This window comes from Myotis yumanensis, unplaced genomic scaffold (assembly GCF_028538775.1).
Source record: "Myotis yumanensis isolate MYYU_CA2020_CCGP unplaced genomic scaffold, mMyoYum1.0.hap1 SCAF_9, whole genome shotgun sequence".
NCBI classification, from domain to species: Eukaryota; Metazoa; Chordata; class Mammalia; order Chiroptera; family Vespertilionidae; genus Myotis; species Myotis yumanensis.
Window position 1 is genome coordinate 48345418 of NW_027223760.1, and position 72089 is coordinate 48417506.

The window sequence follows — 72089 nt, forward strand, 5'->3', positions numbered from 1 at the left end:
AGGAAAGATTTTTGAGGACAAGAGTATTCAGAGAAAGATTCAAAATGCTCACAATGAGACTTGAACAATCCTTGAAGAACAGGAAGGATTTAGGTAAGTCAAAGGAGAGATGGGATGGAATCAGGTAAGAAGATCAACTTGTGCAGTTGTCCAGATGCAGGGATAAGTATGACATGAACAGGTATAATAAGAATATCTTTAACTGAAGTTGGTGTTTATTAGTCTCCAAAAGTAATGCCCTAATCAACAATGCTTCTAGGTAAGCATTCTCTGGGGTAGTCCCATCCTCCTGAATCTCAGTTGCTACTGAAGTTCTCTTTATGATTATAGAATGTCATGAAAGTGACACTGCATGACTTCCGTGGCTAAGACAGCAGAAGTCTTGCAGCTTCTGCTTTAGTCTCTTCGAACACTCTGCAGGAGCCAAATAAGAAATTCGACTGCTGTGCTAGAGATGCCACATGGAGGCATTTCTGTCAACAGGCCCAGCTGAGCCCATCTCTGCTAAGGCAACAGATATATGAAAAAAGCCATCTTGGACCAGTTGGACATGACCAGCTGCCAGCTGAACCCTGAGTGACCTCAGTTCATACAAAGTAGAACAGAATAATCACCCAGTTAAGCCCTACTTGAATTCCTGACCCATAAATCAAAAATTTGTAGTTTTAAGCCACTAAGTTTTGAACTAGTTTGTTAGGCAGTAAAAGATAACCACAGCACAAAGGCAAATTTTGTTGAGTAGTTGAAAATAAGATTAAATATGCATGATGGTTCCAAATTATGGAGAGCCTTGGAGACATCAAGCAGAGAGGCTCTTCTTGCTGATATAAGATAATAGGGAGTTAATGAGAGTTTTTGAACAGTTTTTGAACAGAATAATAATCATTGCATTGTATGGAAGGTAGTTTGGAAGATATACACAAAATGCATAGACAAATGCCAAGCTTTGGGCAATTTTATATAGATGATCTCAGGTCCAAACTAGGCTTTGTGGATATTGAGAACGTCATTAACTTGAGCTTGCTACTAACCCAATGGATTGTTGTGATGACTAAATGGGTCAAAATATGATAGTACTTTCTAAAACAGTTAGGAAGCTGGAACAGTAATCTGAGTGTAGAGTGACACATTCTTTATTTAAGATAATTAATCTCTACCCTTATTTCCAGCCACATTCTGTTACATAATTTGTGCTCTTGCCCTACTAACTGGGGAGGGTGGCTGCAACATGCCATGCCTTCTCTAAGCTCCAACATTCTTGCTCTTTCAGTGCCCCCTACCTCTAGATCTTTCTCTTCTTATCTACCATGCCATTCCAATTCATCTTTCAAGAGTCAGCTAGGGTTTTGCTTCTCTTGTAAACTTTTATTGATTTTCATAGTTTGAATTAATTGCTTCAAGATAAACCTTTGTCCTCTTTGACATTCTTTTCCATAAGCAACCCCCATGTTCCAGCCATGGGAAATTATATGCAAGAATTTCAGACACAATATACCTGAAAAGGAATTCATTAGTTTTTCAAACTCAAAAACACTTTTTCGCCAAGATTTTCTAACTCAGAAATGTTACCACAACAAGGCAGAAACCTGGTAGTCATATTTAACTCCTCCTTCTTCCTGATTCTTACATCCCAAATGTACCTAATTTTCTTCATCCCCAAAGTTATCAACCAAAGTCCCACTACCATTCATTTCTCATCTGGAAGAGTCTCTTAGGGTTGTGTTCCACTCACCTCTCTTCAATCCGTTCTCTAGACCACAGACAGAGAGGTATCTTTCTAAACAAACTCTGATCATGATTAAAATTAGAGTTAGAGGGTTAGGGTTAATGTTTGGGTTAGGGTTTAATATTCTTTGGTGGATTCTCACTGACGCTAGGATATATTTCTTAATATGTCTGATTATCCTCTGGCTTACCTGAAGCACACCTCCATGGATTCAACCCCATCTCACTGATCGTCCTTCCTTTGGCTAAATGGTACCTCTTTGTTAGGAACTAAAGATTTGCATCCCACCTCCTCATCCCCCAAATTCAAGTGCAATGTATTTAGAGGTGGTGTTTGGGGAGATAATTAGAGTTAGATGATGTCATGAGGGTGAGACCTCCATGAAGGGATGAGCCTTTTTAAGAAGAGGAAGAGACACCCGAATGAGTCTCTCTCTCTCTCTCAATATCTCTCTCTCTCTCTCTCCCTCTCTCTCCTTCCCTCTGTCTCTTCCAGCAAGAAGGCAGCAGTCTGCAAGCCAGGAAGAGGGTTCTCACCAGGAACCAAATCTGTGGGCCCCTTTGATATTAGACTTCCTGGTCTCCAGAATTGTGAGAATCAAATATCTGTTGTTTAAGCTCCCCAGTCTATGGTAGTTTGTTATCGCAGCTCAAACTGACTAAGACATCATTCTAGTTCTGGGTTTGTCATTTCCTCAGAGTCCATTCTTGTGTCCCATGGCTAGAATCCCTGCCATGTACTCCCACAGCACCTTACAGATTTCCTATCAAATGACTCATCACAGTTTATGGTACAGACTTGTTTCATGCCTGTCTTTTGTGCTAGACTTTAAGATCAAGAGAGCAGGGATACCCTCACCTTAGATTATCAATGCCTGTCACTGTGCCTGAGATATAGTGGGCATAAAATAAATGTGTAATAAATAAATAAATACTTTTATTCCATCATGTTGCTATGTTTTTGCATATTCCTGTGTATTTCCTGCAGTGACAACCTAAAAATCCCTCAACCATCAAGACTCATCATCTTCTCTTGGGACCCACCTTAATCTTCTCAGGCAAAGGTCGCTACCTCGTTTCTGTTTTCCTACAGAAAGACCTTTATCACAGTGTTTTGTTTCCCCACTAAATTATGAGCAACTTGAAGGCAATTATCATCTTAAGCATTTTTCTCTCCTCAATGCCCATGATTCAATACGTGTTTGTGGAATAAATGGATAAATGATTTGCTTGAAAAGGAGGTGGGTTAAAGTAATATTTCTTCCAATATTGAGAAATGGAGCTCTTCTGACTGTTCAATGATTTCAGTTGCTCATTACCATATTTGAAAGGTATTATAAATATACAAGAAACAATATTCCATTTTAAAAAGAGGTATATAAAATAAGGGTGTAAATATACTCATTTTACATTTCACATTAGGAAAATACCTTCAGTTAATTGTGAAACCATTCTGTCAATTCCTAAAATATGTTCACTATAGTACATATTTTAGCCCACTCTTTATTTTTAAAAACAATTTTTAAGTAGTGCGCATTTCTTAATGCTCTTTAGGAAAATCCATCGAAAACATTAAAGACCATACAATTTTAAGTTGTGTCATAAGTTTCCACTATTCTTTCACGATTATTTTTCTATTTTTATTTCTTTGAACTACCAGTATCATGTTCTGACTGTACTTTGTACAAATCTTTTGGAGATAGTTTATAGAAGGAAAAGATTAAAGTTCCCAGAATCAGTGAATTGTACTATTTCAGATCTTTGTCATTGACTGGTCACAAGGCATTGATGGAACCACTTTGTGTCTCTGGAACGACTCCATTAGGCCTCACATGAAGTGTAGCAATCAGGACTGTAAAAATATACCAAATGGTCTCTTAAGTCCCTTCTTGCTCCCCGCTCCTGCTATGGGCTTTCATAGCTGCCTCGGCTTTATCCAGCTTGAAGAACATTTTGTATTATTTGGGACAATTATAGAGGGCTCACAATGATTTGCCATATTATTTTTTTAAATGTATTTTTATTGATTTCAGAGAGGAAGGGAGAGGGAAAGAGTAATGGAAACACACACATGCTTGTGCACACACACATACACACATACACTCACTCAGACTGGGACAATTGAGACACACCTGTTCATCTCACATGCACATCTTTGGAGAAATTCCATATAGACATGAGGACAACAGCGAACTCCATACAGACAGCTGTAATGGCCAGGAATGCATTATTTTCTCATTAACATCATAATAAAATGACATCAAAAGAAAAGACATTCTTCAAGGACCTGCTGTATTTCCCCTCCTCAAACATACCTTCTTCTCTTTCATGTTAAATGAGTACCAACTCTGCCTCCAGCCACACTAGGTGCTATTGACACCGAGGCAAATAAAACAGGTGAGGTCCCTGCCCTCATGGGACATACCTTGGAGAGCAGTGACACTCTTGGCGTTTGAGGTGGATAATTATGTGTGACAGAATCTGTCCTGTGTATGTGGGATAGTTAGCAGCGTCCCTGACCTCTATCCAATAGTACACCACTCACCCTCCTGTTGTGACAGCAAAACACTCTCTCCAGACATTGCCAAATGTCTCCTAGGGGCAAGATCACTCTGGGTTGAGAACCACTATTTTAGAGGGAATTATAACAGAAATTATTTTCAATTAGAATTCCTGGTAAATGTCACCTGCCTCTTCACAAGTTGTACCATCTCCAGAGAAAGGGTTTTCCTTTTCTTTCTGGCTGGTAAATTCTTCCAAGATTCAGTTTCAATGTCCCTTCCCCGACTCAACCTTTCCAAGAAAAATCTACCCCTTGCTCTTTGATCCTCCTCGTGGACTCCATTAGACTTTCTTAATACATTGTTCACTGAATAAATATAAAATATCTTTGTTTTATTTTGAGATCAAATATCTTTGTTCTGCCTCTTTACTTGTCCATCAACCTGAAACCTGTTGCTTGTTTGTAATGCGTATCTCAAAGACCCTGGGGAATTATTTTTATAATCTTAAAAGCATTATATGATTTCATATTAATAATTTATTACCTTTCTAATTTAGGTGCAGTTGGTATACGATCTTATATTGGTTATACTCATTTCAAATGTACAATATAGTAATCTGACATTTTTATACCTTACTAGTACAATGTGATCACCTCACAAATTCTAGTAATCATCTGCCACTGTGTAAACTTACCACAATATTCTTGACTATATTCCCCTTCCCTTTTTCACCCATCTCCCCACCCTCACCCTTCTGGGTTTCACTTAAATGTGGAATCTAAAAAACAAACAACCAAAACAAAAATAGACTCATAGAAACAGAGATCAATATATCTTTATTTTCATGAACTAATGCACCATTTTCTCCTGTTAGGTAAAGTAACTCCTCCCCATTAGTGAATACCAGGTGTGGGCAAACTTTTTGACTCGAGGGCCACAATGGGTTCTTAAACTGGACTGGAGGGCCGGAACAAAAGCATGGATGGAGTGCTTGTGTGAACTAATATAAATTCAAAGTAAACATCATTATATAAAAGGGTACGGTCTTTTTTTTTTTTTTAGTTTTATTCATTTCAAATGGGCCGGATGTGGCCCGCGGGCCATAGTTTGCCCACGGCTGGAATAGCCTCTACTTCAAATTTTAGTGAACAAAAGATTCCAGTATATATAGATTTGGCTTTGTATATTTTTTTCCAACCTCAAGAATCTTAATTTCAGTATATAAGAATTATGCGTCACTCCTATTGGGAATAATTAGGAAAAAAGAATAGGTGTTAGGAATAAAAGTAAAGCAAAGCAGATGGCATGGCAGTAACCGAGGATTTTGCCCTGAGGCTTTAGGAAATAAGGGAATTGGAAGAGACATAAACCAGGACCTTAAAATGGCACTCCCACAGCTGCTAGGAAGGAGGCAAGTAATATTTGTGTAAGAGGGGCCTGATGGTATGTGCTCTGGGGAGTTATGTCTGAGACTAAGGGTGCAGGAGTCAACAATTCCAAATCGTGAAATCAGAAAGGCATTGTGAATTTGGATAGAGAACCAGCTACAGGGGAAAAAGCCTTTCATATGTATATTACCTTCAGCAAAGCAAAGCAAATTTATGGGCATTTCATTGAAGTGGCAGGGGAGAGAGACCCTGAGAAATTTCTATTGAGCAAAAGGTAAATGGAAAGCAATTGTACCATAACCATTATTAGTAATTTAAGACATGAAAAATGTCACTGATGCTCTCCTTATTTAGCATGCTGTCTTGAGGGTTCTACTTTAGAGATTATACAGAGATTTATAAGGGTTTGCATCCAGGCCCTCTATTATCTTATTTTCCCCATAAAATTTTAAGTACCTTAAGCTGAAATATCTACTTATCCCCACAATTGGGAAGGAGCTACTATATTTGTGACATTTTCTGAGCTTGGAATCTATATCTTATCCTTGTATCTGCCTCTGCATTTGCACCTGGGACATCATTGGAACACCATCATGGCTCATGGAGCTTGCAATCCAAAACAGGTCATGGCTAGAGGAACTGGCAAAACTCATCCTCTTCTTTCAGATGGAGATTCTGAGAGAAAAGTGGAGAGCGGGACCACAGAAATGGACTCAGCCGCAGGCAACAATAGGAAGTCAGAAGCAGGGGAAGGATGTAGATAACCGGTGTGTGTTGGGCCAAGCACTATCAGTGAGATAGTGCAAGAAGGAATGCAGGTGTTGCATCAGGTGCTGGAATATAGAGCCCCAGGGAAACACTATGGCAGACCCAAGCAACAGTAACAGACATGCATATCGAGGCAGGGTGCTGAAGTGTAGAGGCAGGACTCTGGTCTCCATGGTGTCAGGAAAGGGCGATAAAGGGAAGGTTGCCAATATTATGTTTCAGGCCTAGTTTTCAATATCGCATCTTGCATAGACAGATTTGTTGAGTGAATAAATGAATGAATAAGTGAATAAAATGAAGAAAGCCAATCATAGGGGAAACAGGCCCATTATCAAAAGAGGAATTCAGGTGCAAGAAGAGGGAAGATATACCCTAAGAATGGGCATACCATTTAGATTGGGTTTCAGATAGATGAAGCCTAACAAGAGAACAGGGCCACAGAGTGAAATCCAGTGAGTGACAGTTAGAAAATGCTACAATCGGAGCTTCTTAAATTCATCGCACACAAGGACAGGACCCGTTTCCCGTCTGTGCAGGCCTGGCTCTGCAGGTGTGCCTGAGGGGCCACAGTTGTAAAACCAGGAACCTGCTAGAAAGCCCAGCAGGGACTCACAGGCAGAAACAATGAATTCTTTGAAGTTGTAGTCCAGCATCTGGCACATCCTGAAATGGGAAAGTCTATTTTCTTACTAAGCCTCTTGGGTGCTTCGGAAGGAAAGTCCATTTTTTAAGGCTCAGGGGTGCCATTTTTATTCCAGTATCCAATCATGACATGGGAACTACAGGGAATAGAAGCATATATATGTGATGTCAATATATAAACAAAATGTTTGAAAACATCCTCTGAGGGTGTGGGGTAGAGAGGCATTTTCTAGAATGAGTAATGAATGGATTTGCAGTTAACCCTGAATCTTTCCTGTCTCGCCTGAATTATTTAATTACCTAGGGAGGTCCATACCAGGTCCTCAGAGTGGTGAATTCCAAAGCACTGTAACAGGGAGAGGTTAATTGGCCCATAGAGGAGCCAAGGCTATAACCCAGGCTTCATCAGCCCTGAGTTGTAAGCATTGGGCCAGTAACACTTAGCTTTCTCGAAGAGTTCATGTATATCCTTCAGAACACATTTTCCACTGTAAGCTTAAACAGAGTTTGAATCAACAAAAAGGAATTAAAACTTTCTTTCTTTGCTGTTACAAATACTGTAAATAAAGAACAATTAACACTACGGTGTCGGGTGAATTTCCCGCCAAAATATAAGATGGCGGTTCGCATACGCAGGTAGGTATCTTTGTGAACGGCAAACAAACAAATATTTGGTAATACGCAGTTACAATCGGCCCGAGTTTACACGTTTCCCGCACTCCACCGCAAATCTATATGAACCGAGTTAAGACGGCTCCCGCGGAGTACGCGCAATTCACGCGAGCCGACTTAACTCGTTTCCCACAATCCAAGTGTTAATAGTCTTTCAGAATGTTCAGCTACCTAACCCCCTTGAACCAAGGAGAATCAAGAAAAGAAGCAATAAGTTAACATGCATATTAGAGAGAGAGCAAAAATGGATTTGAAGGGGGTTTTTTGGAGAGAAGAAGAATAAAGAAAAGAAGTTAATATTTTCTTAACTGGCCTCTCCCACTTTTTCATCTTGTCCTGCTCACATCTCTTCTCCATGATGTTAAATTTAGGTAGATCTCAAGTTTAACCGTTTCTCAGTACTAAATCACCTGGAAGACTGTTAAAGCACAGATTGCTACTCACCCACGGAGTTTCTGATTTAGTAGATCTGAGATGGGGCGTGTGATTTGTATTTTTAACAGGTTCAATGGTGATGCTAGTATCACTGGTCCAGGGACCACACATTGAGAACCACTCACCTCAAGGAAACCTTTAACTTTCCTGAGCCTCAATTTTCTCCTCTGTAAAATAATAACTAATATTCAGACTGTTATAAAGGTTAAATATTGCAAAATATTCCAGAGAAATGCTTGATGCTATTTTAATTTAAAGAAAAGAGCAAGAGACTGGGAATCAGGAGATGCCAGGTCTACCATAAGCTACTTTATTACATACCTCTCTAGACATGTTTACTCATTTATGAAATGTATTACTTCACACAACTAAAACTTACTGAATACCAGCTGTGGACCTGACGCTGGCCAGAATTCAGAAATATGATAGGAAACAAACTCTGATTCCACACATTTATAATTATGATTTGGATGACATCTAAATGGTCTTCTAACTCTAAATTTTGTGACTTTATAATTAATAAAATTAGCATTTTCGTATTCTTCAATCACTTTGTTCTTCATAACTCTGACCCAATTAAATAAAATCTTTATGAGATATCAAAGAATAATTATGTTATATTGGGTGAGTTAGCTAAAATATGTTCACATATTATTCAAGTAAACTTCATATGTTAATTGCCACTCTTACCTATCAATCAAAAGAAAATTTTAAGTCTGTGGGTTAAATGGTAAACCATCAATGAAAAAAATAACCAGAATTCACACTTAAGTTCTATAGTCTCCAGTTATGTCATGCCAAATCAGTATTCAATTATTGAGTAAATACTTGTTAAATATCTATTATTCAGCAGGCACTATGCCCAGATCTAGGGTTGGAAGTGTGAATAACATAGGCATCGTCTCTGCTATTAAAGACCTCACATTCAATTGAAGTCAGTCAATGAGCAATTAACTCCTTTAATTAATTCATCAATTATCATTGTGATAGATACTAGATATTAGGAGTACAAGGCATTTTGAAAATGTACAATAGGTGAACTTGACCCATTCTAGGAAACCTAGGAAACCTCAGACAAATCACTTCATCTCTCAAAGCCTCAGGTTTTTGCTTGTAAAATTGGGAATAATAAAATACACCCCACTAAAGTCTGTTGGAGGTTTGAGGTAATTCATGTAAAATTCCTGGCACAGTGCTCAGTACACTATATAATAGGTAGTTATGATGTCACATTAACTAACTAAAGGATTGTTCATGCAAGTAGAGAATGCCAAAGGTCAAAATCAAATTTCAAATTCTAAAGAATTCATCAGTACCACTAACTTAATTTTCTAGGTTTTTTAAAAGATTAAATATAAAATATATAATTCTAAATATAGTATCACATACAATCAGATGTTTATAATTCTTCTCTATAGTAATGTAAGAACCAAAAAAATGTATCTTGATTCAACTTAATGGGTGAGTCAATCAATGACCAACACCCAGAACCTTTTTTTGCAACTGAGGTAAAGTCTCCTTATGTCTTCAAGTCACTTGAAAAGAATTGAAAAAATATGAGCCGGGAAACCAAGCCAACCAACCTTCTAATAAGTCAGAGTGAACTTTGGAAAGCATCAGCATTCCGGTGCTCGAAAATTTAAGGATGGCTTTGGAACAAGCTGGAGAAATGTAATCAGCATCTTCTCATAATAACAAGGTGCACTCAATTTAAAGCTGAAATTTGTGTACCCTAATAGATTCTCTCTGAATTATGGACCATTGACTATGGAATAGTCAATAAAAAGATACCACAAAACAATTATATCCATATATTCAGTATGAGTACAAGAATACTCAAGTGGTTATTTCATATTTCTAAACTTGAAAAATGGGGCACTAAATCCCACATTAATTCTCCCAGATTCAACTGGGATTTATAACTATTATATAAATAGATTCTGTCTACACATTTTATAGGACCTCCAAAAAAATTGATCATTCACTACCAAGTTAAAAAAAAAAAAGTTGTGAGCCTTAAGTGTTCCTTGTTTCAACACTTAAAAGCAGATGAGGAGGGGAATATTGAAGGAAACCTCAGGTGAACATTTCAATGGAAGTCTTTAAAATGGGGTAAGATTAAACATCTGCTTTCGATGATCTCATCCTAACATGCAAAATTCTCTTCCATATTAATCTCAACATCATCCTTACACTATACCCCAGGTTTTTCTTGACTTCTATTATACAATTATGCGCCAGAAACCAATGTGTTGGCCCATCACTGATGGTATGCACAACGGTGGCCCAACAAGATTACAACGAAAACTAGATTTGGGGTGGTGAGCACACAACAGAGTATATTGATATCGAATTATATTGGTAAACACTTGAAATTTATATATCATTAACCAATGTTACCTGAATAAGTTTTATTTTTTTATAAAAATATTATAATGGAGCTAAAAATTCCTATCACCTAGTGATGTAGCTGTTGCAACACTGTAGTGCAGTGCGTTACTTAGCATATTTAGGGTGATGCTGGTGTAAACAAACCGATTGTGCTGCCAGTTGTATAATAGTTTAGCACATGCAATTACAGTAGTGGGCTGTACCATCTACTAGTAGATTTGCATAAGTTCACTCTATGATGTTCACACAACCATGAAATCACCTAACGCATTTCTCAGATGTGTTTATTACCTCACGTTTCCACTTTCTCTCAGCTGAATTCAATTCCATTGAAACCATCCTCATTAGTGTCATCAGTGACCTCCACATTGCTAATTTATGTAACCTTTTTATCTTTCTCAGAAACACAAACTTTTCAGCACCCAAAAAAACTATGCTCTCCTCCCCCAAACAACCTTTATCTTGCCCTCAGTAATGGAGACACTGTGGTTTTCTTCCATCCTCATGTCGCTGGTGCTTCTTGGGCACCTTTATATTTTCTCCTTCTGTTCATTGATGATTTGATGGATCATTTCAGGGTTTTATCCTGGGTTTCAGTGTTGTCCATTTCCATACACACATACAACCTGAAATATTTCCTCCACTCCAAGGACTTCAGTAATTTGAAGTCCATAAATCTAGGCCAAGTATACATTTTGGGCTTCAAGCTTAAATATCTAATCATCTGCAAGACCCCTCCATGTAATGGTCTACAAACACCCCAAACTCAACATACCCAGATTTGCCTTCATTTTCCTCCTCTCCTTTTACCCCAAATCTTCTCCTCCTCTAATGTTTCCCAACTGGATGGACAATAATACCTGCAGGCAGCCAGTGCTATGGCCAGAAACCTGGCCATGCTCCTCTAGTCTTCTTTCTCCCTCAATCGCCACAAACAAACTTCAGAGTCTTTTTCTTCTACTTCTGAAATATTTCTTAAGCCCACCGACTTCTCTCCAACTCCACCAACACTACCCTCGTTCAGACCACCATGCCATCATTGTTTTCCTTCAGAATTACTGCTCCTAACTGGTTTCTGTCTCTGCTGTGTTCCCCTTCTAATTATTTCTCTACACTGAAGCCACAGTTGTCTTTTTAAAAGCACTCTCTCATTACATAATTTCTGTGCTTAAAATGATCCAAACACTCCCATAACATAGTTAAGAAAACACAAGCCCCAGAATATAGTTTAAAAGATGCTGTTCGATTTGATCCCCGCTAAACCCACCAAGCTCATTTCTAGTTCCTTCCTCTGTTCTCCCCCTTCCCTCCACAATCTCACATGCTGAGACTTCCATTCCTCAGACCTGCCAAATATTTTCATGCCTCTGTTCCTGGATTTGTCCCAATCTCTGCTAAATCCTGTTCACATGTAGGGTTGAGCTTGTTGCATCCTCCAGGAAGCCCTCCTGGATTCCAACCACCTAAATCTAGATTAGTTGTTCATCTTAAATCCTCTCATAAACACATAAGCTCCCTATACTCCCCATCACAGTACTCCCAACAGTTTTCTCTATCCTCCAACAGACTAGAAGCCCCCTGAGGGCAATGACCACATCTTTCTGTTTTGCAGTCATACACCCACCAATTAATATAGTAATTGGAACACTAAATATTATTTAAATGAGACCATATTACATATATATATATGTAATATGGTCTCTTTTAAATAATCAGCAAGAACTGAATAACCCAACTGATACGATGTAGGGCAGGAATTTCCATGTCTTTCGAAGAAATATCACACAGCCCTCAAAACTTTTCAGATACCATCTTAATTGCTAATATCTACTTAGCAATTGTTTGACAACCAAATTAGCTAAAAGCTAGAACTAGAATGAGATAGTGTGGTATTAATGCTTTCCACAGAGTGGATCCTTAATAAGTGTTTGAAAGGAGACGTCAGTCAGATGCGTACTTTGATCAAAGAAAGGAATAGAAGTATAAAACAATATGGCTTTTGCAGGCTGTTCTGCATTCCTTTAGCAGTCAAGTTCCCAGCCATTCTCTTGCCACACTTTAAAGTGTGCCCCAGCTTGTCATCTTAGGTCATAGAGAGCTGAAGAGATCATCTTTTTGCAACAGAGAAGGATCTAGCAATAGGAACCCAGGTGTTAACTGTCTAGTAGCAAAATGTAGAAGCCTTTGATCTCTGCTTCCCTTCTTCCATCCCCCACTCTCAATCTCTACCCTCCTCAAACCACTTTCCTTATTGCTTGCTCCTCCTACTCAGTCTCAACCCCCCCTCCCCAACACTCTTACCCCTGCCCCCAGTCACCAAGCTTCCCCTACAGTCACACACACCATCACAGCCATCACCAGGACACTCACTTTAGGCCTTGGGTCAGCTCTCTTCCCAGACCCACCTCTAGCCAACCCAAAAGCCACTGGCTGTTTGGAGACACAAAATATTAAAGGGATCTGAAGGTAAGTGTTAAAGAATTCCTCCTATAGCACAAACACTTGATTAACTATCTTTTCCATTGATTGATGAGGAAGAGAAAGAACGGGGCAACATAATGTGTAAAAACTGCTAGAACTGGAATCTGTCTCCCACTTTGAAAAGAAAAATTCCCCTTCAGTTTTCTCCATTTTCATTGTTCCGTTTAGAGCAAGCACCTCCCTCCAATCACTGAGGACTGCCTGCTTCAAACCCTGCCACATCAGCAGGGAGGGAGCCAGGCAGCGTTTGGTGTTTGCATCAGTTTCCAGGAATGCGTTTCAAGTTCTCCATTTACTGTGCAGAGATGTTTTTCCTTTAAGTTTATACTTGTGTGCTTAAACCCATAGTTCTCCAATTCTCAAAAACTGAGCATTTTTATGCTAAATGGGAAATCACAATTCCACTTACCAAAGCTGTTCTAAAATTTAAATGATCAGATTGAGTGTGGATTCATTCTACTGTGTGATCACCTTCATAGGAAGAACCTGACACCCCTTGAAATTCCCTTACTCAAGTTATTTCAAAAAGTCTTCCAAAGTTGTCCCCCAAGTCACTGCCCTTCCTTAGAATAAAAGAGGAATGTATTATGGTTTCGGGTTGTCCTCTTTTATTTGGTTATTCTCTTTTTGTTTGTTAGTTTTTAAGTTTAGAGGAAGCAAAGATTTAAGAATATTCAGTCCCTTGTTTTATAGTAGCTGCTGATGAGTTAAACAGAAATTCTTCCTTAAAGTACAGTCCCTCCCTCCTCTCCCCCCGCCCCCAAAAAAATGTGGGGAGAGGGAAGAGATGGGGAGGGGAAGAAAGGAAGAAAGATTAATAAAGAATTATAATTTCTCTTTGATAGAGATGGAATTGACCTAAAGATGCCCCTTTAGCGTTGACTCCTGCGGGGGGCGGGGGAGGGGCACTTTAAGTGATCCAGGGCTGCCTCACAGGGGTGCTGGGCAAGCAGAGGCAGAGCCCCAGACCTATGGCCTGTCCTCTGGGCCAGAAATGACACGTCAAGAGGTTGGGAAAGGGGACAGCCACTGAAGTTGACGGCACTCAGCATTTCACAGTTCCCAGGAGCTCCGGCCTCCCCCCCCCCCCCTCCCCGCAGTCACCCCACCCCTCAGTGTCTCAAGGTCAAGGCCCCAGCTCCTCCTCTCCCTGGTGGAGAACGTAGAGTGGGATGGGAAGAGAGTTAACATCCATGTTGACGGGACGCTGCTTAGGGTGTTACCAGAGAAGACTGCCCATCTCCCAAACGCGAATTAGAAGCCCCTCAAGACAGGCTAGGTGGTTTCCCCGATCTGTGGAAGGAGCTGGGAAGAAGGCAGGAAGATGCGTGGGGTCAGTGCATGGGCAGCGAGGTCAAGAGGGATTGAGGGGCTCACTAGAGGGTTATCTGAGTCCGGGCTCAGGATGAGGCTAGTAAATGCAGACAAGGTGTCTGTGAAGAAGAGGAGGTGGGGGCTCTATACCCCATGAGAGAGGTGGCCAGGTCCATCTGGGGCAGTCATGTGCAGGCCAGACTCCCTAAAGTCCGTTTAAAATTAGCCTCAGCAGAGGGAAGCCAGCGGGGAAGGACTCCCCAAAGACTTGGTCTAGCCTGGTGTGCACAAAGCATGTGCACAAAGCATATCCTCCTGGGTGCTGGGTGCCACGGCGCCCTAACCTGCTCCCCACCCCCCAACAGTGGGCGTCCTGGGATTCCTGCCTAACCCTCCACAGACAGAATCCCCCTATCACCACCCTCTCCTCCTCTCCCGCAGCTAAGAAAGAGAGATGGGGGGAGGAAAGACAAAGAGGAAGAGAGAGAGAGAGAGAGAGAGAGAGAGAGAGAGAGAGAGAGAGAGAGACTGCTGAAGATGTGGGCACACACACTCTCCAAAGCGGGAGAAAGACTGGAGAAAAGCTAGGCGGGGGCTGGGGAGGGGCGGGGGGCGGGCTGGAGGGGCGGGGGAGGATAGCCAGGGCTGCGCCACGTCTTTGAGTCCTGACTCCCCCCTCCCCTGCCCCCTCTGCGCCCGCGGGGCCCTCTCCACTCCGCCGGTGGCCCGCAGGGCACCAGGTGAGGCCGGGCTGGACAGCTCCTGCTTTGATCTCCCGGCTCCCGTCCCCTCCACAGCTACCCCGCTGCCCCAAGCTCTGCAAACACTGCCCACGTCGGTGTCTGCTGAGCGCTCCCTCCGACGTGTCCACAAGTGTTTCCAAACTTGGAAAGGGCGGGGGAGGGCGGGGGATGGGGAGGGCGGAGGTATGCAGACAGCGAGTCAGAGTTTCCCCTTGAAAGCCTCAAAAGTGTCCACGTCCTCAAAAAGAATGGAACCAATTTAAGAAGCCAGCCCCTTGGCCACGTCCCTCCCCCCTTCGCTCCCTCCTCTGCGCCCCCGCAGTCTCCTCCCAGCTGTGGCTGCCCGGGCCCCCAGCCCCAGCCTTCCCATTGGTGGAAGCGCTTCTGGAGGCACCCTCGGGCCAGGGAAACTTTGGCCGTATAAATAGGGCAGATCCGGGCTTTATTATTTTAGCACCAAGACGGCAGGAGGTTTCGGCTAAGTTGGAGGTACGGGCCACGACTGCATGCCTGCGCCCGCCAGGTGATAGCCTCCGCCGGTGACCCAGGGCTCTGCGACACAAGGAGTCTGCATGTCTAAGTGGTAGACATGCTCAGCTTTGTGGATACGCGGACTTTGTTGCTGCTCGCAGTAACGTCGTGCCTAGCAACATGCCAATGTAAGTGCCTTCTGCTTGTTTGGGGCAGCGGGGAGAGAGAGTGTGGACGGTTGGGCAAGAAGGAAAAGGAAAGCTTCAACTAAGTTCGAGGTGCAGCTTGGAGGGAAGGCTCTCTGGCATGTAAATAAGAAACACATAACGTGTCTGAGAAATGAAACCATAAAAGCCCCGACTCGCCAAAAGTTAGGGAACTTTTCTCTGAACTCCGGAGTGAGACTGTTAATTTGGTCTGTTTAGGTTAGCGAAGCTCAAAGGGAACAGGTCTTTTCCCTCTGATGGGATAGAACAACTGAGGTGATGAAGGCCCTAGCAGGCCCCATAACTGCACTGACGCCCACCGTGTGGAACTTGAGACCTGCTTTGGAAACCCCTCTGATTTTGTAATATAAAACTAACCCCTTGAGGGCTTTTCTCTTCTGGGTGTTTTAAGACTTGTCTGGATGATGATGATGATGATGATGATGATGATGATGATAATGATGATGCGCCCTCTGCAGGAAGGACCATGAAAGTGCAGGGGACCAGGCCTTAAGCTAATGGAAGACTCTGAGGTTTACACAGAGAGGTTGTCTGCCTTTCTGATTAAAGCCACTCCCAGGAGCTAGTCAGTGTATTCCGGGGAGGAAAATGGATGCTACTTGGAATGGACACATTATGAAAAGTAATATTAGCTTCTCAATTCATTACCTGGTCATGGAAATGGTAACATTATTTAACCAAAATCTTCTCTGCCTTTTGTTGAGCCTGAGAGTTCAACATGTTTCCAAAGACAAGCAGATATTCTGGACACAACAAATTAGGAAATAGCAACACTGATCTGAGACTCCGGAGATTGGTTTTTCTCTCATGGCTTTGCCACTAATTTACCATGTGACCTTGGGCAAATCAAACTAAGCCTTTCCTAAAATGCAGGATAGAGATTAGATGGTCCCCAGGGCCACTTCCCAGCTGTAGGTTTTATGATCAGACTTTCACATCAAGATAGCGTGAAGAAAATCAGGCCATTTTTGTCTTGAAAATGGCTGCCTAATTACCAGACAAAGATAGTGATTTGTTGGAGTTTGAGCGGTGTCTGGCCACACCCAACACTCCAAAAAGTTTGCTCCGCCCACATGCCACAGTGTCTACAATTGCATCATTACCATTGCAGTTTTTTTGTGTTTCTTCCTTCATCCACTTTTAGTATACATACTGTGGTTACTAAGGAGTAACGGCATTGAACAAATTCACACTACCAAGTTCTTTCTTTATGAGATCAGAGGTTGGGAGGAAAGAACTGGCTCCTAGAGAAAAGATGAAAACAGACCTAAGGAAGTTTGAAGGCAACTAACTCACCTTCTGATCCACAGCCAATTACCATCTGGAATGAATATTACCAAATACACATTCTTTGAAATGGCTCAGTCTGAGTAACTAAGAGTCAAATATCCAAAATCATAAGGACTTCTGTTCATCGAGTCCATGCATAATTATTCTTCCTGCTGATGGTCAAAATGAAGTAAACATATCATTTTCTTAATTTAAAAGTAATTTTCATGAATTGCCCTTAAATGTCAGCGCTGGATGTGGTCCACCCTCCTGAATTGTGACTATTGCAACAGATGTTCTCGCTCCAAATGACACACTTCTTGGCCACCTAATTAAAGCAATTTGGGGGGGAGATTCATCTTATTGCCAGCTTGGCCACACTTATATCCTGTGTTAATCTATAATGTTTATACCATAGGAAAGGAATTCAGTCTTAAGGACTTAAAGCAATTATGACAAAGGAGGGGATATTACTTTAATGTATTTTCCCCATTATTTTTCAAGATTTTTAATTCAGTTTTTCCATTTATACAGAGCAATTCCTTCTAAGGGGAAAAAGTAATACATATTGGTAAAACGAACTTGCTTATTTAAGTGAACCAATTTAAAGCAAAATTTCAGATGTCTAAATGAATCCATGTTCATGGTGACTAATTTGTCAGTTAGACTTTTTTTGAAAAAAATAACATTAAGATTGGTACAAACTCAGTGAAGTACTAAGGAACCTTAAGGTTTTATAAAAACCAAAGTCTACCTTAGGTAACATACTTTCCTAAATTTTCCCCTTTTTATATATATATTAAAAATTATCTAAACCATAAATTATTTCTTCATCAACCTACTGGTCTTGATACCTGTGTACTTTACCAGCTTAATTTCTAAGCATTAGAAATGTCCTTCAGAAACATTAATATTTCACAGATTTATAAAATGGTAAATAATTAACTATTCAATTCAAAATAGTTCCATGTTAATATTTCATGCAAATCACCTTGCTGATCCCTGCCATACTATTGACCTGCATAATTTCCAAGTCATCAGAATATCCTTAATAAAGAATATCCTTATCTTTAATCAGGTAAGTTAATTTATAGACTAATATATCTACTTGGTGATCGTTGATATTGGTCAGTGAAATAATACTAATAACTATTCCCTATTTTCCCATTTCTTCTACAGCTTTAAAAGAGGTAAGCAAAATTATTTTGATAATTTTTTATACGCTTTGATTGCCTTGGCCACAGTAATGTCCTCTTTGGGGAAAGAAGGGGAGGCTACCTTGGTTTTGACCAAACTGGATTCCCAAGAATTATGTCGTCAAACTTTTCTGGCTGCCTTAGAAAGTACCCACCCCCACTTCTAAAGTGGGCGGGGCTACTGAATAAGACCAATCTCATAAGAACACCCATAAGAAATAGAGAGTAAATAATCCAGTGGAAGTTCGGGTTTAAGCATCAGCTACCATAGAGCAGAAGACCTCACAGCTAGAGAATCTTGTCATTCCCCTGGAATCATTTGCAAGTATTATGAACAAATACTTAGTTCATGAATTGAATTTGAGGCATAATTACAGATAAGTATATATTTTGGTTCTATACATATTTTATTTATTTATACAATTTAAAGTTGTACTTTGAAATTTAGAGGTAATATTAATGCAAGGTATAACTATATTTCTATACTACATGAAAATGAGATTCATTTTAAAATACATGTATACAATTTTCCTCATAATAATCTTTCACTTTTTCTTTTCTAGGAAACTGCAAGGAAGGTAAGAGTCCAATATTTCTCTATAGTATCTGAAATGATCAGTGATGACTTTTAATTCTAATAAATTTATAGTAGACTATAGAAGAAAAAGACTTTGCCAAGACTTGCCCACATAACTATGCATTAGCTACACCATAAGATAAAGTAGCTTTGATGTTTAAGATAAAGTTTTATCTTCCAGAATCATCTCTAATTATACTTATAAAAAGTGGTGATCTACCACCTAGTAAAGACAAAAAGAAAGACTCGTTTTTATTCTGAAGATGAAATGACTATTATGTTAATTATAGGTAATAGATGAAAGTTTATTTTAAAGGGATTTGACTATATAAATATGATGTTAACGATGTAACAAAATGGTAATTTTACCCACAGGCACCATCTTTCTAAATATAGTAGTTAGAATATTGGCCTAATGACTGGGGACTAGAGTCTCCAACTTCCCAGTTTAAAAATATTACATATAATTATAATAAAAACAATCTACTCTATTGTACTCTGCTATTTTTATAGCTATTATCTAATAACATTGTAGTTAGATCAGTCTCACCAACTAATTTCTATTAAGAATGCTTTGCTTGTTCACTGGAAATTGCTTAGACATTTAGAATTGTGCTATTTGTATCTTCCTCGTAGGGCCCAAATGGAGATAGAGGACCTCGTGGAGAAAGGGTATGTAATTTTTGAACTATTAAAGGGCTTTGGCCCGTAATTGAATAATTACACACTAGAAACTACAGAAGACTGACAATTTATAGGAATATTATATATCCAGGTAATTGTACCACCTTTTAAGCAGATAATACCCTACTACAGAAGAAGCAAATGAGCATTATTATATATAATCAATATTCTTTTCAAGTTAAGATTATCCTTCAAAAAAAGCAAAACTATTACAGACAGCCATATTCTTTGCATGGTCTTTCTTTCTTTGTTTTTGGATGACCTGTCCAACACATATGTAATGAAAATGTATCTACCTACCACCACATAGTCCTTATCTTTTTAATACATTTGTTTGCTTTTCAATTGAGATGTCTTATGTAGCTGGGAATAATAGTGAAATATCAGTCAACCTGTCATAAATGTGCAAATTAGGCTTACATTTTATTCATAATATGCTTAGATTCCTGCTATGTTTATTTGGCATATGTGGTTTTGCATTCTATGATGCTTTTGCCAATACATAAATACCTGTATCTTATATCTTTTGGAAAGTGCAGACTTAAACGTATTCTGCTCAAACGAACCATTAGAGGTAGCATTATGACGGTAAATTACTTTAACGACATAAGTAGTGTTAATGGTAGGAAATCTGCAGGATTTTCTACTCTGTGATAAAACGGCTTTATTAATTATCACATTAATTAATCCGCTATTCATACATAACATACCAGAACAATGGAATAAGTTCATCGCAGTCAGAAACTGACAATCAATATGCATAGCTCATCCCTGTGCACTGTTACCCACATAAAGTTTATAGAATCATACATTTTAGCTATAATTTCTACCTTTATTTGAATGCTGAAACTCCATTATGAATTAATATTCAATGGCTGAAATATTCCTGCTGATGGAGAAACTACCTTGTCTTGTGTCTTCTTCATATATCAGTTACTAAACCTCCTTCTGAAATAGACTCGTGTCATAAGTCCGTTTTAATCAGAGACAAATATGGCATATTAAATTTCCACACCACTTGCACATTGAAAGGTCTGAACAACAATTTTACCACATGTATTCTTAGATATCTTTTTCCAAGTGTAAATTCTGATGGGATCTGTCTAATACTGACCTAATTTGCTTTTTACATAACAGGGTCCACCAGGCCCACCAGGCAAAGATGGTGATGATGGTATCCCAGGCCCTCCTGGCCCACCTGGTCCTCCTGGTCCCCCTGGTCTTGGCGGGGTAAGTGTCTTACGTATTTGTAACTTTTATCTGACTTCAACTTCTTATACCTCTATGGGAAGAAGGCTCATTGTAGAATTTATTTTTAGCAGTTAAGTTTGCTATGTGGATATTAGTATATTTTATTTCATTTCTTTGGTTTCTTCATTCAAGATTCTGCTTTGCCCGTCTCTTTATGAGCTCTTGCCAATGACAGGACTGGTCTTTGTGTGCACGGAAGGGAGCGGCAGCCCTCACGACCATTATTTAATTTGAGAATTTAATATCTTTCATCAGTAGGGCACAAATAAGAGGTGTTGCATTATTAAAGAGTTTGATTAGGTTGAATTATAACTGAAATCCTTGCTCTTAAGCAATTTCGCCAACATTCTACTCTTTTTGTTCTCCTTGGCTTGAAGTCTGCTGAACCAACATTCAGGCAGTTTAGTTTTAATTTGCCTGAAACTAATTTGAGAAAAGTACATTTCCCTCTTTCATTAATATCTTCTTTTAGCTTTATGTCTTTAACAATGGTATAAGTGCCAAATGGCCTCACTGCAGGAAGGAAAACATATTTGCTTAATTGGTTAGCACTATGAATCAGAAGCCTGATTCCAATACTCAACTGTATGCCAGTAGAATAAGACCTTTCTCCCCCAAAGATCTTATTATGATTGCTTATCTATTGGGTGCATTAAAAGGCGCCTTCTTTAATAGATCTACCACTATAAGAGAGATCTTTAACAGTAAAGTTATTACTGTGAACTATTTTTAAAAAGTTTAATCTTCTAAGGGGCATTTTAATTTAATTTCCCTCTAAACTTGAAAACTCCTTATATCTTTTTTGAAACTCCAGCAAGAAAAAGATCTCTTAGTCATTTTGTATAGTTCTGGAGGAGTGAGGCAACAGGTGGAAATGCAGAGTTGATCTCAGCTTAATTATCAGAGGCCTTCAGTTACTTTGAAAGTTTAGAAAACTCCCCTTCCTCAGAGGAGGGGTTGGAGATGGGAGTGGAGAGACAGGATGAACATAGCACGAAAGGGCTTGAAAAATAAGGCAGGGAAGCTCCCCACTTCAAACTAGGTATGGATTAAATTTAAAATTCATTATTTCCCTGACTTTTTAGGAGTTTAGCTTGATATGGAATTCTAAAGTAATAATTATATCAAAAGCATTGCTCCCTTTTAAAGAACAACAGAAATATCTTTACAATTAGAATAAGAAAATGAACTATATGGCTGGTAATTATTATGCTTAAGTTTAATATATACACATGTTTGTTTATGTTATCCTCCTCTAGAACTTTGCTGCCCAGTTCGATGGGAAAGGAGTTGGAGGTGGCCCTGGACCAATGGTATGCTTATCTCTTTCTACCTTAGCCAAAAAATTACTGAATAGAGAATTTCTTTTATGTTAAATTTCACATTGCCATTTATTTAGCTTCCTAGATAGCATTCAATACTTAGATCAGATAAAAACAGCAACTTTTTTGGTATTCAAATATATTAAAAAATCTAAGCCTAGTTTAAGGGAGTTCAATTTTCTCTACAAACATGCCTCTTAGAATAAATCAGATATTTATCTCAAAGAAATAATCTCTGGACACAGTAATCATAACTTAGATAAATCAATTTAATTCAAAACAGTGACCACTCTGATTAAATTTTTTACATCCTTTGGTATTGTTTCAAATTTTAAGCATCATTAGAGACACAGAAGTATTATGTTTTATAAACTTGTTGGAAAGGATCAGCAAGTTCTAGTCCAGACCATTCATTGTATAACTAGAGAGTAAAGCCCTTTCTTGAGGTCATGCAGGTGGCTAATGACAAACTAGGACTAACCACCAGACAAGATGTCTGATATTGGATGGCATCATGCATCTAGTGCTTGAATAAAATACTAATTTATTCAACAAGTATTTCTCAGGCCTTCAATGAACCCCAAACTGTAATATGCATTGGGGGTATAATAGTAAATATGATAGATTCTCACCCTCCCTCAAGGAGTTGGAAATGTAGGAAATGTTTCTTTTTATTCATTTTGATTAAAATCCTTTTTTAGTCTATTAATTACAAATTAATAGGAGAGAATGTGAGTAGAATTTAGCATTTATATCACTCAGCACAAATATTCATCAATATATGCTATAATTTGAGTGACATTTAGAAAAGTTTCCTATATGATTATGACAATGATGACGTATCTTTAACAAGTGAACCTTTTAACAAGCATTAGTGAGAGCTATTAAGAAAAAGAAACCTATATGAGCATGCAATAGTATATATTATGTATAAAATAGAGGGAAAATATGTTGAAGTTAAGACATTAAGTTGATTAAACACTACAGTTTAATGCACACATGAAATTTAGGGATTTTAATTAATTGTTTCCAAACAAAGGTATTTATCTGCCCAAAGCTAACAAGGTCCTTGAAAAATAAATTTCACCTGAATAATGTATTCAGTGCTCTATCTTCAAAAGAAGATGTTTGGCTGGAGTTAATGGTCCACAATAAACTAATACACTATAAGGGCAAGATAATATTTTCTGTAAATTAAAACTCTCACTTGAAAGTTATGTGCCTTTAATTGATGATTTGCAATTTCCTGACTTTTCCTGGTAATTTAAAACATTCATGTAGGAAATTAAGAATTAGAGATTTCCTTCTGGCTTTGTTTACATTGGATATTTGAAATTAGCCATTTCAACTAATGCTGGACATTAGTTGAAATGGCTAATTTCAAGTAAGCAATACCTATATTTTAAAGAAGAAGCTAAAGGGGAAAAAACAAAGCACTAATAAAAAAAAAAGACTACATAAGCCCAGAAAATTAATATGGATTTCAGATTCCCCTGACTTTGGAACACCTCTCTGGGGGGCATAGAGCAGAGTGTTTTACTTTTAAATATCAATAAAATATTATTTAAACTTGCACATCCATACACCTTCACAGTCATATGTAATCAACAGATATGTGTTTCACAAATAGGAAATATAGGCAGCAATAAAGCATTAAAATAATTTTCCATGTTCAAAAATCAATAACTATAAAACCCTAGAGGGTTCTTCCCTGAATTAATGAATACTCATTGTCTGTCTCACAGCCTCCACAAAATAAACTCCTTTTTATGTAAATGAACTTGTGGCAAATACACGGAAAAATGAATAAATATAATTAAAAATTCATGCTGTCAAAGGAAATTATTTTTTAATGTATACCTAAAAAGATATTTGGATTGAAAAGTGACAGTTTCTTTGAATGTCGAGGCAATTTCCAAGACCAAATAAATAATTCTTATAATTAAGATGATGTGCCTTTTCATAAAATTCATATCATTTCACTCTTGGCATTAACACAGTGGGGCAGGCTTGACAGTAGAGTCCCTGTGTGTCATGAACAAATTACTGGAGATTTGTCTGTGTGATATTTTCAGCAGTAGAGGAACGGCCCCTACAGAAGAGCTTGCACGGGCATTGATTACTGCAAAGGGGAATCAAGAATGGATATTTGCCTTGCAAACTAGTAACACTCTGTTTTACTCTACTTATGTGCTACAGAATAAAGAACAAAGGGGAGAACCATCGGCTTCCATTCAGGCCATACTTTCAATAATAATAGTATACAATAGATCCTTCCAGTCCGAAGTTTCAATAACATTTTACTTTTCCTTTACCCCTCATTACATCCAATTTTGTTTGACATTTTCATCAGTCACCGACAGCCCTTAAAGGAGCTATAAGGTTATAACAAACCTCCCTCTAATCATTAAGAAGGATTCTTTTATCCTTTTCAATTTATGCCCCTGGGGCAATAAAAATATCCATTTCTTAGCTAAGGATGACACGGGAGATGACGTATGATCAAGGGAATCCAAATGGAAATGCTTCGTCAGCTGCATAGAAGGTAGTCACATATTCTGAACTATGCAAGACTGATTCACTTCACTGCATTTGAACAATCTCACTATGTCTGCTGTGCACAATTTTAAGGATGGACCCTGTGGCCTTCCCATCTAATTTGAGTTCTACTGATTTGGGTTAATAAAAAGGAAAGGCAAAGGCAGAGTAATAGTGGAGGAAACTTGGGTCCTTAAATGCTTCTTTGGCGAAGGGCAAAAACTATGAAATAAAACCAGGACCATTCTGTTCAGCTGTTCATTAATAAATGTCTATGGTGATGGCTCTAACCCTAACCAAGGCCATGACCACTGTCAGTGCTAACTCTGTCTGTCCTGTTTCCAGGGTCTGATGGGACCCAGAGGCCCTCCTGGCGCAGCTGGAGCCCCTGTAAGTACAAAAAGCCTGTGGAAAAAGAAAAAAAAAGCCTTTATGTAAAAAGCTCTTATGTAAGACGATAGAATTAAATAAAGGCTTGAAGTATGGCGTATTGTTTTCTCCTAGGGCCCTCAAGGTTTCCAAGGACCTGCTGGTGAGCCTGGTGAACCTGGTCAAACTGTAAGTACATTCATCCCCTTTGTGATAAACACTTTTTTAAAAGAAATGTATTAATATCTCCTAACACAATGATGGGTCTCCCATCCTCTAGGGTCCTGCGGGTTCTCGTGGTCCAGCTGGCCCTCCTGGCAAGGCTGGTGAGGACGTAAGTATTTACTCCTAAGCATTTCCAAGTGCCATTTAAATCCTCCTGCCTCAAGGAGAGTTTTCTAGCTTCAAACGAAGTATTCTGCCAAGAGCCAAATATGCCCAATATAACCGACCCCATATGGAAAATAGTATGTTAGTGAAATATTAATTAATTGGATTGTATTTAAGAAAATATCATTGTTAATTAAATATATATTTGGATCCGCATTTTTATGGGATGCCATGTTTCCCTATTGTGAAAACCAAGATCCCCCACTTTCATCTGAGAGTTTACCAAGGAAAGGTTAACCCTTTAACGCTTAATGATGTGTTTTAGGGTCACCCTGGGAAACCTGGCCGACCTGGCGAGAGAGGAGTTGTTGGGCCACAGGTAAGACTTTTTACAACAGTATACAGTCCAAACATCAGAGGCATCTCGCATATAAGATAGCTGCTAAAACTAACTTCAGTCTAAATAACAACCTAGAGGTCTGCATACTTATAACACTTATTGAAGGCATCTGACAAATAAGAATGTGGACAGTTTTTATTAATGCAAATAATGTAATATCGATTACAGCAAACACACTATGAACAGCTAAACACAGTATTTTCTACAAACACCACAGTATTAGTTTCTCAAATAGAGCAAGTTAATTTACTATTCTGTGCTTAAAATATATATTAGTCTTTGATTCCAAGCTCAAATTTTGATAAGAAGAAATCTTTCAGAGGGAAGAAATAATTATCTTTTTATTTGGAACAAAAACTTCATGTGTCTTCTTGTGTGTGTGTGTTTTTTAAGGGTGCTCGTGGTTTCCCTGGGACTCCTGGACTTCCTGGCTTCAAGGGCATTAGGGTGAGCACATTATTTTCCCCGTGAGAGAAAATGTTGATTATTTTTAGGAAAAACCTCAACTATATTTAAAATTCTGGGTGACACATATTTGCATCCAAAGTCCTGGAGTTTGCCAGAGTGAAGAGAGTCAAAGAGTGAAGGATCACCGGGAAGTAGTTTCTTTCCATCTGTTCATAGTTGCCAAGGAGCAGGGATCTCTACAGAGAAAATTGTATAAAATGGCTTAAGAGGTATTTAAAGCATCTAAAGATAGGAAGATGATTAAAGATGGAAGGGACTAAAGAGAGCAGCTAGTCCTATATCCTTCCGTTTCCCGTGCAGGGGGCTTTACTAGGGAAAAGAAGGGCTTTTGCCAGGTGCCAGAGCCCCGGGACTGCATTCTACCGAAGCGGTCACAGGAGTTAGCCAGGAGATAGTAACGGCAGAGAAAGAAGATGTTTGATTTGACCGAGCACTGCCATGGAACAGCATTTTAATAATAAGGATTTGCCTTTCAGGGACACAATGGTCTGGATGGATTGAAGGGACAACCCGGTGCTCCAGGTATTAAGGTAAAATACTAAATCAGAAACGTTCTTTTAAAAACAACTGATTATAATTTCCCATCGCCACCAGAAAGTGTATTTTGACCAAAAGCTACTCATAGTCTACTAAAGAGTATCTTATTCTCTCTTCCATACTTCAAATCCCTCAATGGTGGGAACCATGGGATTCTGTGACAAAAGGCCAATCCCTAATAATATTTATTTAATTCAATATCTTTTATACAGTTGAGATTCAATGTCAATAATTTTTTCCTTCATCTCCTTTCTTCCTATAATTTCAGTTGATCTCTGCAGCCAAAATAAAAGTAAATAAACATAGAGTCAGGTATTAGGACACTATATGTTACTTTAAACTGTAAATTCTCCTTTGCTTTGCACTAATTAGATAGATACATTCATGTCACAATACACTTTTCAGCCTCTTTGCTGTGATTTATCTATTCACACTCAAAAAAATTTTAATTAGGTAATTAAAGTCTCAGAAGTGTGTTATCTCTTGGCTAGGCTCTTCTCTGACAGCGTTTTCAACTATAAAATGTTCTCTCTTCTATTAAGGAGATAATGTGATATTAAAGTGAATACCAACGTAATTACAAATTAATGAGTAACGAATACTAGCGGGACCAGAAATGAACATGAATATGGAGAATCTGTCCTAACTTTCCAGCTGCCACACAAATGGATAAGGTCAAACTCGTTCTCTCCAGAGCCTAATATAATAGCTCAGACTACTAATCAAAGCATCATGAAATGGCAAAGCTTGCAAGAAGCTCTGGGAACTTCCTCTTTTTGCATATGAGGGAAACTGAGGCTTAAAGAGAATGAGTGACTTGGCCAAAGTCACATTTAGTGGTTAGAAGCACACAGGCTAGAATTCCAGACTCCCATTCTAGTGCCTGTTCCCAAAGAATACACGTCATATGGAATCCTACAAATGAAGGCTCCTTAACTGATCTCTCAAATCCTGTTTCTTCTATGTCTAAGTCAGATTATCTTGAAGGAAAGTTCTTTTTACCTGTGCCATGTATCACATTAAACCACCACTATCCTCACCAGCATGTTTTTACTCAAGCATATAGATTGGAAATAAATGACAGCTCCAAAAATTATTACGAAGTTCAAATTTTCATATATACTTTACAAAAATAAAACTATTGAGTGTTAAAATAAAGAAGGTAAATATGGTAATATTAAAAGCAAACTTATCTTCTGTTCTTTCTTTTCATGTTATCATTTCTAATATATAAGCCTAGTCTAAATGATAGCCAAAATAAAAGGGGGGAATTGGAGTGAGGGTAACACTCAACCACATCTCCCTAGTGCTGTGATAGTTGGTATTATCCAAATAAAAACCCATATTTTAGAACATTTTTAAATGTATGTGTTTGTCATAATTAACAGTTTATATGTGTAAGAAATGTTACAAAATATAAAATGGTTCAAATGGAAATAATAGGGCAAAAATTACCCAATCAGAAAAAAGTGTGTGTGTGTGTGTGTGTGTGTATGTGTGTGTGTGTGTGTGTGTGTGTGTGACTAACAAAACCTCAATTGTTTTTCATGTAGGGTGAACCTGGTGCCCCTGGTGAAAATGGAACTCCTGGTCAAACAGTAAGTAATAATTACTTTATTGTAAACCTAAATGTGTACACTCCGTGCAAGCTGGAACTTCTTTAATGTTTTTGCTAATTAATATTTCCCTCAGCATTATATTCTTTGATATTTTTCTAATAGCTTTCTTGCATACTTAATTGAAATCTATTACCTTTTAGTTGGAATTCGAATAAGACCTATTTATTTCTAGTGTGTTCTTGCGCCTGTTAGTAAATGGACAAAGTAAATGGTGCCTGTGACTTTTTTAAAGTTGGCATCTGGATTTCACTGAAACTATTTCTGCTTTTAGGGAGCCCGCGGGCTGCCTGGTGAGCGAGGACGAGTTGGTGCCCCTGGCCCAGCTGTGAGTGCTTCCATTTTTATTCAGCCTTTTTGAAGATCTTCTAATAACTGCTATTTAACTTTCCACTTGACTTTTCCTCTTTATGTTCTCCATAGGGTGCCCGTGGAAGTGACGGAAGTGTGGGTCCCGTGGGTCCTGCTGTAAGTTTTGACACTGAAGAGTGTGTGATGGGAGCCATCTCCTTTATTAATTGCTTACGAAATAACACCATTTAGATATCAATGGGGTCTTTTGAAGGTTCTAATTATACATACTATCCCTGGGGCTGTTGAATGATACATTAAGTAAAATCTACTCTACCTTGGATATCTTGAATGTCTTCCCTTTGCTAAGATACTAATGGCAACAGACCAGCTGTCAGTTTCTTCTCTGCCAATATTAAATAAGATCAAGCCCCTCTAAGCCTTTCAATATTCTGTTGTTGTTGTGTTGCTAATTTACTGGGAGGAAATTTCTTACCATGTTCTACTTTGATTTCAGGGTCCCCTTGGGTCTGCTGGCCCTCCAGGCTTCCCAGGTGCCCCTGGCCCCAAGGTAAAAACATGGTGACAACTGTCATTATATTGATAAGCTTCTATAGGGATGAGAAAGATAGAGACTGTGTTTGCAGATAGAAAATTTCAGAACAGGTACCTTAATGGACACAGAATGTCCAGTTTTCTCTCTCCAACTTTGAAATACATCACCTCTCTGCACTCGAGCACTATGAGCATAGATAGAGAAGGCGACATAGAAATGATCCTGTGGGGCTCCTCTGGGATATACTCCCAAACTAGTGGGGATTGACGAGCTGAGAACCAGAGACTCTACCATAGGGACACAGAGAGAGATGAAGCTAGCAGTGGTAGCCAGGATGGTAGAATCAGGATGGTAGTCAGGAAAATAAGATCCCAACCCCAAATCTTGTGATACCAGACTAGATAAGGGAAATGACTGCAATTCTGAAGAAATTTCATAAAATTGGTGTCCTCCAAATGGAGCTATGCTATTTCATTACTTGCTGGCTAATACCCCAGTGTCATTCCCTCTTTTAGGGTGAAATTGGACCTGTTGGTAACCCTGGTCCTTCTGGTCCTGCCGGTCCCCGTGGTGAAGTAGGTCTTCCAGGTCTCTCTGGCCCCGTTGGACCTCCTGTAAGTAGCCACTGTCATTCACCTCATTTGGGGAAGGGGGAAAGAGTGAAGCTGGGGTCAAAGAAGACAAATATTTCTATTAACTGATATTTTTCTCCCTTCCTTTTTTTTTTTCCTGTAGGGAAACCCTGGAGCCAATGGCCTTGCTGGTGCTAAGGGTGCTGCTGTGAGTATATGGTGGGGATGGAGGCAGGGAGGATGTCGGAAGGGGGCAATAGCTCAGATTTGCTGCTGTGATTTTAATGGCCCTAAATGAGTGCTGCCTCTCCTGTCCGTGGCTTCATGATTGACCACGCTGCATTTTCCTTCTCAGGGCCTGCCTGGTGTTGCTGGGGCCCCTGGCCTCCCTGGACCCCGAGGTATTCCTGGCCCTCCTGGTGCTGCTGGTGCCGCTGGTCCCAGAGGACTCATTGTGAGTGTCAGGGCTGTAGCTTTCATCATCCTGAAATCCTACCTGTACCACCCTTTCATTACCATCTAGACTTCCTCTGGTAGTTTCATGATTCTCACTTTTTTCTTCCTTAGCATTTTTAACTGGTATTTCTTCTATAAGTGCATGTACATGTACGTACAGTCTCTCCCTCCTGCTATCCTAGACTGTCACCCAAAGGTCAGCGAGGCATATTTCAACACTATCAGTCTTGTCCTTTCCACCAAGACTATTCCCCTGTGAGACATGTCAATGTGAACTGGGCACATTTCTTAGAGAACTTGAGTTTCTCTTTACCTTGATCTATAAACATTCCAAGGTGTTCGTCTGCAAGAAAGTTGTGACAAATGTCTGTCATTTGACCACTGTTTTGTATTCAACCCTAGGGTGAGCCTGGTCCAGCTGGTTCCAAAGGAGAGACTGGTAACAAGGGTGAGCCCGTAAGTAGTTCTATTATCATAATTTTATGAAGTTATTACTTTTTTAATCTCAAAAGTAATACTTTAACTTTTTTTTAAAGTTATTACTTTTTCTCCACCCGATTATGACATCAAAATGATTTTTCCTATTCCCTCCTCTCTTTTTTTTATTAAACAGGGCTCTGCTGGAGCTCAAGGTCCTCCTGGTCCCAGTGGGGAAGAAGGAAAGAGAGGCACCGCTGGTGAAGCTGGCCCCGCTGGCCCCCCAGGACCTGCTGGGCTGAGAGTAGGTTCCAAATGCTCTTGACCAGACACACCAGAGGCAGATGATAACACCCTTTCCCTGGGAATTGGTCAGAATTATTGAGTGCATTTTCTAGACGGAGGAAGCATCTGCTTTCCATCTGCTTTATTAAAGCAGTAACTCGTTCCGGCATGTTATAAAATAGATCTGGAAACAATGATGACCCACTTTTGCAAAATGCTTCCTCCAGACATTCCTTTGGTGTCGGGTAAAAATTTTCAACTTGGTTTGTGTTCGTATCTCCCGCTTAAGGGAATCAAGATTTCTTGCATCTTGCCATGTTTCAATAAACTCTGCCCCACTTGGCTCAAGGATCGTCTTCAATGCTCTTCTGTTTCATGCACTTTCTTGCAGGGAAATCCTGGCTCCCGTGGTCTTCCTGGAGCTGATGGCAGAGCTGGTGTCATGGTAGGTTGTCTGTTACTCATTTCCTGGGAAGGAGCTTGAGGCTTCTGGTGGTTGGTGTGTCATTCACTTGAGCGCTGCCCCTCCCCTTCTCTTTAACAGGGCCCTGCTGGTCCACGTGGTGCAACTGGTCCTGCTGGTGCTCGAGGTCCCAATGGAGATGCTGGTCGCCCTGGAGAGCCTGGTCTCATGGGACCCCGAGTAAGTTTCGATTGATTCTGAGCAAGTGACACATGTCACTGCTTCCTTTTTTGAAGATATGAATGTTATTTGAAGGCGACAATAAAAGAAATGAAAAGTATTAGTAAATGTGTTAGCAGGCTTGATGATGGTTGCCTTTTTAAATTTAACTTCATCAAAGCCTAGTAAAGATTTTTTACACATTTGGTTAGTTCATAAATTTCCTATTTATGACTTGATACAATAGCTATGAGGTTTGGGGAAGAATGGATTTATTTTCATATACCCAAATTAGGTTAGTTCTATCAGCATGAATCTTTTATCTCAATTGGTGAGTTTTATATAAGGTATTTGTGAAAAGTATTAGGGCTATACATTATCAGTTTATTAGATTCATAGTGAAATCATTTTTCCAGCAATCACAAAGTGCTGTAATGTATTCAGCATCACACTTGCTATGGGGAAACGACCTTGAGATCCATAGACACCCTATTCCATAGCAATAGAGTAATTTTTTTGCTTCTGTTATCTCTTATGGATGAATATCAACTATAACCATACCATAGACAACTGATAAAGACATCAAACATAGCAATAAAAAATCCACTTTGGAAAATTGCTTGCTAAAAGTATTTGTTTTCCAATGATGAGTAAACATGATATATTTTGCCCATCTAGTATGTTGCTCAACAGTTTCTTGAGATAGCTATAAACAGATTGGTTATAAAAGGAAAGGCACAAAATAAATAGAAAATAAAAGATTTCAGGGCTCTTTTCATATTTCCCAGCTAGTGGCTAATACTCCTAATTTACCCCAGGCAATGAACAAAAAAAGTAGGAGAAAGTGCTTTTGTTAGATTTCAATTAATTGGTGCCTCATGAAATACTAATTGTAATATGTGCATGAAAGTGCCCATATGAAAGCATCCTCACTTGCTTTATAGGGTTTTCCCGGTTCCCCTGGAAATGTTGGCCCAGCTGGTAAAGAAGGTCCCGTGGTAAGTATTGTTCCTTTTCCATTATATTTTCAAGAACACTTATTGCATCCTTATCAAGTCTATTTTGTGGCTTATTTATACATGGACACGTTGGAAATAAATATCAGCCATGTACATCATCTGGGAATGCAAAATAATGGGTTGTAATTACAGAGCCCAAACGAATACAGGACTGAAAGGAGAGAAGGAAAAAGAAAAAACATGACAGGGAAAATTGGAGAGGGTGACAAGGGTATGGAAAGAGAGGGAAAGAGGGAATTGTGTACCTATGAAATTGACTGGCTATGTGTGTAACAACATCCTACTTAGAAAAGGGAGATGGATTCATAATTGATCATGAAGATGCTGGATCACAAGCCTGAGGTCGTGAGGCCCTGTTGATGCTGGGTAAAGTTTCAATCAACTCTGGTTTCAGGGTCTCCCTGGGATAGACGGCAGGCCTGGACCCATTGGCCCAGCTGGAGCAAGAGGAGAGCCTGGCAACATCGGATTCCCTGGGCCCAAGGGCCCCACTGTAAGAATCACCACAACCTCCTCTCCCTTGGCACTTTTATTTTTTGGCCACATTTCACCAAAACTCTGGTATTTCTCTCTTGCCTCAGTTTACTCTATTTCAAAGGGGTTCCTCTCAACATGGGAAAATTGCAAGCCACTTAGCATATTAAAAGTCGGAGTCCAGTGTATCACTCACTGTACACCTGCTGAAAATCCATCTCCTGAGTCATGCTTCTGCAGACACAGGTGTACCTTGTTGTATATGGAGCTGCAGGGCCATGGATCATATCTTAGACAACAGAATTCAAGGACTAGGAATCTAAAAAACAAAAGCAAGAAATGAACATTTCAAAATTGTTATGGTTACTTTGCCATTTAATGTGTATAATTTTTTTAATGTTTATTATAGGGTGATGCTGGCAAACCTGGAGAAAGAGGTCATGCTGGTCTTGCTGGTGCCCGGGTAGGTGCTAACTTCTGTGTAGATCTATCCACGTGGTGTTCATCTAGGACACACTTCCTGTGAGGCCACCTGACATCATTTCATCACGTTCTTTCCAAGATGACATCCCCTGGGGTTCTTTTACCATTTAAAATGTTTTTTTTAAAAACCACACTTATAAGGAAATGAGCTGTAACAAAACAGAATATATGTCAAGTCAGAATTATTTATGGATGCATTCGGATTTTATTTAATTCATTCTCTGACCTTCATTAATTGCCCTCTATCGATGGACTTCCAGTGAACCATATCAAAAGTTGGTAGATGGTATTTGGGCCTTAGCAGGAAACCCAGAATGAGTTTAATTCATGCTAAAATGACAAGCTTTGTTTTGAGCAAGTACTGCCTGAGGCTTTGAGGCATCTTAAACTGCCTGACTCTTGGTGACCCTGAGTTTTTCTGTTAAACATTTTAGGGAGCCCCAGGTCCTGATGGAAACAATGGTGCTCAGGGGCCTCCTGGACCACAGGTGAGTATTTCTCCCACTCGTGTTCTTTTCTGCCCTAAAACAAATATAGTCCTGCAAAATGGCCATCTCCTTTTTTCAGTCCAAGAGTGATGTCACTAGATAGTAATGGTGCCATCTACCATTATTTATGTTGTCTTTCCTATCTCTCTCAGGGTGTCCAAGGTGGAAAAGGTGAACAGGGTCCCGCTGGTCCTCCAGGCTTCCAGGTAAGTCATGTGAAACATACAGAATAGTGCCTTTGGTCAGACTACCCATCTGCAAATCACCATACCACTCTCTACCACCATAGAGCACAGGCTGTCAGAACTGAAGCAAAGAAGGTGCATTTTTTCAAGGCAAACTTTTGTGTAATGCTTCACTAACACACAACAATTAGTGATCATGTTGATATTAGAGAGTTCCCCCCAAAACCCAATTATTAGCAAACTGCCTGAGTATAGCCATAAGATTGAGATTGGTGTTTCTTTCATCTAGGGACTGCCTGGTCCTGCAGGTACCGCTGGTGAAGCTGGCAAACCAGGAGAAAGGGTGAGTAAAACAAGTTTATAGTAAATTCACCTAAACTTGGGACTTTTCCTGCTTAATACTCTACTGCAGTGTAATTATAACACGCAAAAGGAAACTTCATATTTAATATGTGAATGATAGTGTTCTATATATGTTGGTACTGATGGAGAGAATGAGCCAAGTTACCCAATTTTGTTTAAATTACTTTGTGTTGAGGACTGAATGAAACATCACACCATGGAAGTAAAATAAATCAATGAGCATTCCACTTAGCCTTATTTTTTGCATTGCTCTTGGTAATGTTAAAACATAAATCATGTCCTTCTTCGTAGTGAAAAAAGTTAATGCACTGATTTTTCATCAAACTAGACCATGAAAAATTGGTTTTAATGTTTTTCTTGGCATTCATACATGATACTGTGGTCCACAATCAGAGCATGAGTTCTGAGTCATTTTCTCTGTAATTGTGATGAATGTTTCTCAATTCAGTTACATTATGTGGCCTGGTCTCCTCTGTCAACAGTCAGGCATATTGAGGAGACAGCTGGTCAGTAATAAAGGAGATATACTTGGGTATACATTTTAACTAGGTAATGTGTATAATATGATCATTTCTATTAAAAAAGCAGTCTGTTAATGTAACTAAAAATAAGTAACGTCCAATAGTGTTCATCATTATTTATCATATTATCAAAGGACATAGTCTGTGGTCACTTTTTAAAAAACAATACACTAAGTAATAGGAAACTTAAATTTCCTGATACCAGGTTCTACGATAGATAAAGCTTGGATCAAATGGATTCTCACTTTTTGTATCTTTCCATACACCATTAAAAATTAAAAAATAAATGAATATATATATTTCTCTTGTTTCTAATATCCCATGTAGGCAAGGCCTATCTGACTTTATTTAACTCTTTTAAAACATTTCTAAATATCAATTCGTAAGCAGATTTTGAGAACCTACATAAATATCATGCTTCATTTATTTCGTGTTTTGCCTAGGGTCTCCCTGGTGAATTTGGTCTCCCTGGTCCTGCTGGTCCAAGAGTAAGTATTACTTAACTAACTTTCATAAATTTCTGTGCATGTATTTTTAAAACAAGGACTGTTTCTCCTAAAAACTCTTTGTTTTTTAAATAGATTTTTATTGATTTCAGAGAGGAAGGGAGATGGAGAGAGCGATAGAAACATCAATGATGAGAGAGAATCATTGATTGGCTGCCTCCTGCACACTCCCTATAGGGGATCGAGCCTGCAACCAAGGCATGTGCCCTGACTGAGAATCAAACCATGACCTCCTGGTTCATAGGTTGACCCTCAACCACTGAGCCATGCTGACCAGGCTCTCCTAAAAACTCTTGATGACCTTGTGACAAGTTCTTGATATTCTTCTGTAGTCAAACATAATCTGTAGATAGCATTTGAATTTTTAATTGATAGTAGACTTTTTTACTTATTTGCTCATATTTCTTATTCAAAAACCATATGATTATAAGAAACATAAATGACTAATATTTTTATTATATTCATGATTTATATAGACAAGCATGATATATTTATGACAGTGGCTCAACCTTAGTCAAGAAAAATTAATATCTTACTAAGTTTTAAGGTTAATTTTTGCAAGGTATACTGATGTTTAAAGTCTAAAGCCAAAATAGTGAGTCTACTCTTACAAAAAATAAATGAATATATATATTTAGTTTGTCTGTAGTCATTAGAATAGCTGGAGTGATTAGCTTACCCCTAAAGTGTCCTACTCTGTGGCTAGTTAACATATATCTAGGATGCCCAAGCAAATTTAGTATCATAGAACTGCAGTATCATAGGACCAAGTTAGAACAAGGGACTTTGAAACAGTAGCAATGTGGACTTACTTGTTAAATATTCTGGGCCACAGAATGTTATGGCATAATGATATTTACATGCAAATTGGGAGATATTTTAATAGATAGATACAAAGATACATATAACATATACATATATATGTCTCCTCTGGTAAATATTGTCACTGTTGCATAATTATTGCATGCAATTATAAAATGGGAACATAGACATGTTAATATCTAATCTTATTATCACCTGGCATTGCTGTCCACCTAAAATGACACAATATTTCCCTTTCAATATTATACATAACTGGCATCTCTTTTTACCTATGGATCTATTACCAAAAAAAAAGGAAATGAACAGAAAAAAAGGAAATTAATTCTAAATCTGAATATTATAATCTAGGAGAAACAATTTTGGAGTTGTAGCCATAGAATATTAGAGCTGAATGAGATTTTAGAGATCATCTCATCCCATCCCTTCATTTACTGGTAGAGAAATTAAGAAGAAATAATTATAATTTTCTAATCAGTAGCAGAACCAGGATTCTGAAAGCTTAACAAATATGAACTCTGATGTGTAAAACAGTATCTCTGTAATCATGAACCCTGCAACACTTCTTCCAATCCCTTTTTTTACAGGGGGAACGTGGTCCCCCGGGTGAAAGTGGTGCTGTTGGTCCTTCTGGTCCTATTGGAAGCCGAGGTCCTTCTGGACCCCCAGGGCCTGATGGGAACAAGGTAAAATGTCATGTTATATATTGCTGATTTGGCCCACTATCCTCTAGAATACGTAGATCCTTTACAATAGTGAATTCGTTGTTTTTCAGATTATTTACTTATTTCCAGTTCTGTGATGATGGCCATCGAAGTAAATAATAATCCAATTCCAGTGAACCTGATTTATTTCCAAAAACGGGAAATCCCAGTCTTCTACACACATAAAAAATTTAGTATGGGTTTTCACTATTGTCTCATCAGACTATTTATAAGGTCTCTTTCTGTTCCTGTCTGGACTGAGAATCTGTTTTAATCTCCAGATACATTTAGATACTATATTTAGAGAACAAGCTTTTACCTTCTCAGTATCCTCTTTCATAGAGTAAAATTTCACAAAGTAGTCTAAATTTTAGTAAGCCTGAAAATCTTGTTTCAAAATGGAATCTGGGGCTTCGATTTTAAAATAAGTGAAATTATACATTTCTGAAAAACAGGTCACTTTAATCAGAATAAAGAGAAGACAGCTGATACTACTTTTGATTCTTTAAGGGAAAAAATGTAAAGGTTAGCTGCAGAAAGCTATTCTAGTCTGTAGAAGAATATTGGGGGGAGTGATAAAAACAAGGTAAGAGAAAACGTGGAAATCAGAAAGTAAATAAGGTTCACCTCAGAAGCTAGTAGACAGGCTTTAAGTATGTGGGACTGTGGAGCTTGATATAGAAATGGAAGCTATAATCCCCGCTCTTAAGGAGATTAAAATGTAAACATTTCCTCGATCGGTAAGGTCTCTTTCTGTTCCTGTCTGAGCTAAGAGTCTTATTCTCGAGAAATGTTGGTTGACAAGTATTTTTCACTCTCTGCCTCCTATTATCCAATCCTATCCTTTTCTTTCCCTGCCTGCCTCCCTTAGGAGGATTGGGAGCAGGTTATAGGAAAATCACAACAACAATTCCCACACCCTGCTTCTCTTCAGTCACTGTCATAATAGCATCTCCCTCCATTCCATTCTCCCTCCTCTCATAGCCCTCCTTTGTGTCTCTAAGTAGGCAATGATGCTATCTATTAAATGTTTCAATTGGAATCCTTCAAGAGTTTGAGTTTTCTTTTTTTTTTTTCTTTTGCCACTGAAATAACTGATTTCACGTATGTTTGATTCAAGGGGGAACCTGGATCCGTTGGTGCTCCGGGCAGTGCTGGTGCCCCTGGTCCTGGTGGACTCCCCGGAGAGAGGGGTGCTGCTGGCATCCCCGGAGGCAAGGGAGACAAGGTACCCTTTTAGTGTTGGACTTGAATACATATTGTTGATGAACTCTAGCGAGAGGGCTGCACGAGGTTGCCCAGATTTTTACAATTCTTGGCAGGTGGTCTAGTAGCATTTTGATATCTACGCATGTATGTTTCCCCCTGCCACCTAGCACCTACGCATTTCTAAACTCACTAATCTGGCAAAATTCCTTGCTACCATGGAATTTCACACAAACAGATGGTGTTGAGTAATACATGAGGCTCATTTTAATGCCACTAACAATAATGCCTCATCCTGCCCTAATTAATGGCAAAAAGCTATATTGAACAGCTGTCAACCGTGCTGCTGCATTAGTTATGCCATAGGAGGGATGGGGCACTGAAGCCCACTGTGACGTTACCTTATAATTCTGTCCACATGAATTATGCTTGATTATGCTTCAGGAGGGTCATGGAAATTAGAAAAGAATATTTAACGATCATCTGAAAAGGTCCTTGATTATTTTCCTATTTTTTAAAAAAATTCCTCCTTTCACGCATGTAGAATGGTAGGGAATCAAGGCATTACTAAGATTTTCAATGACTGAGATATTATAGTATGTTCTGTAAGAACACTTCAGGGTAATTTTGATTAAAAACTTTGGTCGGAAAATAAAACTTGGTTCCTGCTTTATATTTCAGGGTGAACCTGGCCTCAGAGGTGAAATGGGTACCACAGGAAGAGATGGTGCTCGTGTGAGTAAAATTTTGTTTGTTGTTTGTGCTTAGATTATGTTTTTGTACCTCCACTCAATTTGAGTTGAGAAGCTTTCCAAAACAGAACTGACAAATAAGGATTTGAGTTTAGTCAAAGAGCCTCCTATCCCTTCCTGGGTCTACGACGAATGATACCATTTACATGTTCCAAAAGCAAAAGTCAAGAGGACTTACCACTTTGAAAATCACAGCCTGAATTTTCTACCTTCCTCATTGTTAACTGAACAAAAGTAAAAAGTACAAACCAAAAACTCTGGGGTTACTGGAACTTTAAAGGATTGCTGAAGTCATTAGAGGACTTTAGAAAAAAAACACTAACTCCTACATTTTAAGAAGCCAGAACCTCCTAACCAGATCCTGTTAATGCCATGGAGATACCAAAGATAATCTCATAATAACCATACCACAGCTCTTAAAAGCCATAAGCTACCTTGGTTTCTTCTTCTCATCTCTCTCTTGGAGCTGATATCTCACTATGGCACATTCATAGTAGTCCTTTCTCTGAATCACAAAGTCCTAACAGTTCCAAACAAGGCCACACATTTGCTGCTCTCAAGGGAATTTGATAAGAGCAGAGAGTTCAGATCTCCCCAATTCCTAACCTGCCCTTGCCTTACACATTTCCATAACCTTTACCACGGGAGCACTCTCCTCCTGAGAGTGGCTTCCAATAGTATTGATAATTAGAACTGAAACACATCAAAGGTTTTTTTTTATGTCCACCTAGAGTGTGCAATGAAAGTGGCCTGTCCCTGGATAAGCACAGCAGGGGGGGACAGCAGGGGTCACTGTTGATGGTAAGGGAGGTTATTGTAAGATCTGTTTCCTTTTTGGTCCTAGGGCGCTCCTGGTGCCATGGGTGCCCCTGGTCCTTCTGGAGCCTCTGGTGACCGGGTAAGCATGCATTTTCTCTGAGTTGCAACTCTCCGAGCCAATAGCAGTAGCTAAAATTTCCTGCCTGCCTTAGCTCCCAAAAGTCACAGTAATTCATTTTTATGGCTTGGTTTTAAACCCACTTATTTAAAAACCTATGTTTTATGATGGGGCAGCAGGAAACACTGTGTGTTTAAAGTTCTCTTCCCCTTTCTACATATATGCCAGCTATGTGATCTACACTTTACTCCTTGTCATTTGTTTTAAAGTCCTACTCTGTTGCTCATTAAAAACATCCTAATGCACTGAGACTTCTCAAAGCCTGCAATTGTAAAAAAAAAAAAAGAAAAAGAAAGAAAAGAAAAGAAATCAATAAAATACATAGTGTGTTCATTTCCCATTGAACACTTAAAATAGGCCTTATTTATTGTACTGCACAGATTGCAGCAAGTAGATCAGCCCTGTGTTCATCTAAAAAATAGAATGTCCTCTCCTGGTATGGTAGGCACTGATTTATAGAGTTTTTGCAAGTGTATGACTAATACCACTTCAGCCCACAAATTGAATACAAACATTAAGCAGAGTCAGAACCACTTCGTTTTACTCTGTAGATGTGCATTAGTTATCTCTCCCAATGCATCAGCAAACTCTGACAGGGGACAATTGTCTAGCACGGTTACCTCTCCTTCCAACTCTGTGAGCATTTGTGTTTGGCACATTAACAAGCTCATCTTTGGCCCCATCATAGGGTGAAGCTGGTGCTGCTGGTCCTGCTGGTCCCGCTGGTCCTCGTGGTAGCCCTGTAAGTAGAAACCTGGGTCATTGCGGACACTCATAACTTTTAGACATTGATGAACCTAAGATGCTAAGACATAAAAATGCCTTCTCTCACCTAGGGTGAACGTGGTGAAGTTGGTCCCGCTGGTCCCAATGGATTTGCTGGTCCTGCCGTGAGTATCATGTAATAAAGGTTAATCTGAAAACATCCCAAGTTGGTAAGTGAGTGAGTTTGGACTACCTGAACCATAAAACTGTTCCTTTCCAACAGGGCGCTGCTGGTCAACCTGGTGCTAAAGGAGAAAGAGGAACCAAAGGGCCCAAGGGTGAAAATGGTGTTGTTGGTCCCACAGGCCCTGTAGGAGCTGCTGGACCATCTGTAAGTTGAATTCACTGGTGCTCAACAGCTACCTATGAAATATTAGAATTGCACATACATCAATTAAATTCCTACTATACACAGCAGAGAATATGCCAGATAGATTATTTTTAAAATAAGAATTAACATTTACATCCTGTTTTATATTTGTAAAAGTCTCATTTATATTACCTTATTTTTTGATAATCCCATAGGTGGTAATATTGAAGTAAGAACACTTATTTTATTTTATATGACACAGATCATTATTTTTAATTTCTATATTTGCTTTTAAGAGACATGAGAATGATTCCTTTGAATAAAAGAATAACGATTGTAAGAATTGTTTTGTGATTTGATCCCATCTTCTTTTGTTTCCATTTAGGGTCCCAATGGCCCCCCAGGTCCTGCTGGAACTCGTGGTGATGGTGGCCCCCCTGTGAGTATTTAAAATGGACTCATGACTTTTCTTTCTTTAAAATCTAAGAGGGACATATTTACCAAATAGAATACTATGCAGCTGCAAAAAAGAAGGAACTCTTACACTTTGAGACTGCATGAAGGGACAGTGAAAGTATTATGCTAAGCGAAATAAGCCAGTCAGAGAAAGACAAGTATCACATGATCTCCCTTATATGTGGAATCTAATGAACAAGCTAAACTGATCAACAAAAGAGATCCAAAGACATGGAAGCATGGAACAGATTGACAAATCTTAGAGGGAAAGGGAAGAGAGTAACCAAAGAACTTATATGCATAACCCATGGACACAGACAATAGTGTGGTAGATGTGGGGGGTGGTGGCAGGTGCAGGGTAAAGGGAGTCAATGGGGGGAGGAGGGGGGCATCTGTAATACTTTCAACAATAATTTTTTTAAAAAAATTGAATAGGTACAACTTGAAAGTTTGGATATTTTGGGTAAAATTGTACTAATATAAGGAGATACTTGAGATTCAAGTTAACTCTGATCAAAGAAATTCTCATATTGAAGTGAAGGTCAGCTTCATAGGATATTAACATAATCCCAGGTATGACTCAGTGTCATGTATGTTGCTACCACCTCACTTGAGGTAATAACCCAAATTAAAATTCCTGGTGGTTTAATTGTGGAATGGGTAAAACATTTCTTTGATAGCCTTTATCTTCTTGTTGATGCTTCACTTCTTCTGCCTGACCAAGTCCTTTCCTTTGACATCCAGTGTTACCACACCAACTCCCTAGAGACCCTGAGCTCCCTAAGGCTCCTTCCTTCTTTCATTGGACAACAACTAAAACTTCGTCTTTTGTTGTATCTTCCTCTGTAAACAAAATTACTTATTCAGTGTCCATTCCCTTAGCACCCAGCCAGGTAGTTAAGATATTTATTAAGGTATACACAACAAGGTGTAATAATGGCATAGTGTCTTTATCTTCTTGTTCTTACAACCTCCAGTAATATATTAACATTTAGAAAAGGACCATCAGAGCTTTAATGCAAAATATGGTTGTTACAAGTGGAGGAATGCTGGTGAGGAAGATGGTAGAGATGGAGGGTCTTGGGGTCCTGATTTAATAATACTCTATATGAGGCTGCCACTACCTACTCCTTGGTCCATCCCTTTGTCACATAGTATTGAGGATTTGTCAGAATTTTCCATTTTACCTGAATCTTTGAAGTTGGTGCTGACTGTAGAATTTTAATATGGAATTTTAATGTGCTTGGTTCTAGGGCATGACTGGTTTCCCTGGTGCTGCTGGACGTACTGGTCCTCCTGGACCCAGTGTAAGTAAATCACTACAAAATATGTCTTCATACACTCTAGCCAAAAGACCTGGCCTCTGGTGGGAAACTGGTAAGAAACTGTGTAAAAATATGCTACTAATATTTAGCTATCACTTTCCTAGTCTAAAATCAGTTTTTCTGAACCGTTAAGGCAAATTCATCACAAATTATATCTTATAATATCAATTTAAGAGGATTTTATTCATGTGAACATAAGTTCCCTTTTAGGGGCATAGTCTTTTTGTTAAAAATAAAAAACAGAACAGTTTTAGTCACATATCAGATATTTCTATATCTAATTACCCTTTATAGCCAACATTCTGTCCCGTTGTTAAGGTATAATTGTTCCTGAATTTAAAGGTGGTTTGGCCTCTAATTTAATTCTGAATCAGACTCTTCTGTCAGGACTCAAGAGAATTTAATTAATTACCAAGGATTAAGTCTTCCGGTTAAGGTTTCAGGGGGGAAAAATAGCAAAGATGTTGATTTCTTGGAATCCTTCTACAGGTTCATAACACAAAAATCTTCATTCCCTGTAGGCATTTAATTAAAGCTAGTTGAGAGCATATGTGATTCCTCACTTATGAACAAAATGCCAGTATTGGCTTTCTTCAAAAAATAAATGACTAGAGTTCTCCAAAACTCACTCATTTACAACCAACTTGATAACTTTGCTTAGTTCCAATATGCCAGGTTACTAGTACTACAGCATTGCTTCCCCTCACAGACATTTGCCTTAGCTTCTACCTCCGTTCACTTTATTACAGCCTCCAGAGAAGGAAGATGGGAGTTGCTTCTTTCTATAAGAAAGAATGTTTAAAAATCTAAACATTTCTCCCAAATGGCCAGGATACTATTTTGTTGTTTCCCCTGCATCTTAATATCAAAAATCCCAGCTGCTCTCTTCCAGGTCCGTGATGATTAACAGAAAGTAAATGACCTTGTACATTTTCCCACAGGGTATCACTGGCCCTCCTGGTCCCCCTGGTGCTTCTGGTAAAGAAGGAATCCGTGGGCCTCGTGGTGACCAAGGTCCAGTTGGCCGAACAGGAGAAACAGGTGCAACTGGGCCTCCTGGCTTTGTTGGTGAAAAGGGTCCTTCTGGAGAGCCTGGTGCTGCTGTAAGTGATTTTAAACTCCTCTTTCCTAATACCTTACATTGAATCAAAATAAAACCCTTACAAAAATCTTCAAATGGTGTATATTTGTTGATGAGCATTGCAGGCTCTTGAGTAGAGCTCAGTTAAGCCGGGAAATCTGTCTAACAGATATTGAGGGTCATCGCTTCAGCGGATGCTCAGAAGGCACTAGATGGGAATAATGATAAAAGAGAAAAATCAAGGTTTTACCAAAACAGCCCTTTAAGTTCTTGAGGGCACCTTAAGATACGGGGATTAGAACAGAATCCCAGCGCAGTGGTCATCCTACCATCTATTAGTTGATCTCAGTAAGCTACCAGTTCCTTAAACGTGCATTGTCCAATATTACTCCTACTCGGAAATGTGCTTTTGTTAGACCTGGTTCAGTTAGAGGCCAAGGTCAAAATTTGCTTGCTGGCATAGATTCTATAAAAACTCTACTCCATAACCCAGAGGGCTAAATTCATTCATTTTAACCACATATTTTTAATGTTGTTCCACTGGTTTCAAGAAGGGACCAGGAACAAAAATATGCATGCCAAGATGGAAACTCATTGTCCTCACTAAAGAAAAGACATGTAAGGATATGTCCTGCTAACCGGACTGTTTCTAAACTGAGGATAGCTCATTCTCATAACCCTCAAGCCAACCTGTTATCAGCTATGGTCTTTACAGTAACACTTAGTCTTCTTCATCTTGTTCAGGGACCTCCTGGCACCCCAGGTCCTCAGGGTCTTCTTGGTGCTCCTGGTATTCTGGGTCTCCCAGGCTCTAGAGGTGAACGTGGTCTACCAGGTGTTTCGGGATCTGTGGTGAGTGTTTGACACCATTCTTATTCTCATTAACATAATAAAAGATTTTAAAAGCTGCCACTTCAAATGTGACAGATTGATCACTGAATAACTCCACTTAAGATATTTTATTCATGGCATTTCCTTTATTCAGATCACATGTCACTTCTCCAAGAAGCTTTAATACCACCTTACTTAGACACATGCAATAAAGACACAGCTTAACATTATGCAGAATGATTTTTGTTCTTTTTACATGCTTAAGAATGACATAAGCTCTAATTGCATTTACTCCTCTGCAATATGAAATGCTAGCATCATTTATCCTGTGGGAAGAATGAAACTCTGAAAGTTCTGAATCATCCCATTAAACCTTAGACGTGACAGCAACTAGGAACCATCTCATCTCCATAAACTCTCTCAACTTTATGAATTCATTTCATTTGGGCTAGCAGATGAAACTAGGCTCACCGTATACAGAGGACATTCCAAAACTACATAGAGCAGGGCATCTTAAGTGTGAAGGAGAACGGTGAGGGTGACAGTTCTTACCATTTTATAGCCTATTCATTTTCATTCTTTCTTCAAGTTGAAAACTCCTGGCTAGGGTAGTTCTGGGAAGGTGAGATTGGCACTCCGTTTGTTCAATGAGAGAAATGCTATTTTGTCTTCTCTGCCTTTTTAGGGTGAGCCTGGTCCTCTTGGCATTGCCGGTCCACCCGGGGCCCGTGGTCCCCCTGGTGCTGTGGGTAGTCCTGGAGTTAACGGTGCTCCTGGTGAAGCTGGCCGTGATGTGAGTCCAACACTTGGTTTGTAAAATAAAACCTGGCAATATTTCATTATGTGCAGCTTTATATCCTGCCCTGAGGTCCACTTGTTCCAAGTTTCTAAACGTGGTGTCGGTAATATCTACATATACTGACCACTCCTAGTATTGAAAATAAAATAAAAAATTACTTGGGATGCAGGGTAGGTCTTTAAATAGTATATAATACTTCAAAGCTGGCCAAAATATTAAGAAAACACTTCTAAAAAATCTAGGTTGGCACGGTGTTGTTCCTATTTTTAACAGTCTGAAAGGGTTTTCACTATTGAGTTCTAGGAGTGATGAAGGCAGAATAGCTGAACTAAAGGGGCTGGTGGGCTACAGAGCTCATTAAGTGCCTTTGTTGATGTGGTGTCTTCACAGGGCAACCCTGGGAGTGATGGTCCCCCAGGCCGTGATGGTCAACCTGGACACAAGGTTGGTATACCTCTTCATCTTCCTCTCATTTAAAAGTGACTAAACTACAGGCAAGATGCTAAGCTTCATTTTGCCTTTGGTAGGGAGACCGTGGTTACCCTGGCAACGCTGGTCCTGTTGGCACTGTGGGTGCACCTGGTCCTCACGGCCCTGTGGGTCCCACTGGAAAACATGGAAACCGTGGTGAACCTGTAAGTTGTAAATACCAGTTCCTTAATGCTGTCATCCTCATAGGCTTTACTTCTGACTGCCCCACACTTGGGAACCCGAGAGGGGCCGGGGAGGACAATCTTGGGCATACTGATAACTTGTGTTTTTCTTTTCCAATTCACAGGGTCCTGCTGGTTCTGTTGGTCCCACCGGTGCCGTTGGTCCAAGAGGTCCTAGTGTATGTACATAGTGAAGATTTCTTTACAAATGAACATTTAAGAGAAATCTAGACTGCCCATTAAAAAAATAAATAATATATAGGCTAGACTTTTTTTTAAATTTAGTCCCTGTTGAGAATTGTTACAAATAACTTTTAAATCACAATTTCAAATCTCTTCTGCTTGTTTGTACTAAATAATCATGAAGATAAAGCCAACATTACAGACAGCTCAACTAAAGCAGATTGAGATGGGAGTAGCATACACATGGCTTTTAGACCTTTGCATGTCTTGAGTTCCCTTTGTAAAGAGATTCAACAGTATTTGTTGAGAAGTGAGTGTCATTTTTCTAAAAAGGTAAATGTCCTATATGCCCTACTCTTTCTCTGCAGGGCGCACAAGGTATTCGAGGTGATAAGGGAGAGCCTGGTGAGAAGGGGCCCAGAGGTCTTCCTGGCTTAAAGGGACACAATGGATTACAAGGTCTTCCTGGTCTTGCTGTAAGTAAAATGAGGACATCCAGCATATATGCAGATCTTAAAGGCCTTCAACCCAAAATAATCTTCCTTAGATTTTCACTGGTATTATTCTAAAATGTCCTGCCTCATATTCATTTACCATTCTCCGGCTAACTTCATCTCTTGGAGATAATACTGTTTCATCCCACCGTGAAAAGGTGAGGGTTAAGGGAGATAAAAATACACATATATTAAAATCTCCTGGCAACAATGTCCTTCAACCTCACTTAAAGTAAATGTAATTAGAGGAATGACTAATATTGCACTGCTGAAATAGCTTGCAGAAAAAAAAATTGAATATAATAGACATAATGGGAGAAAAGAGCCCCATTTTACATTTTCAATTTTCTCAATCCAGAGTTCATTGGAACTAAAGTTTTCCATTCAGTTTTTAAAAATCTATTTATTGACATGTGTTCTGAAAATGTGATTTTCCTGTTCTCTCTTTAAAGGGTCATCATGGTGATCAAGGTGCTCCTGGCACTGTGGGTCCTGCTGGCCCCAGGGTAGGTAACTCTAAGAGACATCTATCTCTGAAATAGAGCCTATACAGCAGTTCTCAACCTGTGGGTCGTGACCCCTTTGGCAGTCGAACGACCCTTTCACAGGGGTCGCCTAAGACCATCCTGCATATCAGATAGTTACATTAAGATCCATAACAGTAGCAACATTACAGTTATGAAGTAGCAACGAAAATAATTTTATGGTTGGGTCACAACATGAGGAAATGTATTTAAAGGACCAGAAGGTTGAGAACCACTGCATAGAAGGTAGTGAGCCCCAGGCCTTTGCTCTCTTAGGGGGGTTTTACTGGCTCACAAAGTCCTTCTTCCCTAGGGCCCTGCTGGTCCTTCTGGTCCTCCTGGCAAAGATGGTCGCAATGGACATCCTGGTGTGGTCGGACCTGCTGGCATTCGTGGCACTCAGGGTAGCCAAGGTCCCGCTGTAAGTATTATTTGGGGAAAGAATAAAGAGCATCACTGGCCTAAAGACTAAACCAAGATAATTATGTCAACACATTAAAGTAATCTCCCAGTTCCATGTTTTCTAAAATATCTAAAAGTGGTCTGTATATAATGAGTTGCTCAAATCCATCCCTGCATATATGCCTGGGAGCAAGTTGTTTATTTACATAAATCTGATTCTTTTTTTTACTTATTAAAACATGCTTTTGTGTGATGCCCATCTGAAAACCTGCTGTCATTGATGTCTCTCAGTGAGCCTCCTCTTTCTCACTTTCACCTTTGCAGGGTCCTCCTGGTCCCCCTGGCCCTCCCGGGCCTCCTGGCATAAGTGGTGGTGGTTATGACTTTGGTTTTGATGGAGACTTCTACAGGGCTGACCAGCCTCGTTCACCACCTTCTCTCAGACCCAAGGATTATGAAGTTGATGCCACTCTGAAATCTCTCAACAACCAGATTGAGACCCTTCTTACTCCCGAAGGCTCTAGGAAGAACCCAGCTCGCACATGCCGTGACTTGAGACTCAGCCACCCAGAATGGAGCAGTGGTAGGTCAAGATGTCCAAGCCAGAATGACCCTTCTCACAAGTTGGGCTTTTCAAAATCAGTTCCCACTGATACTTAGAATGAAAAGTAAAACCTCGGTGAGAGGTTTTATGGTCCGGGTCTTGTTTTTTTTCTTAAAGGTTACTACTGGATTGACCCTAACCAAGGGTGCACTATGGATGCTATCAAAGTATACTGCGATTTCTCTACTGGTGAAACCTGCATCCGGGCTCAACCTGAGAACATCCCAGTCAAGAACGGGTACAGAAGTTCCAAGACCAAGAAGCACGTCTGGTTAGGAGAAACTATCAATGGTGGAACCCAGGTGAGGAATCCCACAAACATTCCTTCCCTTGCTAAACAATATTTTGTTAGAATTGTTTGTTTTTTAATCCTTTACTGGAATGGACTTATTAAAAGAACCTGCTCTTTTTGGGATTCCAGTTCTATCTTGAGTTACACATTAAAGACATATTGATTGAACATATCCATACAATTCAAAGTTATTACTCACATTTAACTTAACTGATAATCACTGGAGAAACTGACTAATGTCATTTAATATGAAGGTGTACTGACCATGCATATGTATTTTCAGCATATGTGCTTATTTAAACTTTTAATCAACCTTTTCACTGATTTTATTGAATGCCTACTGGTGGGAATCACAGAAAAAGAAAGGGATCCAAATTTCGATCTCTGCTCTTTTATTGTAAATAAGAAACATACACAAAAAGGCTTGTCTGAAAGAGGTACCTTTCTGAGATGACCTAGCCTTAGCCTGGTTGTTCCCAAGGCCCTTCTAGGTAACTAATACTTCAAAGACAAGTGGATTCTGTTTCCTTTAATGGCCAGTGAGAAAAAAAGAGGGGACATATGTAATACTTTCAACAATAAATATTTTTTTAAATAAGAAAGTAAAATTTCCTTATTCTTAAGGTTCAAATCTGACTTCATTGTTTTTCCCTATACCAGACTATTTTTTTTCCAAATTGACTCTTAGTATCTGAGTCCTTCTCCACTTAATTGGAATTTCCATCTTATTCTCTGTAGTTTGAATACAATGTTGAAGGAGTGACTACCAAGGAAATGGCTACCCAACTTGCCTTCATGCGCCTGCTGGCCAACCATGCCTCTCAAAACATCACCTACCACTGCAAGAACAGCATTGCATACATGGATGATGAGACTGGCAACCTGAAGAAGTCTGTCATTCTGCAAGGCTCCAATGATGTTGAACTTGTTTCCGAGGGCAACAGCAGGTTCACTTACACTGTTCTTGTAGACGGCTGCTCTGTAAGTAAAAGTGAAATATGGGAATAGTGAATAGGACTTACCTGAGGGGCGGGGGGTGAAAGGGAGTCCTAATTTAGAAACATACACAAAGTAAACAGATAAATGAGTGGCCTAACTTATTTAATCATTTTACATGAATTTAGTTATCTAAATTCAGATGTTAAATCCAGAGTATTCTTATCAGATCTTTCTTGCCTTCTGAAATTCTCTGAAATACTGAAATATATAATATGTCCATATATTAGTTGTTGTTTTTTTGTATTAGTTTCTTCTCTTTTCTTAAATGATAATTTATGCCCATAACTTAAAATTACTTGAGGTTTAAAGGACCCAAGCTACAATTTATAGTTACATGTATGTTATTTTACTTGCTAACATGGCCTACATTTAAATTTTTTCATGATTTCTCTATAATCCTATATAATAGAAGGCTAATATGCAAATCGACCGAATGGCAGAACAACCCATTGCTATGATGCACACTGACCACCAGGGGCAGACACTCCATGCAGGAGCTGCCTCCTGGTGGTCAGTGCGCTCTCACAGGGGGAGCACTGCTCAGCCAGAAGCTGTGGCAAGCATAGCCGAGATGGCAGGAGCCACTCCCACCTCTGTGGCAGCGCTAAAGATGTCCAACTGCCTGCTTAGTCAGTCAGACATCCCCCACATGCTCCCAGACTGTGAAAGGGTGCAGGCCGGGCTGAGGGACCCTCCCCACAGTGCACAAATATTGTGCACAGGGCCTCTAGTATACTATAAATGGAAGAAAAATTTAAATATACTGATAGCAATACTCTCCAACTCCCCTCTCCCCCACAGACACTTACACATCCTGAAAATGATGATGTAGACATAAATCACTAGGAATATGTATTGCAATGTTGTTGTTGTTTTAATTAGACTGGTAGGAAGCCTCTCCCTCTAAAGACACCCCCCGATGCTTCTGTTTCAAAGATGAATGTGTTGATCTGGGACACATGTCTTCAGAATGACACATGTGAAAATGCAGTTCTTATATCTAAGATTCAGATGATATTAGATTCCAAAATATTGCTGCTTTATGTATATTTTTTCTTCTCTCTCTTTTTTTTTAACAGAAAAAGACAAACGAATGGGGAAAGACAATCATTGAATACAAAACAAATAAGCCATCTCGCCTGCCTTTCCTTGATATTGCAATTTTGGACATCGGTGGTGCTGACCAAGAAATCAGTTTGGACATTGGCCCAGTCTGTTTCAAATAGTTGAACTCAACCTAAATTAAAAGAAAGGAAATCTAAAATAACAACTTTCTCTCTTTGCCATTTCTTTTTCTTCTTTTTTCACTAAAAGCTGAATCCTTCCATTTCCTCTGCACATCTATTTGCTTAAATTGCGGGCAAAAGAGAAGGAGGATTGATCAGAGCATTGTGCAATACGATTTCATTAATTCCCTCTCCCTCTCCCCTCCCCAAAAGATTTGGATTTTTTTTCAACACTCTTACACCTGTTGTGGACAATGTCAACCTTTGTAAGAAAACCAAAATAAAAATTGAAAAATAAAAACCATGAACATGTGCACCACTTGTGGCTTTTGAATATCTTCCACAGAGGGAAGTTTAAAACCCAAACTTCCGATGGTTTAAACTACCTCAAAACACTTTCCTGTGAGTGTGATCCATACCATTAGGTGCTGGCCCAGACAGAGATGAGCTGAGGTACTTGTTTTATTTTGTTCAAAATACAAAGGTGCTAATTAATAGTATTTCAGATACTTGAAAAGTGTTGATGGTGCTAGAAGAATTTCAGAAGATACTCCTCTGTATTGAGTTGTATTGTGTTTTTTCCATTTGATTTTGCATCAGTAATTTACATCTTATCTCTGAATAAAAGTATGCAGATCATTTGCCCACCATTGTCCTCTTCTTTAAATTCAGCATTTGTTCTTTGCCAGTCTCATTTTCATCCTCTCCCATGGTTCCAAAGAAGCCTTGCTTCTCAAGACAAGCAGAAAAATTAAATTGTACCTATTTTGTATATGTGAGATGTTTAAATAAATTGTGAAAAATGAAATAAAGCATGTTTGGTTTTCCAAAAGAAAATATTGAGTAAAATTCTTTGCTTCAATGCTCTTTGCAATATAAATATGGATTATGACATCTCTACCGGCCATTAGACCGAGTGTTTCTTATTGGATAGAAACTATGCAGAAGGGCAGTTTGGTTTGGTAGAAAGAGCAGAGAACAAGGGCCCAGGATATCTGAGCCCCAATTCTGGCTGATTGACCTCGAGCACTTCACCTTTTTGAGTTTCAGTTTCTATATCTATAATATGGGGAAGATTCCTTCTCTGAACTATTATACATTTGTCCTACTCAAAATACATAATACCTAAGCAACATGGCATTGTTGACCTAAGTTTATTGTAAGCAGAGGACCGCAGACCCTTTTGGGTTATTATCCATTAAGCATTTTGAAACAGTGGCTGAAAGTTGGTCTATGCACAATTAATACTATCAACTAAAACAGTTTCAAATATTCATAAAAAATGCCATACACTTAAATCTGATGCAACTGAATACAATGCCTGTTAAGAGGCAATATGTGTGCTGTCAATCAGCATAGACAATTGTGGATAATAGTACCATGAACACCTACCTGCCAAATCAAATTCATTTTCCTTCCCTGCACCTTTCAATGACATCTTAAATACATTTAAACATAGTAATGTGTCAAGTAAAATGTTAAAATTCATTTACAGCTTATTTCCTGTTGCAGAACATAATTGTGATTATAATATTTGCCTCCTGTTATAAGTCATCTCAAGATTCAATTAGTTTTTTAAGCAACTGAACATGATGGAAATCTAACATTAACTCTAAAAAGTTAGCAAGGTCTACTAACCAAATTATAACTTCAAATTATGGTCTTTCTGCTACCTGAATCAAATACCGGGATGTTTAGTAAAAAGCAGGTTCTCAGTCCTCATCTACCAAATGAAGACTTGTAAGGAATCAGTATTCTGAAAGCATCTGGCAAAATTCTGATGTGCACTAATTGGGAAACCTTTGGTTAAGGTGATTTCCAAAATCCTTTATAGCTATAATATTTTATGTCTAGCAAGAATTAATCAATATACCTGGACAGACAATATAAAGAAAGCTAAACCTCTGGGGTCACAATACTAGTAACTCCCCACAAATTAGTAATTGCAAATAGTCAAGGCAAACTTGCATGATAACCAGTTAGAAATCTCTGGATTAAGCGTATGCTATGCCCCCAGGCTTACAATACAAGATGCAATCATACAGATAGTATAAAGAGTGGAGAAAGATAAGAAGGAAGAAAGCCAACATTTATTGCTACCAACTATGAGCCAAATACTATATTAAATGATAAGAATAATGATATTTGTTGAACTGAATCCAAATAGGTAGATTTCTTAAGCCAACAGTCACCTAATAATTATTTAATCACTGGTTGAGACTACAAGAAAATAGTTAAATAAACAATGGTATTTCTGATAGATAACAAAGAGGAAACAAGTGATGGTATATCCAATAAATATGCCAATTATGAATAAATAATGATATATCTAAAAGATAATAAGAAAATAGTGAAATACATTTTGGTATCCCAAAAACATTTATGAGGATGATTAAGCAAAAGAAAAATGTTTATAATGGAGTGTTACAATCTTTAAAATATAATATTCAAGTACACTTTCAGAAATACATTAAAATAAATCTAAAATGCCGAAGAGTAGGTGCATTCAACTAGTAATAAGAATAATTTTTATCCCTAAATTTTCCAAATATGCTACAATACAGTTATATTATTTTGATCATTTACAACAAATTTACTCTTAAAATATTATGAAAATAAATAAGCAGTCAACAAGTGAAAAAAATCCTGGTTGGGGAGTGGCAGCTCCAGGTGATGGCTCATCAACCTCCCACCCACCTATTTTCTAAAAGGGAATGAAAACCCCAGCTTAGGAGTCATCATTCACCATGTCCCAGCCACTCTGGGGACCCTGGGGAGGGGGGCACAAAGCCATACCTCCTCAGGGGAGCAGCATCCTCAGGGATCTCGCAGTTCAGTTGCAGAGGGAGAATAAAATAATGTGTGAACACAATGTTAAACAAAGTGTCCTCTGAGGATAGCAGTGGGCACTGTTGATTAATGAGAGGGAATCTCAGGAAATTAACCTGAGCATCATGCAGTAAGAGTGACATTTGGATTGAGCGGGCCAGTTCTTGCCAGATCTCTCATTTCACCTTCAAGCCCTCTGTCTGCCTAAACGCCTTTCCTCTGGAAGCCATATAGTAAAAGTCTGGTGCTTACCAAGCCAGGAGGTCCACTGGAAGTGTTCTCAGGGCCTGGGCCAGGTACTGAAGGTTTGACCCTTGCATAGCCTCTGTAGAGGCTAATCACCAAGCCTGAGAGACCCTCCTCACATCTTTCTGACCCTTGGTCATGTGAAGGTCAGCTGTCTCTAGCTAGTGCCTATGTGAAGTGGAAGAATATCACACGTGAGAGAGGAAAGGAGCAAGGTAGCCGGGATGAAAGGAGGAGATATTAATCAAGTCTGGTAAAAGGGTCACTTAAAAATTCTAAAATCAATATAGCTAATGCACTGGCAAAGAGCAAAGACACCTGAGCAATGCTGAACACATTTATTATCTTTAATGCCAAAAGTCTTTTTTATGCTATTCCACTTAATATCACTGAAAAGGAAGTTCAGAAATTGGATTATATATAAGAAAAGTTGGAAATGTCGTTTTGGGTCAGAACAACAATCCATCTGGATGAGTACTTCGCCTTTGACAGTGGCACCAGGGGAAATTTGGGAGAAAGTAGTGGTTGGCACTTCCCGGGAAGTCAGCCTCAAAACTCCCATTTAATAACCCATTATAAATCTTTTCTGTACACAGATGTATCTAAACCCTTCCAGACCTTTCTATCTATTTTGAAATATGTTTGGTATTACAGTACCAACAGCAGGGAGTAAATGCTGAATTGTTAGCTCAGCTTCCTGGCCCTCTGATCAAGTAGCGAAAATATGTTCTATCCTTGTGCCTGGATCAGCCAGGGATTCAACAACTCGGTGTCCTCGGGGAGCACCAGTAACTGCAGCAGAGGGGCCATAGACAGCCCACAGTGATTGACTTCTCTCCTTGTGGTTCAGTGGAGCGAGCACATAATCTGTGGTCAGCAGCCAAGGTTATGAGCACCAGCTCCACCCCTGGCTAGCCAAGGATCCTTGGTAAAGTGTCTTAAGTTATCTGAGAATTTGGTTAACATATCATTGCCATTAGCATACCTACTCCACGTATCTTGGGGGCGGCGGGGGGGGGCGGTTAAATGGGGTAGGTGTTAAAGTGCCTAGTGAAGTGTGGCTGAATGTTACCTGTCATCATCATTAGGTCAAAAACTCCATCTACAGGAGTCACCTTTTAATTAACTCTCCTATCTTTGGCCCACCAATTTAGGAAGAGAAGAGACTGTCATTTAAATTTAATTAGCATCACTCTCTAAATTGGTAGTCTATCAATTTTAAGTCGTGCTGCCCAATCTGTAAAAATGTGAGCTCTTACAACTAGTTTTGTTGAACTATTTACATATACGTGTTATAGGTGTACTATGGTACTAATATACTATGTGCAATATAAAACCTACTCAGAATAAAAACTTTACAAGGCAGAAAGTAAATAAAAAGAGAAAATTCCATACTCCATTGGATCATTTTGCACCCACCCTGGGGTGCATACACCTCCCCACCCCACATTTTAGAGATTACTGCTCTAAACAAGATTTCATGAGGGACTTCTGTGTGTGTGTGGCGGCGGGGGGGGGGGGGGGGGGGGCATCTTGAAATAGAATGCTAAGTTTGTGTTTATGTGCATTTTTCTTGAAATATGTTATGAACTGATAACCTAAAGAAGTATCACTCACTTCATTAAACTCTGGACCTTTCTGAACTATTGACTTTCATATCTCATCTGAACAGGCTGTTTCTCCTGCTCTAAGACCTGAGAGAACAAGCTGGCACCGGCTCAAATTAAAGTAGAGGTTTGTCTTTCATTCTTTTGCATCCCTGCTGTGGCTCCTCTGTCCCAACCTTTAACAAGGCTTGGCAGATACTTTATGAACCAGCCTTGTACTTTGCAAAATCAAAATGCACCTGTTCATTGACCCTTTCCAAATAAGAAAAAACAATCATGGAGATCGACTAATGAGTTGGTCCTTTAAGGTAAAATATGCATATTTTAGTTTAGTTTTGTTTTGTTTTTCAGAAGCCCTAACCTAAAAGGATGGCAATTCCTGGCACCATAAAAGGCTCGAAGGACAAACATTGGAACATGTTTTTCAGGGACCCTCAAACTACCCCAGAGAACCAAATGTCTCCTCCTCATCTGGCTGCCCCGAAGCAGAGCCCAAGGTATAAGAGTAATTTTGGCCAGAATTAACCATCCTAATAAATTCTAGAAAGGTATCCTTAAAACTGCAATTCACTACATATTTAAATAAATTCAAAATCACAGAATGCATTTTACCACTAAAGTGAATAACTTTTCCGAGTGCAGCATTGCTCTTGGTATTCAATGTCTTAATTAACCATAAACAGCATGAAAAAAAGAGAGAGAGAAATTTTTTTAATGGAATCTAGTAATGCCAGCCAGGATAAGAACACCCACTCATAAACCACTGTGCTGAGGGGATGGCCTTTCTCTCCTTATGGGATGTCGCTTCAAGTTCACTGCGCCCCCTGCTGACTGGATAGTAGAACACCCCAGTCCTTCAAAAGTGCCACATGCACCCCGTCAGAGAATGAAAGTTCAGTGTTAGGAGGAGAAAATAGAACAACAGCTTCCTGTGCTTACTGCCTGTCTGCCCCAGACACGCAGCCTTCTCTTCAGCTTCCATGGTGGCCTACCTTCCTGTCGCCAATGCTCCCTTTTGTCCTCACCCTCTCTAATCTAACGTTGATATCTTTCTAGTAAGTAGAAGCCACAAGGAGGCAAACTTAATTCAAAAGGAGAATGGACTTTTGGGCGAGTAGAGCTGCCCAATGCTATAAATGTTGCCCCAAGATGCTGGGAGTTACCCTTCGGGATTTAAGCAAGGGGTTTTAGAGATGATGTGAAACAGAGACAAGAAGATGGGGACAGAAAGAACAGAGGCTTAGGGAGCAGAGATATCTGATCTGAATCCTGCCTCCACAGTTTCCTCATCTATAAAATGGGGATGATGATGCCACGACCCACAGGATTGTCAGGATCAGAACTGGGTGGAGAATAGATCCCCAGCACCATTGCTAACATTATCCCCACAAAGCTAGAGCTCCTCTCACAGCCATTAACTCCATAGCTAAGGAAAGTATCCACCTTTCCACAAGAACTATATTCTCTGACAGCAGTGGCCTACCATTCCATTTCATTTCATTTCGATTCCATTATACTTCAATTTCTCCTACAACAAATAGGATCCAGCGAAGGTCCAAATTTTAGTGAGTCTTCCATAATCCAATAAAAAGGCTCTGAGCTTTTATTAAAAGTTTGAAAACCTTTTCTTTTTTTTTTTTTACAAAAATAATATCTAATGATTGCACTTTAACAACAACAAAAAAAGTAAAGCTTCTGACCAAAAAGAACAAATTTACATTCAACTGGTTTCTGCCCTGTGCCATCGGGTGCATCCAATTTCGGAGAGAAAGCTTTCTGAGCTTAGAAATGGTCCTTTTGCTTATTTGGAAGCCGGTTCTACACAAATAGACCGTAACTCATACATATTAAATTAGCCAAACTTCTGACACTTAATTTTCACAATTTGATTTTCTAAAACTTTGTCTCTGGTAGTGGAAATCCTCACCCAAGAGTTATCAGCACAAGAAATGATCATAATTATTAAATTCATGTCCTCGGGGAAGTGTCTTCGCCTATTACATTTACTCCAGGGCTTTAAATAGCATTAAATCACCTATTATTGGCAGTGCTTTGAATGTCTATATGAATAATACTATAAATGGATCCACTTCAAAGAGACGTGGAAGAAGTTTTGATTATAGTTATTTCCAACATAGTTTTTATGTTACTGATTATCAGTTTCCTTCTCCCTCTAATACAGAAGTCTAAAATAATTTCAAAAACTTTTATCAATATAATGTAATTAAAGTTCCCATCTTCTATTTGACACATTAGGATATATATGTTCCTAATCAAAAGAATTTTTTAAAAAACCTCCTCAGATAACATCTATAAAATTGTCCATGTAACCATTTCTCTGGATTATCCATAATGAATATTTACTTTTAGTTATTGTTGAGCATGCCACTAAAATACAGGGAACTTATGGTAAATTTGAAGCTCCACAGGTTTTCTTAGATTTTCTCCAACTAAAATGTCATAATAAACACTCACCTTGCCACCATAAATTATAAAGAGAGCATTGCTTTTCTTCTCTCAAGCTTGGGAGAGCTATCTAGCAAGCAGAGTACAAAGTCCACTAAATCCTTTGAACCTTTGAATAGAGAAAGACAAATCAATGCCAAAAATGATGTGCTTTCTCACCAATACATAAATTAAACTGTGCATTTTAAAGGATTTATAGGGTAACTGGACTTCTTTTTTATTATCACTTTTTCTAGGTTTCTGTCAAGTGAGTCTAATTCAGGAAAATGGATTGATACATTGGGAAAAATCTCTAGTCTCCATTCTGGGTTGGGGAAAATAACACCCAGACAGATTAGTCACCCTGTACCACTCATATTATGGTTTAATTGGTCTGAAATATTGTTTCAAAACTCCCTTGTGATTGTAACATGCATTCAGTCTTGAATGAAATTGTACTAGACTAAAGCCATAGGTTTATGAAACCCTCCCTTAAAGTTGGAAGTATGTGTATAGGTGCTTTTTCTAGGAAGACAGTGTACAATACTTCTCCAAGTTTCCAAGACCCTACACAATATTTACCTAACCAGAATTGCTGGGGGTGAAGAATACTCTGAGATGATTCTCATGTACTCCCAACGGGGGGAAACTGCTCATTCACTGCTGTGATCATCTTATTGGCATATTCTTGGATGATTCTGTGCTCTTCTCCCCAAAATGTTTAGGACGACAGCTCTAAAACCCTGGGTTCTCTAAGCTGCTTAAATGAAAACATGTAATGGCTCATTGAACACGTAAGCAATTAATTTGGGAACAGTTGCAGTATTATAAATGTGATTACTTATTGCAAACCTAATTAATCCAGTCAGGAGGAATGTTAATTGCAAAGGAATATGAAAATTAGCATGAGTGCATGACTAAATGCCTAAATTCTAACCTATTATATTATCTTTCTGGTAATTTACTTTTAAAATACTTCCACGGGAAGTCTCATGTACATGTGTGTATGTGGGTAATAAGATAACGTTAGTCCACACCTGAGGGCTGATTAAGTAATCCTGGAAATATGCCTTAAAGGTATCAACTCTGGTATTTTAAATAGCATTATTGAAATCTACAGGAGAGAATATGTTAATTAGCATAAAAAATGTTAAAAACAAATTTTTATTGTTGAAATTATGGTCTTGAAAATATATGACTAGCCAATAAATATTAACAAAATTTAGGCTAAACCTTGCTCTACTCTGTAGATACCACTTAATAGCAAAATGGACTATACTGGTAAGAAACATATAGTCCAATCTATGTTCAATCACCAGAGGCCAGCTATATTTACCTAAAACTCTTGACTCACTAAATTGGTTTAGATCAGTTCACAAAATGACTCCAAAAAAAATTGATAAATGTCAGAAGATGGCCAAAAACATGACACACAAAGCAAAACTATATTTAATTGATTTTTTAAACGACATGGAATAATGCTGAAAACAATAACTGTATTCCTTTTGTGAGCAGTGGAATACCTATCAAACAAATCCAGATATAGTAGAAAACAATTAAGGTTTCCAAAGCTCCTAAGAATCTCTCCTAATTTGGGAACAGCCAAGATTTACGAGGTCTGTGCTTTCATGATCCTTCCCTGTTGGGCATCGTGAAAAGCTAGAGGCAGAGCCTTAGCCAGGCTATGCCATTCAACTCCTCTCTTCTGAGAATTTACAACTTGGAGTGGGGAATGACAGAGACTGGGAGCCACTGAAGTTGCAGCCTATTAATAATGATACTCTTTAAACCACTTCAATTTCTGATAAGATCCCAGACAGTACTATGTTTTTGGTTGTTCTTTAAATTAGGAAATAATCCAATATTCTTCCATTAACTTTCTTTTTTGCTTAAGTTAGAGAAAGTTGGTTTCTGTTACACACACACACACACAAAAGGTTTTAACTATACATCTTTAAACGGGATATGGCAAAAATAAAGGAATATGGATGAATCTTAGAGTAAGTAGATACTTAGGGTTAGTAGAAATAAGAACCAAAAGTATGAATGGTTCAAAAAAAAAAAAAGTATCCAGAGAAAGAATATTCTTGGGACACAATTCTCCATGGGTCGTTGGCTTTCTGCAAAACGTCTTGCAAGCAAAGGCCTTTGCTTTGGACTGCCTTTTCGAGGATGTTCATAGTGATAGTGCAGAGAAGCCTCGGGAGAGAGAGTATGTGTACGTGTCCCTGCAGAGTAGAGGGCAGGTTACTGCCCAGTATAATAAAGATAGTTTCCCTGCAGGGAAAATGTCAGGCAGGTTTTCCTAAGCCCACTGTAAAAGACCTGGGCTCCCTTTGCTTGGTGTTCCTTTGTTGTGACATGTCCACCTGGGTGCTCTGCATTGCCACCATGGGCAAGGATACCAGAAGCAAACATAAAACTTATGTTGCTTGCCTTGTTGTGAGTAATAAAATCCTTTGTCTCTGACTCAGAAGTCACATGTCTTCTGCCAGCATCTATTAAATTTTGACAGGCTAACAGCTTTAAAGTAGAGAAAATTTCAGACCCTTCACAGTCCTTGACAAACATTTCAAAGAATTCATATCAGAATGAAGCTGCAACCGTTCTGTATTCTTGTCTTTCAAGTTGCCTAGCAACTGGTTGGTCACCATTGATCTGACAATCTGCAGTAATGAAAGACCATGCTATGTAGAAAAGTGCGTTTGAACTATATGCGTCTAGATGACAGAGATTGTCTGATTCATCACCGATTTCCTTTACCGCCTAGCCCAATTCCTAATATAGACTGTACGCTCAATGATTTTATGTTGAAGAAATTGCTAAAAGAAAGAATTAACTATAAATATGACTGTAGGGAAATGTATAGAGTCGTGGTAACTCAGATAGTTTTAAATATGAATCATAGGTACTTTTCCTCAGAATCATTCTTCTTAAATGTGAATAACAGAGACACACTCAAGGGAGCTCAAGAAACAGGGATATACATAGAGGAAGAAGAGTGGGAAAGGTAAACAGCTTTGCTGAAATGGAGCTGGAATGTGCCTCTTGAAGGTGGTTTTAGAGTTCTCAGGAGCAGGAATTTGGGATGCTTTTCACTCTATAGTTCCACCACCAGTGCAGCTGTCCCTGCAACAAGATGTATATACTATAAGAGATGAGCAAAACGGAGACTGATTGAGGAAACAGCAAATTCCTATCCCCCATCTTATGCTTATTACAGAGTTATATCCTCATGAACACATTAAAGCGGAAATTTTAAAAATCTATTTAAATTGTTGTCTCTCTCACACACAGAGAATAAATTCACATAGGTTAAATGTGTATGGTGGTTTTCCGTATAAATCATTATATATACAATATAGATCCAATTTTCTTTAAAATTTTTCATTTTATGCAAGACACATTGAAAAACATCCAGAAAGAATGTATGCAAAAATTTTTCACAGCCATCATCTCTAATGAGAGTATGGATATTGCTGTGTTTGTTTGTTGTTGTTTTTATCTTTCTGTGCTTTTCAAAATTTTTAAATGAACTTTTTTTTTTATTGTCAGAAAAAAATAGTAATTATTTTTAAATGACATTCACAATACCAATAGAAGATATCTTTAAAATGAAGCCTTATTTGATGACAAATGCCTCACAATGTATAGTTTTGTTATGCAATTTCTGTATTAAAAAATAAGCATTTAGGGACTGGAACATGGAAACAGCCTCATTCTACTGAACTGAATATTAAAAAGTACTTGTCAAAAGAAAAAATAAGGTTCTACCTAGATGTGTATTATACCTACATGCAAAGTCTATAGCAGTGGTTCTCAACGTTGGCTGCACATTAGAATCACCTGGGAATCTTTTTAAAATCCTGATTTCTGGGCCTCATCCTCCAGAAATTCTGTTTCTTTGATGTGGGGTGGGGCCACAACATTAGTAACAAAGAAACAGAATTTCCGGAGGATGAGGCCCAGAAATCAGGATTTTAAAAAGATCCCCAGGTGATTCTAATGTGCAGCCAACGTTGAGAACCACTGCCTTAGAAGGTGCCCTCTGAGCTCCCATGAATTCCTACACTGTATGCACTCCCCTAAAATATCATTAAAACACCTATTATGGCAATACTTCTCCGTTTCATTCATAAAAAAATGCATAGACATATTCATGCAATAAAGGTAACTTCGTACTGAAACACATATCACGCTAGTAAGTCTGTTTTAGTGATTTTAAAAAAAAAAAAAGAAATGTCTCATATGAGAAGGATTTAAAAGACAGGTCAGTTAAAATAGTTCTTTGATTATGTAAAATTACTGTTGGTTGAGCCATTGTGTCAGATGTGAAATGAGATAAAACTGTCAGAATAACTTTTAAATTCTCAGCATTAAACTGAATTAACAATTGAGTAAAGACATGGTTCAAGTAGGACTGAAAGGTTCTGCTAAAACCAGAGTGTTTAGATCCATTAGCAACACAGCTACAAAGAAAGACTATCTTATCAGAAAGACGCGTAGGCTGTGGAAAATTAATAAAAAGTGCTAGACCCAATCTTGGGGTAGAATTACATGGAAGGGATTAGGAAGTGAGGGGAAGGTAATTAAGTAGAAAGAACAGCCGGAAAGAACTGAAAAGCAAAAGATCAGATGGTCTGAGGTTGAGCCCCTCGCCATCTGTTGGCAATCATCAAAATTTATTTGATCTTATTGTGTAGTTACTTTGTAAAAGGGAAAAAAGACCCTCATTCTAATGAATGAATAGGTAAGACACAAGGTGAATGCCCATTATTAACAGAGCTTATTATTTTGGCAAGTAAAATCACTCCCATTGCAACATAACAAATACAATTAATGCAACTAATTGTTCCATCTTCCTAAAAAGGTTCTTGGATTTTCTGGCCTTTCGTGATTTAGATGGAGGGCTTTTGTCTGTAATTTTCTTGTCATTGTTTGTTGTGTGTCTGTCCATATAATTTGCTCTTGTAAAATTTCTGAATGACAAAATAGAAACAGACTCGGAGATACAGAGAACAGACTGACAGCTGTCAGAGGGGTTGCGGGGGGGGAGGGGGCGGGAGTTGGGGAACTGGGTGAAAAAGGTGAAGGAATTAAGAAAAATAAATAAAATAAAACAAAACTCATAGCCACAAACAACAGTATGGTAATTACTGAGGTAAAGGGGGTGGGGGGAGGTAGAAAAGGATAAAGGGGGGGGGGAGATGACTTGGGGTGGTGAGAATACTATACAATATATAGATGATATGTTATAGAAACATACACCTGAAACCTATATAATTCTATTAATAATATCATCCAATAAATTAAATAAAAAATTTTAAAAATTCTGAGTGACTGCATGTCTCCATTAGGAAAGTAGGTCAACCAGCCTCTTATGTATCCCCTTCCAATAGCCACCAGCACCTGTGACTTCAATATCAGTTAAGGGTGCTACTATCTACCCAGCTGTACAAAAATGAGAACTCAACTCTTCCCTCTGCTTTACCTCTGGCACCCATAATTCACTCAACTATCAAATCCTTCCAGATGTTTTTCCTACGTGTTTTACCTTTTATTTTATTTTTTTTGAATTTTAATAATAAATATTTTTTAATCTGTATAGTTGAAAGTATTACATATGTCCCTTCCCCTCCCCGCCCATCCCCACCCCCCGCGCACCCAGGGAAACAGGGGAGGGTGGGTGGATGGGAAGAGATCAACCAAAGAACTTGTATGCATACTGGTATATGCATAACCCATGGACACAGACAATAGGGTGGTGAAGGCCTGGGGTCGGGAGGCTAGAAGAGGTCAATGGGGGGAAAAAGGGGACATCTGTTTTACCTTTTAAATACTTTTGTGCTTCCCCCCCTCTCCCCCCCACTTTTCACCTTTACTGCAATTTTTCACTTCGGGCTTTCACAGTCTTTCACCTTAACTACTCTCTGCCTCTTTTCCCATTCCCCTCAAACCCATCTTCCATCACACAGAGAAAATACAAATCTGGCCTTTCAATCTCCTGGTACAAGATCTCTGTTTCCACAGCACTGACAGGATCAAGTCGAATGGCATCTGTGTAGTGTATGAAGCCCTTAACCACAATGTCCCCTGACAATTTCACCTCTCTAGCGCTTCTCTCCCATCCCACAGTTTATGTCCTTCAGCAAAACCAGAGTAATTTATAAAGCAACTATTAATAAATAATTAAGCAAATTGTATTATAACCAACTCAAGACATGCCTCGGGGATGAGCGTATTCATTCATTCTTTAGGCTTGTGCCATGCATTACTATTTTTAAATTAGCTGCTTGGGTTTTAGAGTGCCACTCTTGCGAGTAAGGCAGAACAGACTACACAGCCAGCTGTCACACAGGAGCACTTGCACAAAAGGTCTCGACACATCCAGCTCAGCAAGACTAGCAGATACATCATCGTAACTCTGGATACGTATTAGCATTGCCTGCCAGTCAGGCAATGTGAAGCTACACAGGAGAGCAATATATTTCTCTTTATTAAAAATGATTAAGACAGTGTCATTCTTTGTCTGCTACCATCATTCACATAGCCAGCAACACACTTTTAACATAGTGGGTATTTAAAAGCTTTATCAGGAAAGGCTGGCTGCCTCGAATCAAGGGTTTTATTTAATTTAGCTCTAAAGTTGCTTGAGGAAAATAAATTGATGTCAGGCTTTTTCATTTTAAAGTTACATTTGCATTGCAGATGTACTATTTAACAGTTCACATGATCAATAAAATTACTGCTGAAGCCAAGGATGTGTTAATGAGAGACTACTATCCAAGTAAGCGGTTTCCTTCTGAAAAGTTGGATTGTGTTGGCTTGTTTGTTTATGTTTGTTATCATAAGAAATCATCTTTTTTTGTAATGAAAACATAGCTGAATGTTTTCACAAAGAAGTAGGCTCATTGTACATGATGATAATTTCCTTTTAGGAACTAATATATCTTCATAAGTAGAAATAGTCTACACCACTCCTTCCACCTTCCTACTCCAAATTCGTATAAACTGGTTTAAAGTGCTGATTCATTACTGTGCCAAATGCCAGTGAAGAAATATTTTTAAATGTCTTGGGTTTTCTACATATCTACAAATTGAATAAAATAATATTGAGCTAGTAAAAAATTCAGACTGCATTTTTAATTGATTTTTAGAGAGAGGAAGGGAGAGAGAAAAACATTAATTGGTTGCCTCTTGCATCCACCCCACCCAGGAACCGAACCTGCAACCTGGGTATGTGTCCTGACCAGGCTCAAACCCGCCATCTTTTGGTGCACAGGAAGATGCCCCAACCAACTGAGCCACACTGGCCAGGGGCATACTGCATGTTTAAATGTTTATTTTTCCTTTTAGATAGAGAAGATGAGATTTGTTTTTGTTTGTCTATTGTATAGCACACTTTTATACTATACTAGAGGCCTGGTGCACAACATTTGTGCACTGGGGGGAGGGGTGTCCCTAAGCCCAGCCTGGGCCCTCTCACAGTCTGGGACCCCTTGGGGGATGTCCGCCTGTGGCAAAAGCCAGCAGGCAGACACCCCCCAGGGGTCCTTAGTGCTGCTGGAGGCAGGAGAGGCTCCTGCCACCGCCCCTGCGCTTGCCGTGAGCCCGGCTTCTGGCTGAGCAGCACTCCCTGGGTGGAAGTGCACTGACCACCAGGGGGCAGCTCCTGCATTAAGCGTTATGCCCCCTGGTGGTCAGTGCATGTCATAGCGACTGGTCGTCCTGCTGTTCGGTCGATTTGCATATTAGGGTTTTATTATATAGGATATTTTAATAGCTTTATTGACGAAATAATCAACACAAAATAAGCTGCTTGTATTTAAAGCATACTTGATGAATATATTTGATATATATATATATGGACTTCACTGTTTCTAGTTAAAAACTTCGAAATGAATAAAGAAGAAAAGTATCAACTGTATCCATACAGGTAATCACAATGAAAACTTTTGAGCATGCCCTTCCAAATTTTTAAAATCATGTGTGAATAAAATAGATATATGCATTCACTCTGATCAAATTGTGAACAAACTGCATAGCACTGCACATATTTCCCTATTTTTAATTAGTTTTTATAAATACTTTTCCAAAGCATTATCTTTCTAAAGATAATTTTAATATACATCATGTAAATTTTTGCTTATCATTAGTAAAATCATTTTAAAGTGAATGTGGAAGAAAATACCTTTAACCATAGAAATAACCACATAAAACCACTATTAAAATTCTAAAATAATTTTAATCTACATATATGAATTATAAATATAGATAAGTGTATACGCATATGCTTTTATTTATAGTAAAATAATAATCCAACTATATGTATTATTATATACCCTCATTTTAAAATATTTTAAGGAGTATTTTATATTTTTGTAAGCTTCTGCTTTCTAAAAGTTAAGCAATACAGAAGTAAATGCAGAGGGAAATTTATCACCAATAATTCTAGTTACACAGATAATCACTATTAACCTTTTAGAAGAATATCCTTCTGGAGTGACAAAAATATATTGTTACTTAAATCCTACTTGTAATCTAACTTTGATATGAGCATTTTCCATGTTCTTCTAAAGGAATAATTTCAAATAACAGAATAGTTCTATAATATGTAGTATTTTTGACATTGCGTATAATAAAGTATTATGAATCTTGGCTAAATTTATAGCTGGATTTTTCATTCTTTTAAATGTATAATCCTTTGGTTATACCTATAGGTTAAACCTTTCTAGTTTTTCAAATGCTTATAGGCTTCCTTAAAAAGTGTTTTATCTATTTTGTCAGTTCTTTGTGCTATAAATATTTTCCCCAGCTTATCATTTGCTGTTTGGTGATATTCATATACAGAAGTTTTCAATATACTTTTTCTTTTGCATTTTTGCTTAGCCTAAATATCCACATATATATTTTTAATTCATTTCACTTTGTATTTTTAATTTTTCACATCTGGAATTTATTTGGTAAATGATGTGAGGTAACCAAGCATCCTTGCACGTGAATTTGAAATGGCATCTTTATCACATAATAAATTCTTACGTATGCATTTGAATTTAAAATTTGTGCAAGTGGAGTGATGAAAGCTGCAGTTCAGTCTCCGGGCTTTTGTTCCTTTTGTGTCTGTTTAGTTAAATATGGCATTGATTTGGGATGGTGCTTTTTTTTAGCACTCCATAAAATGCTGTTATGGAAGACTTACATTTCAATGTATATACACACATGTAGTTATTGTTCCTCTTCAGACTTATGTTTTCTTTTAAAGCAATACAAGCTTTCAATAGAAAAAAAATGTAACTAAATAGAAAAATAAAGAAGCAACAAAAATCATTTTAATCCCTCTTAACTCTTAGTACTCAACAGCAACCACTGAGAACACTTTGGCATATTTAACTTCAAGATTTTTTTTTAATCACTTCTTCCCTTCATAGAACCAGCGAGAGATGTAAGTAAAGGTTTTTCAGGGGTTTCATAATAATGATTTAGAATTTTTTTCAGTGTAGCTTTTACTATTTCATAATAATGGAATTCTTTATTCTTCTAAGGAAGTTAGAAATATATATATTTTTGAAACTGAACATATAAATTCATACTCTGGAAACAGAAAACACACACGTTTTCTTTAAGTACTAATTAACATGGAAATTCTCTATCTTACCAGCGGGTGGCAATCTCAACATATACACAGCCTGGTATTTTCAACAGACCCGGTTCATACAAAGAGGAAAACGACCTAAAATGTCGGACAACCGTAACTCAGCAGCTGTTTGTTGCCCTTTGGTTGCTGTGATTTAAAAGAAAGAAAGGAAGGAAGAGAGAAAACAAGAAACCTGCAGGAATAATCGCAAGTGAGAATATTTCACGACATGGATCAAAATTACCTTGGCTTAATGTGAGCTCCGTGACCAGAAAAGCTATGGGGTAAAATAGCATTCCTCATGTGCTCCCAGAGAACAACACAGTGTCTTAAATATTTCCAGATAGGACTGAGCTTACCTCAAACCAATGTCCTACAATTACATGACATACACTTTTTGCTAAACAAAACATTGAACAAAAAAGTAATGGAGAATATAATTGTGATGGGAAAATGGGAAGTTTGAATTGTTAGCAAGACATCCAAAACACACAGAGCCACCATGACAGTGACAGGCAGTCAGGATAGCAAAAGGCTTGCAAGGACAGAAGAATCCACATGGAGAATCCACTTGCAAATAACAGTCTGCAATTGCACGTAGCTCCAATTTTAGAAACAAAAATGAACAGCTTTTTAAGTGCAAATTTTCTTTTATATACATATATATTTTAATTGATGTCAGAGAGGAAGGGAGAGGGAGAAAGAGAGAGAAGCATCAACGATGGGAGAGAATCATTGACCAGCTGCCTCCTGCACATCCCTTACTGTGGATCAAGCCTGAAACCCAGGCATGTGCCCTGACCAGGAATCAAACCATAACCTCCTGGTTCATAGGTTGATGCTCAACCACTGAGCCATACCAGCCAAGCTAGTGCAATTTTCAATAATCCCAAACATCAGATCATGAGACAGCAGTTCTGGGAGCCTTCATGGATAGTTTTGGTCTACACATTTATATAGTATCTTCCAACCAAAGATACTATATATATGGCAATTCTTTTTATTTTGTAGAAAAACCATACACCTTTTTGCACTGGGAATTTTAAATGAACTCAATAGCAAAATCCCTTGAGAGAGAGAACAAAGCCTCAACGCATAGGGCAGTCTAAAGTTGAGGGCGGGGCGGGGCGGGGGGCGGTTATAGAAGCAACATTGTGGAGTTTCTTCAAACTAAGTGTATGCTCTGAGACAGAGAGAGCTACGAATCCACACTGTCCAACAAAGTTCTCGCTTACTGACCATGAACCCTGGACCCTTGGCTATCTACAGTTGGTTAGTTCCAATTTCTGACTTACTCCTATTCCACTGGTCGAGAACCTACTGAGCCAGTGGGATCAGGGCATAATGAGAGTTTGATTCAGGATTCAACAATGCTGAGAGCTTCTTGGAAACTGCTAGGCACTCCTTCAAGAAACTCATAAAGATTGAGGAGGCTATAGGGAGAACTATTTGGAGGAGAGAGAGAGAGAGAGAGAGAGAGAGAGAGAGAGAGAAATGGCAAGGACAAGAAAGCTTACTTAGAAACAAGCCATAGTAGCTGCAAGAGTAAGGGCTTCCAAAGTGATGGTGAGAATCCCAGGTTCAGCCTGAAGGTCTGCTATTACTAGTAGAGCTTGACTATAAATAAAAACCTAAAAACTGCAAACTTCTCCAACAGCACCTAGCACCAAAGGAAGAGACCTTCTCATCCACAGCACCACCCAGACCTCTGAACCATTTCTCATATGGCACAGGGTTTCTGGACCCTCCTCCACTTGCTTCTTACCAGCATCATTCTCAGGGTGTCGATGCGCATAATGAAGCCCAATATTCTAGCAACGAGAAATAAAATTGCTTCTCTACGCTAGACACTTTTTCTCCATTAATAGAACACAACAGTCCTTTAGCTTTATTTAGTATTGAACTGGAGCTTTGAGTAAATATTTATCGGAGGTCAGTTTCATGTGAACAGCACTAAAATAAGCAATCTGCTGTCTTAAACACTACGTGAGCCATATTCAGCAATCCGGGGAGGATTAAAACCACCTCAGTAGATGGCACTGGATGAATTAATGCAGGAATGTGTGCCAGTACGAGCACTGCAGATTCCAAGAGCTTTAATAGTTCAGAGTCAAGGAGAAGTTGTGGCAGACAGGACTTAACAGCTTACATTCACTGTGTTTGTTTGGTGCCAGTCTCTGTCCCGTGTTCCTTGAGTAGCATGATCTCATTTGATCCTCACATCAACCCTGTGAGTTAGATCCTATTCTTATCTCCCTTTTACATGCAAGGAAACTGAGGCTTAGAGATACGAAATAACTTCTCCGAAGTTAGTAATTGGGGAGCTCTGGTTTTGAACCTAGACAGCCTGACTCCATTCTGCTATGCATTCTCCCTACACAGCTGTGGCCCCATCAGTTTCTCAGTCATGCCCGAAAAATCAGAGGTGTCTCATTTAGCTTAGTTCATAATGGCTGCTTTCTAATCTTCAGGGACTGACACTTCTAGGCTCTCCTTTTTGTGTGAAACCAGGCAAACTGGCCATAATGAAATAGTCTGAAGCTTTGTCACATCTGAGTCCGCTGTATTCATAGGGATCCAGCCCACCTTGGCAGGTTAGGGCTCCGTAAAAAAAATGAGCAGCATAAACATCAAAATAACCCATAATAGAAGATGTAGGGAAAGAATTGACATTACGATCCATTTTTGATTCGGAGGACAGCAGCACAGATTCAAAACTATTTACATCTTATTCACTCAAATAACAAGCAAGACAATACATATTGTGTGCAAGGTACGGCAATACATACTATTGGTATTCGCTGCAGGGCTGGGGGAGTGTTAATGGATCTTTAGATATGCTTCTTACGACTTTTCATTGTGACTGGAGTTTTTCATTCTAAGCACATAAAGTTATAGTGGGTATGGAAAGTACTACATAATACCAAAAGGAGATACACCAAAAGAATAAAGCCTCTCCAGAAAATTAGTTGAGAATATTAATATTAATTGAAAGCCAAGATCTATTGTGATCATATCAAGCCTCAAGAAAACAGGGCGATGAATAATGACAAGGTAGAAAGAATTCCTTCTACAGTAATACAATACTTGGTCTTTTCATATGGTTCTTGGGGGAGACAGCAAAACAACAACAAAAATGCCAACAAACATATGAATAATCCCTATTAGACTAATGAAAAGGGGGGGGGACACCAAAATAAAGTAATTTTATGTCCTTTGTGAAACAACTTAAACATTTTTCTAAACAAGTATTATATTTAAGGAGCAAATTCTGCCTCAAAGGGAACCAGCTGGCCATGAAATATAATCTCTTTTGCTGGGTGGAGGATAAACAAAGTTTAGTCCTTCGTGCAGAACATGCAATGAAGATGGAAAGCACATTGCCCTGGGATTTGTCCAGAGCAGGTGTCAGCAGCCTCTGGGAGATGGCTGCCAAGTCTTTATTTCTTCACTCTCTCAAGAGCTGGAAGAGGGAGAGTTTCTAGTATCCTTAGGTCACTCACACACACATGCCCGGAGTGGGTGCACTTTGAGGCACGTAGGTTACATCTATAAGCAGAAACACCGAGAGAAACACCTGGTTTGTATTTGCTGCTCCACTGGAAAGGTGAGGGTAGGGCATCACCCCCAATGAACCTCTCTTCCCACAATTCCAGTGACTCCGACTTGGGCCTCTTTCAAGTCCCCAGGAATTTCTTCTTATCGTGCAAATATTCTTTAGATAGACCACATCTCATACTTAGTATTGCAAAAGCCTTAGTGAAGCCGCCACCCAGATAACACTTGGGCGTCACTGCAATCTTATGATCAGAGGGAGGACAACTCGGCTCCATGTGTCTATCTGGCCTCCCTGGTATGGGTGCGGGAGGCAGTGACAGGGAAAGGCGAAGAGGGCTGTTGGTGAAGAAATGGAGTTGCTGTTTATGTTCCCGCTGTTCTATTTTTATCTGCGTTAAGATCTCAGAGGAAGGTGAAATAGATCAGCTTTGAGGCTAGAATACAATCATATTTTACATATATTTATGCTACTGGGTGGGTTAGTAAACAAGAATAATTGAGTTCTGACCTGAAGCAGCACACTATATCTGGGATTTGGCGGAACAACAAACACTATAGCTTGTTTTACCCCTAGATTGCTAGCAAACAGATTTTTTTTTTTTACTGCTGTTTATCTACTGTCCAGAACCAAGTGGAGCAATGTGATTAAAGTCTTTCAGGTCGTCACAATAAATACATAAAAAGAATTGCACATACACTTGGATCAGTTAAGAAAGCATTTACTTTTTCCATTTTACTATGTATTTCTTTTTTGAAAAAGTTTGATCCCAAGTAAATTTTCTTTAGCCTATACATAAGAACAGAAATGCTCTGTAAGACTGATGACAGAATACTATTTAGAGGCCTTTACAA

The 72089-nt window shown here is 38.9% G+C and overlaps 1 protein-coding gene across 1 annotated transcript; it reads left to right on the plus strand.

Moving 5' to 3' along the window:
- Positions 1 to 15273: 15273 nt before the first annotated feature.
- On the plus strand, positions 15274 to 51237 carry COL1A2 (collagen type I alpha 2 chain). Its single transcript, XM_070424278.1, has 52 exons — positions 15274 to 15722; positions 18210 to 18220; positions 18790 to 18804; positions 19440 to 19475; positions 20625 to 20717; positions 21998 to 22051; positions 24944 to 24988; positions 25103 to 25156; positions 25248 to 25301; positions 25623 to 25676; positions 26091 to 26144; positions 26642 to 26695; positions 28256 to 28300; positions 28593 to 28646; positions 28742 to 28786; positions 29127 to 29180; positions 29681 to 29779; positions 29901 to 29945; positions 30093 to 30191; positions 30596 to 30649; positions 30807 to 30914; positions 31287 to 31340; positions 31440 to 31538; positions 32462 to 32515; positions 32931 to 33029; positions 33420 to 33473; positions 33928 to 33981; positions 34134 to 34187; positions 34456 to 34509; positions 35494 to 35538; positions 36963 to 37061; positions 38200 to 38307; positions 38967 to 39020; positions 39882 to 39935; positions 40663 to 40716; positions 40811 to 40864; positions 40963 to 41070; positions 41435 to 41488; positions 42759 to 42812; positions 43772 to 43933; positions 44656 to 44763; positions 45428 to 45535; positions 45932 to 45985; positions 46069 to 46176; positions 46320 to 46373; positions 46746 to 46853; positions 47324 to 47377; positions 47709 to 47816; positions 48122 to 48380; positions 48519 to 48703; positions 49432 to 49674; positions 50772 to 51237. Exons 1-52 carry the CDS (start codon positions 15653 to 15655, stop codon positions 50916 to 50918), a joined length of 4101 nt encoding a protein of 1366 aa, XP_070280379.1. The 5' UTR covers positions 15274 to 15652; the 3' UTR covers positions 50919 to 51237.
- Positions 51238 to 72089: the final 20852 nt, after the last annotated feature.

Excerpts from the sequence above, each read along its gene's own strand:
- COL1A2 (XM_070424278.1), top strand. The coding sequence starts at position 15,653 with ATGCTCAGCTTTGTGGATACGCGGACTTTGTTGCTGCTCGCAGTAACG. Across the intron at positions 29,780-29,900 it reads CTGGCCCCGTTGGACCTCCT|GGAAACCCTGGAGCCAATGG; the intron begins GTAAGTAGCCAC and ends TTTTTCCTGTAG. Across the intron at positions 35,539-36,962 it reads CTGGTCCTGCTGGTCCAAGA|GGGGAACGTGGTCCCCCGGG; the intron begins GTAAGTATTACT and ends CTTTTTTTACAG.